Here is a 69245-nt window from a genome sequence, read left to right as displayed (position 1 = left end):
GGCTGTGGGAGCTCCGGCGCAGGCGTCGTGGACACTGAGGTGGGCTAAGGCTTGGGCGCCTAGGTGGTCAGGGCCACAGGTGGTCAGGGCCACAGGTGGTCAGGGCCACAGGTGGTCAGGGCCACAGGTGGTCAGGGCCACAGGCGGGCGGGCACGGTGGCGGGTGTCGCCTGGCGCCCCACCAGACACAATGTTGCCCTGGCCTGGGCCATGGGGCACAGGCCAGGAGGAGGCGAGCGAGGAGCCAGGCCTCTCCACAGGCAGTGGCCACGCCGGAGACTGGAGCTCTGGAGAGGAAACCACGGAAGAGCCCGGGACGCCCGTGCAGGGCAGGTGAGGGCGAGGTGCGGCCGCTGGGAGGCGCTGTGGGCGCTTTGCAGACCCGAGACAGTCCGGAGGTCGGTCCTGGGACTGGGATGCTGGCCCTGACTCAAGTCAGCCTCGGGGAGGGAGGTGAGTGGAAGAGCATGTCCTTCCCTTCTCCCAGCCCGCAGCCCCAGGCTCCCAGCCCGTCTGAGGCCGGAGGAGAGCTGTCGCCGCCCTCCAGTCACCTGGCCACCGAGCAGACGGCTGAAGCCCCAGGTAGGCACCAGCTCTTGCTGTTTTCACCACAAGGCCCCGGGGGATTCAGACCCTGTTCTAATCTTGTCTCTCTCCTTTGTAGTGCCTCCTCCTCCCCAGGTGACCTCCCAGGTCACCACCTCAAGGATGACCCCGCTGCCACTCTGGGGTCCCAGCCACGAGGCTAATGAGAGACCGCAGCTGATGGTGAGTTGGGAGATGTGTGGCTCTGTCTCCAGGTAGCTAGCAAGAGGTGCCATAAGAGAGATGGAGCTCAGTCACTTCCTACTCTCCACAGGGGGCCAGCTGTGGGTCGGGCGTCTCGTTGTCTGGCAGGACACTGTGTCATCCTTCCTGGCCTATGTATGACGCCTGGGGTAGGATCCCTACCTCAGGGCATCCAGAAGAAGAGCGAGTGTCCAGGGATGCAGGTACTTTTCGTGGCCCCTCAGCTCAGTTGCGATGTTTCTGCAGCGAGGGCGAGGATGGGAGGCCGAGGCCACCAAGCTAGCAGGCTCTCCTCCTCAGGGCTCCCGGTGACAAGCTATGATGATGTCTTTCTCTTGGACCCTCTGCTACCCTGTGGGCAGCGTATCCCCCTGTACCTGTCCAAGCCCCCTCAGCAGGTAAGAGTGAGCCCCCTGCCATTCTTCCCTTCCTTGCTCCGTGCCAGGCCTGGGAGGGCAACTTTCCCTTCCCGTTTCCTCAGGCAGTGGGCTCTCGGAAGCTGCTGCTCCCACCTCCCATCGTGTCCTCCTCTGTGCGTCCCTCGTCATCCCAGGCCTGCTCCTCCGCCTGGCTCAGCGAAGCCGAGATGATTGCCCTCACCGGTCTGCTGCAGATGAGCCAGGGCGAGCTGCCGTCTCACTCCTCGGCAAGCCCTCTGACCTCCACCGGCTGCCCAGACCCTGTCCCTGCCTCTGAAGAGCCAGGCCCCAGTGGTGGCCAGAGCTGTCCCACACAGAGCCCAGATACCCACTGCTCATAGTGCTGGCTTCCCCACAAGCTCTTCCGTTGACAATAAATCCCTTAGCGTGCAAACCAGACTGTGCAGCTGGAGACAGTGGGGTGTGGAGGAGGATGGGTTCCTTCATTCCGCCACACTCACTCGCCCTTCCTTAAGTCTCCTTACTCACCGCTCGCCCACTACTTGGGGTGGGGAATCCACTGAGCCGAGACAGTCAGGGTGCAGAGCACCTTTAATGGGTAGGTTGGGTCCACAGGATGGGACTGGACTGTGCTCTAGAAGGCAAGGACTTGGTCAGCCCAGAGAAGGGTCAGGTGAGCCTGACTGGCACCAGAGGACGACTCAGGAGGGCAGGCTGCTTGGGGGGCTCTGACATGATGCCTGAAGCTCCCACATTTTTGAGCTGGGGTTCTCGGAGTTCCTCTCTCACTTGGAAAAGTTGAGTGAGGATATCTCTCGGGCTCAGGCGACACAGTGACATCTAGTGTCCGCTGCCAACATGTGAGGGGACAGAGCTGTCCAAATTGGGGTGGGGATCTTCATCCATGGTTTGGCCACAGCTAGCTTGAGACCGATTCTGTAGGAATTCCTCAGGGAAATAAGATCGGGGGGGGGTTGGGCTGAGAGGGCCCAAACTTTGTAAGGTTTTGGGGTTTTGGGGGGTTGGGGCAGAGGGAGGGTCTAGAACTTTCTTAAGAGTCCAATTTCTGGGGAGAATCTCTTCCCGAGGGTGTCTTAGGTGGAACATAGCTGGAAATGACACGGCTGGCCAGGGGCAGCAGGGCAGCTTACAGGGACATGGTGGCCGCAGGGCCCCTTGCTCCCGCATGCAGGAGCTGAGCTATATACTAGGAACTTTTTCTCCTCTTTTCCTCTCTCCCCTGACCATCTCCCACAAAGTTCTAGAACTTGATGCTGGCATAGGTGTGTGGACTCTCCCCAGGGGCTGCTCCGGGCACTTCCAAGGGAGGAACTAGGTCCAGGTCCACGTAGTTGAGGCAGTTGTCCAGAGACCCTGGCTTAGCACTGTTCATTCCTACATAGTCTGGGATGTACATGTAGTCCCCAGATAGTTCTGAAAGTTGGGAAGAGCAGCCCTGAGCCTCTGTGGGTCCCCATCTGTCCCTAATGCTGCAGGGGAAACCCTGATGCCCAAGTCCAGGTTCCCTGGCCTTGAGCTTGTAGTACAAAGGCCCTGGAAAAAATCTATTCATGGGCATGTATTCTGTGCCCTCAGAATCCTGAAGCGACTTGCCAAGAGCTACCCTGGCAGGGGTGGGAGGAAGGACTGGGGGTGCCATCCACATGTAGTCACCAGCCTCTCCTCCCGCCATGTGCACGTAGTCATCCCTGACTCCCATGGCGATATAGTCCCCATCCAGATCCAGCCCCCTGTAGGAGGGTGCGGGCCCCATCCTTTCCAAGGTCTTGAGGTAGTCCTGCTTTTCCCTCTCACCCGGGCTTCGTGGTTGCGCTGCAGAAGCTAGGGTTTCATAAGGTGCCAGGGCAGGGGCGGCAGAAACACTCTTTGGAGGCTCTCCGGACGGCGGCTCATCCTTCCCACTGGTTCCACTGCTCCCCAGCCTCTTCATGGCAGCCAGGACGGTCTCATGAATGCTTTGGGCCACCACTGCATCGGGCGCCTGCATCCACAGCTCCCCGGGACCCATGGGCGCTGAGCGCCCGAGTTCCAGGAAGAAGAAGGAGTCCGCATGGCCGCAGCGGCGCACGCTGAGCAAGGACAGGCGCAGGGCGGGCGGTGGCGATGCCCGGCTGTCTCTGGAGCCTTTGCTTCCTGGCTTGCGCAGGAGGCTCAGGGCCCCAGAACCTAGGCACAAGCGATAGCTGCCGCTGCTCAGGCCTTGTGCTCGCCCCAGCCCCTTGGACCGCAGTGTCACAGGCCAGATGTCCTGGAACGGGGCGAAGATCCAAGACTCAGGGACCTCTTGGGGACTGAGACCTGGAGAGAATAGGCAAGTCACTGGGAGGCAGGGGCTGGGGTCACCGTGCCCCCCAGGAAACCAAGACGTGTGAAAGCTTGAGATTTGAACCTTTGGTGCTCTACGGGGAGACGGGTTCTGGATAAGCTAAGCTGGCACGCGCGCGCGCGCACACACACACACACACACACACACACACACACACACACACACACTCCCCCTCCCTGTCGTCCCTGGGCTCACCCAGAGCAGAGGCAGCAGCCGCAGCGGCGGAGGCGCGCACCTCCAGCAGGGCGCTGTACCATGCTTGCTGTTCCACTTCGCTGGCCGCCGCGACGCCCAGGCTGCTGTCGCTGGTATAGACGACGATCAGGTGGCGCTGGCGGGCATCGGCGCGCTTGCTGATGGTGCAGGCACCCTCCAGGCTCACGCTGCGCCGGGGTCGCGGCGGGCGGCAGCCGCCGGCCAGGAACTTCTTCTCGCTCTCGTAGCACTCCAGGCGCGGAGGGTCCGCGCGCAGGACGAAGAAGCGGCGGCGCTGGGACTTCTGTTTCCGCAGGTGGCCGCAGAGCCGCACGTCGGGCGGGCAGGGCCAGGGAAACGGCGGGCCAAGGGACGCGTCGGTGGACTCGGCCCCGGGGGAGACTGTGGGACCCACCGTGGGACCCGTACCCGCCGGCTTCATCTCCAGCCAAAGGCAGTCAAGTGCCCTCGGAAGGACTGATTTGGATAGCTCTGGTGCCCTGAGCCACCTCCGGCTTGGGACGAGTAGCAGAGATCTGGGGGATGGCAACTGTCTAGTTTGCCTGCATCTCCCCACGCCCTCTCCCGACTCCAAGTCTTGTGCACACCGAGCCTGTGCACCAGCGGGCGTGTGTCCCAGTGGCCAGTGACACGGGGACTCCTAGGTCTAAGGAAAGCTGACCCAAGCTGGGTCAATCTCCCCGTTGGAGTCTCCACCCCTTCAAGTTAACCCTCCCACCCCCCGAGCGCAGGAATTTGCGTTTGGGACCCACAGGCTAGAGTAGGAGTCCTGCACCGCCCGGACCGAACTTTCACAGGGGCGGGGAGTGTGCGGGCGTCTCCACCAATCAGCTGCCTGCATATGGGGGTGGAGGAGTACCGCCAGGGGCAGCCTCGGGCAATCCCGAAAGCCAGAAACCAGGGTGCAGAAGCGGCTGTACGGGCCACGCCAGGACCAGTGATTAGAAGAGCGGCCTAGCCGGCCACGCCGGCTCCCCAGGCCGGAGCCAACCCCGCTCAATCTCGATCTGTTGTGTCCCTCTCCTTCCCACTCAGAGATGATTTTTGTGCCTTTGCTCCCGAGTTATTCAGAGAACATGGCTGCTGACCACTGGAGAGGCTCTAACTGGGGTTCCTCAATGAGTTGGGGCGGGGGGCGATGGATGTCTCAGGACCGGGAAATGAGTAGATTGGCCCCTGGTCACGAACCCTACTCACCAGATTCCTATGCATTCTACGTGAATGCCACTGAAAGATACGCCGAAGAAGAGGTCTTTTCTCAGGGACACCTTCAAAGTTCCCCTCACCACCGAGTCAAGATGCTGACCTGAACCTGAGAGTGGCTGGGAGGGGTCACAGGAGCCAGGATTCTGTGGTAGATGCCTTGTGACCCTTTGCGTCCTGAGAGGTTAGGGTGGGGTCAGAGATCAGACTGTACATGCGTACACACACCATGAGTGCACATGCCTGTGGAGGCCAGAAGGCGACCTCCGGTATCAGCAAGAGCCAGCCCCCTCGTTTTTGGAGACAGGCTCACCTGTTTGGAACTTGGCTAATAGATTAGGCCAGCTGGCCAGGAGGCCCCAGAGATCTGACTCCACTTACCCCGCACTGGGATTACAAGTGCATGCTATCACGCCCAGCTTCGAAAATATTTATTATGCGTGTTGTGCAGGTTGCCTGCATGTGTAGGTCAGAGGACAACTTTGAGAAGTTGGTTCTTGCCTTCCGTCTTGTTGAAGCGGGGTCTCTTTCTTGTACTCGGGGCACGTTGGCCTGGGAGCTTCAAAGCTAGTTATTTGTAGCCCTGGCTGTCCCGGAACACATTCTATAGACCAGGCTGGCCTCGGTCTCAGAGATCCACCTGCCTCTGTCACGAAGTGCTGGGATTAAAGGCGTGTGCCACCACTGTCCGGCTAGTAATATATATATCTTGCTATAGGAGTACTGGGGTTATGATGCATGCCATGAATCCCACTCTGAGGTGTATTCTGTGGATCAAACAGGCCATCAGGCTTGCACAGAGAGGACTCTGCCGACCGACCTGTCTCCCCAGCCCCTTGGATATTTTGTTTTTTCCGTATTAGGAACACTGGTACAGATTCAGGGGTAGGGTGGCATGGTGCATTCGGTCACAGCTTAGTCGACAAGGAGTGGGGCCTAAGCAGACACAGTGATTCCCCCAATGCTGTGACAAAATCCCCGTGGGGAAAGCTAAAGTATAGAGAAGAAAAGGCCAAGCCATGGGATCCTGTTAGGGTATCTGGGGGAGGTCCCTTGGATAAGGGACCCATCTAACAAGTAAACAGAAGCAGAAGCACTTGGGTCTTTTTCTCAGGCTAGTCCAAGGGCAGCCCAAGCAGAGGCCCACAGCCCACTTGTAACCTGGAATACTGGAGAAATTACTTGCCATGATCATGAAGCTGGGCAACTTTGAACACCTTCCCAAACGCGGCATTGAGAGCAGATACCCAGTGCCAACAATCATCATCTGTATGGGCATCATCGAGTGCCTGAGGCCTGCCCCAGGTGCTCCCCAGCCAGCCAGAGGCCCCACCCAGGGCAGAGAGAAAAGCTCAAAGTTCAGTTGGTAGGCCCTGGCAGGTAGCCCTGCTGATAAAGCACTTCTGTAAATTTGTGGCTTGGGCTGGGTCCTCAGGATGCACAGAAAGCTTGACATGGTAGCCACAACCGGAACTCTAGAGCCCCCAAGTGAGATGGGTAGTGGAGATAGCAGGACCCCAGCAGTTCTCCAGACTGTTAGCCTGAGGTATATAGTGGCAAATAGGTCTCCATCTCAAGGGAAACAGTCTCACTCCCTCAGGACTGACTTGATGCTATCCAGGAAGGGTCTCTTATCTCTTCCTGCCTCCCTGAACCTGGTCATCTCACAAACATCTGTCTTTGTGAAATCCCATCTGCTGTCACAGAGACGGCCCTAAACGCTCTGTGTCATTGGGCCCTGGAGTGCTGGGTAAAAGATAAAGCAGGAAGCAGGAGCTGGGGTGTGGACCAGCAAGAGCTAGGAGATGTAAACAGGGCCAGGTGACTCGGTCTGCTGGGTACCAGGAAAAGCCTGGCTTACCTCAGTTGCTATAGCAACAACTCTACTCTTGGCCCTGCTTAAGTATGCTATTTTATAATCTGAAACCCCAGCAACCCAGGAAGTGGCATATTTGGGGCCCTGCTAGGTTCTGGGCACACGATGTCTATGGAATTTTGTCAGCAGGGGTAGGAATCCATTGAGTAGAGCCTGTGGATAGCCCCTGTGCCAGCTTATTCTCTGGGTGTGTATGTTGTGGACTGGGGCAGGGTGGGTGGGTGGGGGTACAGGACCAAGCTATATAATGAGTTCCATCAACCATCCCACCCTGTGGCTCCCCATGTGGAGAAAATTTCAGGGGTTCAGCTCCTGCTTTGTTACCCACAGAGGCTACCCATGGGAGACTGGCTGAGAGATGGATGGGACCCAGAGCCACAGAGCTGTCACCTGCACAGTATGGCGAGAGCATTGGCCAGGGCCTGTATGAAGGACCTGGCCAGTGTGTGAGCCAAATGCAGTTTCAGCCTGTGTGTGCACGTGTGCGTGCATACGTGGCTACACACATCTGTCTAGATTTATAGTGGTCAGGCAAGGCTGTACAAAGAGGAAGACAGGCCTACTCAATCAGGGATGTTTCCATTGTTTTTGCCACTGGTCTGGAGATGCCATATCGGGGAGAGTGCTGGACCCTTCTTTGCCAAGGACAGTGGTTCAGCCCCAGCCTCAGCCTGTGCCCAGGGAATGTTTGAGGTTAACCCCGGGCAGATTCTCAGCCTCGTATAGAGGGCTGACCAGAAGACTGGCCAGGAGGTCCTGACCCCGGCAGCAATCAGGCAACAGGAAAGTCCCTGGGATACAGCACAGTGTGACTTAGACACAGGGAAAAGGGGATTCACTTTAGGGCCCTTTAAAACTGAAGTAAGCTGGGTGGGGGGCACACGCCTGTAATCCCAGCACTAGGGAGGCGGAGGCAGGCGGATTTCTGTGAGTTGGAGGCCAGCCTGGTCTACCAAGCGAGATCCAGGAAAGGCGCAAAGCTACACAGAGAAACCCTGTCTCGAAAAACCAAAACCAAAACCAAACAAACCAAACCAAAACACAAAACAAACAAACAAACAAACAAAAAACCCAAACCAACCAAACAAACCAAAAAACCTGAAGTGATCTGGAGCCAGAGTGAGGGAAGCTGGGTAAAAGAAGCCTGGGAGTGTGGAAGCCCTCACTCCTGGCTGAGAGCGGAATGAGGGGAAAGGGAAGGACCGGAGACGAGGCTCTTTTGGGAATGTGTTTGCCCATCACCCATGAAGCTTGGGCCTGATCCCCAACCCCCCATAAAATGGAAAACAGTGTGGTAGTGCATCAACGAGTTTGAGGCCAGCCCAGGCTACAGAGCGAGTTCCAGGCAAGCCAGGGCTACAGAGCGAGATCCTGGCCCCAAAACAGCAGCAGCAAAAAGCAACGAGAGAAGGCTGGGTGGTGGTGGTGCACGCCTGTAATCCCAGCACTCAGGAGGCAGAGGCAGGCGGATCTCTGTGAGTTCGAGGCCAGCCTGGTCTACAAAGCGAGTTCCAGGAAAGGCACAAAGCTACACAGAGAAACCCTGTCTTGAAAAACAAGCAAGCAAGCAAACAAATAAACCAAAAAAGCAACAGGAGAGGCCGTCTGGCTTGGGGGGCACACACCGGGAACCTTGGTGTTTGTTTGGGAGACGGAGGCAACAGGATTCTGAGTCTGAGGACAGCCTGAGCTACACAGGCTTGGTGGTGGTGGGGAACAGAGTGACCCTAAGGATGACTATTAAGAAAGAAAAAAATCAGTCAGGAGACAGAAAAATACGGAAAAATCTGTACAAAGGCTAGGGGCCAGCTGGGTGACCTCCCTCCTCCCCCTTCCCAGGAGAGGGGGGAGGGAGGGAGGAGGCTAGGCCAGTAGGAAATAGTGAAGAACTGAATCTTGTTGCAAAAAAAAAGGAAGGCCAAGCCTGGCTTAGCAAATAGCAAGAGCTAGAAATCTTTCCAGAAACGTCTAGTAAGCAAAGTAAATGATAACCCAATTCCCACAGCCCTTTGCAGGTCCCTGTGGAAGGCCCAGAGAAACCAATCCTAAGAATGAACAGTTTAAAGGGCCAGGAACTCCCGGCTGAGGTCGGAAGGGCGGGGCCTCTCCAGGCCTCCTGGGGTAAACAGCAAAGCCAAGGCTCTTCTCAGCTGGAGGGGGAGTATTTATCCCCGGCACCATCGCCCGCCCAAACACCTGGCTGCTGACCGAGCAGCCTCGGGTAAGGAACTGCCGGAGGTTCTGAGGATGCTGGGGAGGGGGCTGTTCACTCATCAAATCCCTCCCCTGTGGCATACCCCCCCCCCCCCGCGTGACTACTGAGCTCCAGCTCCAGATGGGGACCCCCACTCATCCCTTCCCTCTTGCAACAGCGGGTACACAGTTCAGCCTTTGGTTGAGGTCACATGTTCCTCAGCCCAGGCCGTGTGGATGGGAAGAGCCACGTCAAGGATCAGTCGTGTTGACTGATCTGTGTCCACTCCAGCTGGTACAAAGGAAGACGACCAGAGACACTTTTTTTTTTCTTTCAAATGCAGTCTTTTCCAACAATGCCTCCAGACAAGCTTTGGTGCAGGTATTTAGGAGCAGCGGGAGGAATGTGGAGGAAAAAAAAGAAAAGAACCAACTCCCCAGCCAATCACAGCCCTTTCATCGGAAAAGCCTAGACTCTGGGGTACACGTTCCTGTTGTTTGTGTGTTGTGGAGAGAATGAGGACACTTGGTTGCTCACCCTCTACCCCTTGGGCTCCAGGATTTATTACCCAGGCACAGACAGGGGTTACTCTATTCCTCAAATTCACAAGAGGAGCCTAGGCAGGTGCTCTACCACTGAGCCACACCCCAGCCCCTCACTGGGGGATTCTAGGCAGGGGCTCTACCACTGAGCCACACCCCAGCCCCTCACTGGGGGATTCTAGGCAGGTGCTCTACCACTGAGCCACACCCCAGCCCCTCACTGGGGGATTCTAGGCAGTTGCTCTATCACTGAGCCACACCCCAGCCTCTCACTGGGGGATTCTAGGCAGGGGCTCTACACTGAGCCACACCCCAGCCCCTCACTGGGGGATTCTAGGCAGGTGCTCTACCACTGAGCCACACCCCAGCCCCTCACTGGGGGATTCTAGGCAGGTGCTCTACCACTGAGCCACACCCCAGCCCCTCCCCGGGGGATTCTAGGCAGATGCTCTACCACTGAGCCACACCCCAGCCCCTCACTGGGGGATTCTAGGCAGGGGCTCTACCACTGAGCCACACCCCAGCCCCTCACTGGGGGATTCTAGGCAGGGGCTCTACCACTCAACTATATCCTGAGCCCTCTTTTTTACTTTTTATCTTTTTAGTTGATTTTTGAGACAGAGTCTCACTAAGCTGCTCAGACCAGCCTTGACTTCACTCTATAGTCCAGGCTAGCTTTGAACTTGTGATCTCCTCCTATCTCAGTGCCCCGAGTTCTAGGATTACAGGCCTGCCCCAAACTCAGCTCAATCCCCCAAATTAAAGGGTTGTCTGGGAGAGGAGAATGGCTGGGTGTATATTTGTTTACATATGTGTGCATATATATATATGTATATAATAGGCTATATTAGAAAATTCTCTATAAATATAAAACACTGGTATCCAAACATGACACGGTTTAACTAAAGTGCTTGACAGAAGCCGGGCACATGGACTCTGTAGGTCAAACTCTGCATCCTGAGTGCCAGGATGGGGGGCAGCCTGGGAAGGGAAATGGAGATGGAAAAGAGGGTGTGGCTGAGCCAGGAAAAAAAAACAAAAAACAAAACAGAAGTACTAGACACCAGAAGCTTCCAGTCCCGGGGCTGTCTGGTGGTTGTCAACAGCAGGCTTCATCTTTACCCTACATTCCCGGCTAGGCTTCTAGCTGGGAGGGGTGAGGCAGCTTTGGAAGGCTGGGCGTGGAGCTGCTGCTCCCTTGGGGGGGGTGGGGCAGCTGCGCCTGACTTCTCTCTCACCACAGGCCAGGAGGGCCAGGAGGGCCAGGAGAGAGGGCTGTCTTCATACCTAATAATCTGACAGAAATACACCTTGGTGGGGCCTCCTGGTAAGGGTGTCCTAGCTCCTTCTGGGCTCCTTCCTGGATAGGTGACAGCGAGCAGGGAGGAAACCCTTGGGCGGGCGGACCAGGAGGCCTCAGTCTGATTCATCTACAAGCCCCCAGCACCTCCCCTGTTCCCAGATCCCTAACCCTGCACACCAGGCCCAACCCCAGCCTCAGACCCACAGAGATGCTCCACAGGCAGGTGGTCAACAGAGCTCTAAGGGGACGGCGGAGTCCGTCCACCCCACCCCACCCCCGCCCCCCTGGGGTAGGGGAGAGCCTCTTCTTCCCCCCAAGGACACAGTGCTACAAGAAGGGGTTTGTGGTTGGAGGCTTGGAGGCAAAGGCAGAGGCTCCAGTCTGGAAAGGAAAGAGCAAAAGGTCAATAGGTTAGCGGGGTGGGGGTGGGGGTGGCTGGGGGGGTGGGGGTTGTAGAGGCCACAGAACGTAACTACGCTTGAGGACCGCAGACAAGGGAGATGGAGAGCATGTGATGGGAATGGAACACAGAGGGGGCCCGGAGCTGGGTGGGGTGACACACCCCTGTCATCCCAGCACTTAGAAAGCTGAGGCAGGAGGATCATGAGTTCTAGGCTAGCCTGAGCTACAAAGTGTGACTCAGTCTCCAAAAGGGTGGTGGTGGGGGGAGGGTTGGTTGGCTCCATGGGTCAAAACATTAGCTGTGCAATGGGGGCCTGAGCTCGAATCTCCAGCACCCACGAGAAAAGCTGGTGTGGTCACACGTGCACCTGCAACCCCTGTGTTGTGGTGACTGGAGGCTTCCGGGCCACCAGTCTAACTGTCCAGGTCCAGTGAGAGGCCCTGTCTCAAGAAGAGAAGGTGGAGAGGGATGGAAGGGCACCTACGGCCTCCCCTGGCCTCAGGGAATGCATGTGTGTACCCACTCCAGGACGGGATCTTAGTCATACCCCACATCGCCACCTTCTGGAACGATGATGTCTCCAATGCCACGGTGTGGTACTCACCATGAAAGGATTGGTGGAGATCCCAGACACCTGGCTCAGAGGCCTCTGGCCCAGCTTGGAGGTTCCCAAGTCGCCAAAGGAAGAGCCTAGGAGGCAAGGGCAATAATTTGGTTGGGCGTGTCCGTCACCTTCCTGGAGGGGAGCCACTTGCTGTATCCCCAGTGAAGACCCAAGAAGGGCCCTCCCAGAATTCTCGGGAAAAGTATGGAGCCATCGGACACGGCCGGACCAACAGCTCATCTGGTCCCCCTACTGGTCAGAAAGAGTCTGTATATGTGTGTGCCCTACAGGCAACCCCCACCCTCCCCCAACCACCACCACATAAGTTTATCCTCCCATGATTCAAGCAACTGTGGACTAAAAAAAAAAAAATCTTTAAAAATATGTGGCTGGGCAGTGGTGGCGCACGCCTTTAATACCAACACTCAGGAGGCGGAGGCAGGCAGATCTTTTAGTTCAAGACCAGCCTGGTCTACAGAGGGAGTTCCAGGACATCCAGAGCTACACAGAGCAACCCTGTCTCAAACAAAACCAAAACCAAACAAGCAAAATATAAAGAAAAATTACATCTGACATGTGTTGGAACCCCCTTTCTTGTCTATAACAGGTATTTACGTAGCATTTCTGTTGCATTAGATCATATGCAGCCAAGCACAGCGGCACAGTTATGTGATCCCAGCACCTGGCAGGCCGAGGTGAGATGGTCATAATAAATTCAATGCTGGCCTGGGTTACATACTACAAACCTATCTTAAACCAAACCAAAACAAAAAGATAAAATAAAAAAGGCTGGTGAGGTGGCTCAGTAGTAAAGGCTCTTGCTGCCAAGTCTGTCAACTTGAGTTCAATCCCCAGGATACACAGGGTGGAAGGAGAGACCCGACCATCACAAATTGTCTTGACCTTCATAGCAGTGATGTGACATGTGCACCCTCAGCCCCCAAATAACTGTTAATACAGAGCGAATTCCAGGATAGCCAGAGCTACAGAGAAACCCTGTCTGGAGCAACCAAAAAACAAACAAAAAAGACAAAAGGCAAAGGCTTGGAGAGAGAGGGCTCCACAGTGAAGAACACAGGCCACTCTTCTAGAGGACCAGGGTTCAAATCCCAGTACACATGGGTGTATTAAACCATTTGCAGCTCCAATACAGGGAACCTGATGCCCTCTTCTGGCCTCTTCAGGTACTGCATGCATGTGCTGCACAGACATCATGCAGGCAAAACACCCATATAAATAAAAATTCCTCTTAAAAGGATATATATACAGAGAGAGGGGTGTGTATGTGTGTTTGTGTGCGTTTGCGTATGCATGTGCATGCGCGCGTGCGTGTATAGATTCCTCCCTTCTTTATTGTACTGGGAATGAAACCCGGCGCCTCACTCATGCTAGGCAAGAGCTCTACCCGTGGGCCACATCCCTGCCTTCTTTTCGGTTTGAGGTGGTCTTGAGCTTGTCTTCGCCTCTTGGGTAGCTGGCATTATAGGATGAACAAGTGTGCAGAGGCTCTGTGTAAATGACACGCCGTTTACATAAGCAGCGTCTGTGGAGTCCTGTGCGCACGGAAGCCCCGGAATAGACCACACGGAATACGCAGGAGCCGTCCCGTACCCACACACAGTGGGAAGCGTGGAGCGGGGGGCTCACACCCAGTCCTCTTACCATTCTGCTGCTCGGTCAGCGCAGCCTGTGTGGGGAACACTGGTGTAGGGAAGGGGCTGGCAAAGGCCCCACCGGGTGGTACCGGCTGGAGGAGGCCAGGCCCAACACTGCTCATCCCGAAGCCGGGCCCTGTGGAGTGAGAGACCGGGATGGTGAGATGACAAGCTTTGTATTTTCTTCCCCAAACCCCCATATGGGAAACGGGGTCACTTTTCCCACAGTGGAAGGACCCTGAATGAATCCACAGAGCCACGCAGCTTTCCGCCTAAAAGCTACCGACCCTGTGATCTCCCTGCACTCGGGGCTCCTGGCTTGGAGGGCATAGTTCCTGGGAGCCGCAAGGCTGTCCTTGAACTCATCCTCACCTCTGCCTCCCTAGTGCTGGGATGACAGACCAGTGCCATCATGCCCAGCTCCACCGTTTCATCCCCAGAGTGGGCGTGGTACCCATCTCACGGGGCCACTCCGAGAGTTAACAACGGGGAGGCACCAGTATGCGTGACTCAGCTTTCTCTAGGTGGCCTCCTGTCTTCCTGGCCCTTCACTGAGCTAGGGAGGATTTGAGGAGTCTGAGGGGACACTATAGAGGCTGTGGAGGGTGGGTGGGACGCCACTGCAAGGCCTTGCTGAGAAGGACAGGGAATAAGGAGTGTTCCACTGTGGTTCTCTGGTAGCTCAGGCTTGGGGCACTGACGGGAGAAAGTTGGGGGGATGCCCCGAGGGGGTCTGGACAGGGGCTGCAAACATGACATCATGACACCATCAGCCAATGGGAAAACACGCTTCAAAACCGACTTGGGGAAAGGCATGCCTGTCTTCCTCTTCTGTCCCTCTTCTCCACCCCCCCCCTTCCTCCTCCTCGGCTCTCCCTCCTTTTTTCTTTGAGACAGGGTCTCACTATGTAGACCAGGGGTGGCCTGACTGTGTACCCCAGCCTGTCCTTGAACGTGTGATCCTCTTTCTTAGGCAGTACTGGTACTATGGGGGGGGGGTTGGGTTTCAGCCCACTAGGAGGCCTGGGTCTGCAGATGGGTCTAGCCTGGGCTGGTGGTGGTGGGGAGGAGCGGGTGGCTGACTACTCTTTGGATAGTGGGAGACATAGGTTAGGAGACTCTGCACTCTCTGAAAAGGTGGAAGGCAGCTCTGGACTTACCCGAGGCCAGGCCATTGGTCTGGAATGGGTTGGTAGAAGGCAGCTGGGGTTGGGCAGGGGTGGCGAAGGGATTCGTGAAGGCTGCTCACAGCAGAGGGGGGCGGGTTGGAGAGAAAGATGGTTTGAGTCCTGTCTCTCTTGGAAGTGTGTCTCCCACCCCCTCCCAGGTCTCCCCAGGTAGGACTCACCTCCAAAGGTGAGCCCTGCATTGCCGCTAACACCTGGCAGAGCCGGCTGTAATGCAGGGACCTGGCTGGGCATCCCGAAAACACTGTGGCACAGGGAGAGAGGCGGGAATGGGCATCTTCCGGGAAGAGCAGGGGGGGGGGGGGCTGAGGAGGCGAGCCCACCATGTTACCCCAGGCCAGGCCAGCAAGCCCAGGGGAGACAAGCAGGCCATTAGGTGCTGCTATCAGCCTGGGACAATGCCACCCACCTTCAGGTGAGTGAGTCACCTTCACGTCTGGACCCACCTGCCAGGGAGACCTCCAGCTGCCACCCTGGGTCCCAGGAAGCCACCCACGTCTGCGAGGCTGCTGGGCTGAGTGGCAGCCGTGAGGGGAGCCACACCGAACGCAGACATCTGGCTGCTCCCTGGATGACGAGATAAAATGAGGAGGCCGGGGTGAGACTGGAGGCATGGGGCAGGAGAGGAGATGGAGGTGGGGTGTGGAGGGTGGGGGTGCGGTGATGACGGGTGAGGCGCCTACCGGACCCTCTGAGCCAGCCCGGTTTTCCCATGACCACCTAGCGTGGGGGAGCTCATCTCCCGAACTCCTGGGTAAGGAAGGCAGTAGCCCGGACCTTCTGCGGCTGCCCAGTGATGTAAACTACCACCCTCACCTTGGCTGTCCTCTTTCATGTCATCCAGCTGGATCTGTATGTCCTAGATGGATGCCTGTCTCTTCAGCAAAATGCCATTCCTCTCTTCCTCTCTCTTTTGTGAGACAGGGTCTCAATATGGAGCCCAGGCTGGCCTTGAACTCTCCTTCATCCCCTTGCCTCAGCCTCCTGCGTGCTGTGATAACAAGTAGGCCTGGAATAGATGGTGCTAGGAATCGGATCTAGGGCTCTGTGTATACAAGACAAACGCTCTACCAACTGAGCCACAATCCTAGCTTCTAATTGATCTTAAAAACTAATGAGTTAGCTGGGCAGTGGTGGTGCACGTCTTTAATCTCAGCACTCAGGAGGCAGAGGCAGGTGGATCTCTAAGTTTGAGGCCAGCCTGGTCTACAGAGAGTTTCGGGACAGCCAGGGCTACACAGAGAAACTTTATCTCGGAAAAAAAAAAAAAATCAACTACCCAAAGAACAAAAAAATTAGTTTATTAATTGTACCAAGAAGCAAATGTAAGGTCCTTTGCATGCTAGATAAGTGCGCTACCATGGAGCTATGTCCCAAACCTTTGATGTTTTTCGGACAGCGTCTCACGATGTAGCCAGGGAGACCTCGAACTTGCAGCAATCCTATCTCATTTTCCTGAGTGTTGGGAGGCCACCACACTCAGTGTCTCCCCATCTCCCAATCCCCCCCAGGGGTGCTGAGTGGAGAACCCAGGGCCTTGTGCATGCTAGGCAAGTACTCTGCCACTGAGTCACATCCCAGTTCAGTTCTGGCTTCTTTCAAATGCCCCCACATTGTAATTTCAATTTCAATGCTCCCCGTCCCCCAAAGGCTGTATTTATCTTTTTTTTTTTTATTACTTTTTATTTGTGTGTGGGTGAGAGAGCTTTTTACGTAGGTTCTGGAGATGGAACTCAGGTCATAGGGCTCGTACAGCAAGCGCCTTGACCCATGAGTCATCTCAACAGCCCCCGTCCAGGCTTTCAACCACAGAATGGAAGGCAGGTAGATCTGGGTCATGCTTTTCCCATGCCTGCCTGCCTGCCTGCCTGACTCAGAGGACATGGGGTTTCTGAGCTACCGCAGCTACCTCCAGGAATGAGTCAACCCTTCGATGCTGCCTGGGTCTCCGTGTTCCAGCTACTTCCGGGGAGAGGGAGCTTTCCACCCTAGCTGGATCGCGGTCTGTGAAGTGGTTCCCTGTGGACACTAGGGGGCAGAGCTGAGCTTTAAAAAACAAAAAAACAAAAAACAAAACCAAAAAACCAAAAAACTGAACCATCGCCAGCTCCAAAGCGGCAGCTCAGTATTTATTTATTAATTTTTTTGCAGGGAGGGGTGCACATGGAGGTCAGAGGACTCGCAGTAGCTGGTTCTCTCGTTACATCATGTGGGTTCTAGGGATCAAACTCGGGTCACTGGGCTTGGCGGCAAATGCCTTTACCCACTGGGCCATCTCGCTGGCCTCAGGCTGCTGTTCTGCACATTTAGCAAGTTCCCCTTTTCACACCCCTTTGACCTACACAAATGAAACACAGCCTGTCAGAAGAGCTACCCGCCTCTCGAAATCTCCCATCAAGTCCCACAGATCCCTCTGTCCCTTGTGTTGCTGGGGGTGGAACCCGGGGCCTCCAATGTGCAAGGCACAGTTAGAGACATTCAGGCCCAATGCCCTGGGAAGGCTGTGCGTCTCGGGACTTTCCTCTTGCTATCTATCTTTAGAGAAAAACCAGCTCTATCTGGAATGCAATCGCTGGTGCTGTAGGCAGGCACCCCCCACCCCGTGCCCTTCTCGGTGTCTTTTCAGGCAGGGTCTCATCTAGTCCAGGCTGGCCTGAGACCCCCAATGTAGCTAATGACCTGAAACTTCTGAGTGCCAGCCTGACGGGCCTGCCTGGCCTGCCATGCCTGATTTCTGTGGTCATAAGGACCAAACCTAGTGTCTTGGACAAGCTAGGCAAGCACCCTACCAACTGAACTATAAATAAACAGAAGATAAAATTTAAAATAAAAAAAATCTTCCTTGCACATATGCCTGGTGTACAGAGGCCAGAAGGGGGCATCAGATCCCCTGGAACTGGAGGTACAGATGTCTCTGAGCCAATATAGGTGCTGGGAATCGAACCTGGGTCCTCTGGAAGAACAGCCAGTGTGCATTAACCACTGAGCTGTCTCTCAAGCCCGACATATGTAACTCCTATTTGTTGGAATTTATGGGACTTCTGTTTCCTAGTGCATGTCCAACCATGAAAGGATCACGTTTGAAAAAACAATATTTAGGGGCTGGAGAGGTGGCTGAGTGGTAAAGAGGATTTCTTGCTATTGCAGAGGAACCAGGTTTGGGTCTCAGTACCCGTGTGGTGGCTCACAACCACCTACCCCCAGTTCCAGGGGTTTCAATGCCCTCTTCTGGACACCACACGAGGGGCACATTCATGCATGTAGGCTTAAAACACTCATACACACAAATAAAAATAAAATAAATTTTAAAAAGGGGGGGTTGGGGGAGCTGGAGAGATGATTCAGCAGTTAGGAGCACTGGCTGCTCTTCCAGAGGACCCGGGTTCGATTCCCAGCACCCCCACACACGGCAGCTCACAACTGTTTATAACTCTAGTTCCAGAGGATCCAACACCCTCACACAGACATCCATGCAGGCAAAACGCCAATGCACATAGAAATAACAATAAATTATTAAAGGAAAAATATATTCTGGAGGGAGATTCTGTCAGTGGGTCACAAAGTCCCACTTTTATTTCAGAGAACTTGCTAAATAGTTCCTCAGATCGCCTTCAGCTGGCTCGAAACACACCGTGTCCATTAATCTCATGAGGGAGAGACCACAGACTCCTTCTCACTTGGCTTATTAAATTCTCATTGTGTCGGGACGGGTGGCGGAGGCGCACACCTCTATTCCCAGCACTCAGGAGGCAGAGGCAGGCCAATCTCTGGGAGTTCGAAGCCAGCCTAGTCTGCAAAGTGAGTTCCAGGACAGGCAGGGCTACACAGAAAATCCCTGTCTCAAATTCTCATTATGTCTAGTAGTCAGTGTTCTGCCAGCCTCAAGGCTGAACTGCCAGTTACTTTCAGTACATACTACAGGAACCTCTGTATGGATTTTAACATAAATGTCTTGTTTACACTGACGTGTTTATTGTGTGTGTCAGGGAGTGCACGGCCCATGGGAAGCTCTGAGGACAACATTCCTCCGTTGGTTTTCTTCCACCTTTGAGTTTCTGGGATTTGACTGTGATGGTCAGGATTGGCGGTGTGCACCTTTAACCAAAAATCTGGTCAGCCTGGATTTTATTCTTCTCAGTATAAAACGGTGAAGGCATGGGGACTGAAAGTTCAAGACCAGTGTGGACAACTTAGATCCTGTTCTAAACTAAGAATGACGAGGAATATAGTTCAGTAGTGAACTACTTTCCTAGACACCTCAGTGAGTACCTTGGGGCGTGGCTCAGTGGTAGAGCACCTGCCTAGAATCCCCCAGTGAGGGGCTGGGGTGTGGCTCAGTGGTAGAGCACCTGCCTAGAATCCCCCAGTGAGGGGCTGTGGTGTGGCTCAGTGGTAGGGCCCCTGCCTAGAATCCCCAGTGAGGGGCTGGGGTGTGGCTCAGTGGTAGATCACCTGCCTAGAATCCCCCAGTGAGGGGTTGGGGTGTGGTCAGTGGTATAGTGGTTGCCTGAGGCTGATGTTCAATTCCCAGTACCACAAAATCAATCAATTAATCAATCAATCAAACCAAGGCAGCCCTGCAGTACTGAGTAGCACAGTGTGGATGTTAAGGGCAGAGTCAGGAAGTTTGGGTTCTCCTATCCTGTGTTGCACAATTAGATAATCTGGTTTATAATGCTGTATTTTTTTCATTCTGGTGATAGAACCCAGGCTCTCAAGTACTCGAATTACACTTGACCACGTGAACCACACCTTGGCTACATTTTATTTATTTTTGAGATAGGGTCTCACTATGTAGCCCTGGCTGTCCTGGAACTCACTCTGTAGCCCAGACTGGACTCGAACTCACAGAGATCTGCCTGCCTCTGCTTCCCAAGTGCTGGGATTAAAGGCGTGTGCCAGCATGTGCGGGCATGCCCAGCTACACGTTTACAGACTTCAGAGGACCTTGAGTTGGCTGGGGGCTGCACAGAACTCACCAAAGCTGTAACTTCCGGCTAGCGTCCGATTGGCTGCTAATGAGGGCGGAGAAGGGAAAAAGAGTCACTGGCTTGTCCCTAGACATCTGGTCTCTACAGCCCTTCAGCTGCCAACTCCTAGTGTCCTGCATGGCCGAAGGAAGGAGAGGCAGCCTTAGGGCTCTGGAGACAGATATCTGGAGGCTTTGGAAGGAATCGCAGGCTTGAAAGGGAGCCAGAGTCTCCTGCGATTCCTAAAACCACAACACTCAGTTTTAAAGACCTTTGATCTTGGAAGGGGCGGGTGTGGATGCCTGGGGATTACCCTGAACTTCACCTAGCCACTTGACCCTTTGGGGCAGGATATTACAGACAGTGAGAACAGGATGTACACATTTTTATAGGACATAGCCTCCAGTATTTCCAGTCGGAAGTTTTCTGCCTGGGTCAGAGGAGCAGGTAAAGACATCTGTGATGCAAGTCTGAAGGCCTGGCTTTGGTCCCCATGGACCACTCATGTAAATTGTCATCTGACCTCTACATGCGTGCCACGGCGCCCATGGGCCTGCCTGGGTGTGCGCACACACATACAAATATGTAAAATGAAACACTTTTTAAAAACAGGAAAGAAAACTGTCTCGGGGTAGAATCTGTGCAGAACTTGTGGCAATTTTCCTGCTATGGAAAAGAGGACCATGGCGCCCCCTGTCTGTAACTGGCAGTCCTACCCTTCAAGGAGAAGCAGCAGGTCCTTATGACCCTCTCCAGTCAATGGGGACGGGAAGGAAGACGTGGACGTGGACAGCTGATGCTATGGAAAGACAGGCAGGCAATGGCTGGGTGAGGCAGTTTACCTGCAGGGGTCGGCTGGGCCTGGAACGGGGCTTGGACCGATGGAGGGAAGCTTCCGAAGGCGGAGGTGCCGGGGCTGCCGCTGAAGGCGTCGAAGTTGGCGAAGCCTCCATGGGAAGGAGTCTGGCCTATGGGTGGAGGAATAGAGGCTGTGTGAAGGAAATGTGTACACAGCCAGACGCGCTGGCGTCTCAGTCAGGGTTTCTATTCCTGTGAAGAGACACCATGACCACAGCAACTCCTATAAAGGAAAGCATTGAATCGAGGTGGAGGCTTACAGCTCAGAGGTTCAGTCCATTAGCATCATGGCAGGGAGTGTGGTGGCATGCAGGCAGGCAGGGTGCTGGCTAAGTCTTGATCAAAAGGCAACAGGAGGTGGACTGTCTCACTGGGTGTAGCTTGAGCATAGGAGACCTCAAAGCCCACCCGCACAGTGACACACTTTCTCCAACAAGGCCACACCCACTTCAACGAAGCCACACCTCCTAATAGTGCCAACCCCTTTAGGGGCCATTTTCTTTCCAACTACCATAGTTGGCTTGTTTGCCCACTTGAAACAAGCTAATGTCATTTAGCAAGAGGAACCTCAAGTTGAGAAAATGCCTCCAACCGTACACGGTGGTGCACGCTCTTAATTCCAGCATTTGGGAGGCAGAGGCGGGGTGGGGTGGGGTGGGGTGTCTCTGTGAGCTCAAGGCTAGTCTGGTTTATAGAGTGAGTTCTAGGAGAGCCAAGGCTCTATAGAGAGCCTTTTAAAAAAAAAAGAAAGAAAGCAGGCTGACTAGTCTACATAGCATGTTCCAGGCCAGTCAGAGCTATACAGTGGGGCCCTATCTCAAAATTTCAAAACAAAACAAAATACAAAAAAGAAAAAGAAGAGAGCAGGCTGAGCAAGCCACAAGGAACAAGTGTGCAAGCAGTGTTCCTGCCTTGAGTCCCTGCTACATCTTCTTTTAAGGGACTGTGAACCAGGATATGTAAGCCAAATAAACCCTTCCCCCCCACACACTGGTTTATGGTCAATGTTTTATCACAGCGATAGAAACCTAACTTAGACACCCAAGCATGGTGGCTCACACCTGTGACCCCAGGACTCAGGAGGCTGGAGTGGAGAAAATCATGAGTTCGAGACCAGCCTGAGCTACGTAGCATGGCCCTGTCTCCAAAAGAGACAGAGTCAGGCAGTCTCTCTTGGTCTCTGCTAGAGGGTAGCTCCATCCCCAGGACCCATGTAATGTGCTTATAATCCCAGCACGGAGGACACAGAGACCTCTGAGACTCACTGGCCAGCCAGCTTAGCATACATGGCAAGTTCCAGGCCAGCGAGGACCTGGTTTTTGTTTGTTTTACTTTAATTAAAAAGGCCGGTGCTGAAGAGATGGCTCTGTGGTGAAGAACACTTCTTGCAGAGGACTGGGGTTCCATGGCCAGCACTCATATGGTGACTCACAGCCATCGTAACTCTGGTGCCCGAGAACGTAAAGTCCTCTTCTGACCTCTGTGGGCACCAGGCATGCGCGAGGGGCACAGACATAGATATATGAGAAACATTCATACGCATAAAGTAAATAAATCTGAAAAAAAAAAAAGTACAAAGGAAAAAAAAGGTGGCTGATAGCGGACCAACAACAGCTACTGTAGTCCCCCGGCCTCTAAGTGCACACACACGAACATGGACACACACACACGAACATGGACACACACACACATGAACATGGACACACACACACATGAACATGGACACACACACACATGAACATGGACACACACACATGAACATGGACACACACACACATGAACATGGACACACACATGAACATGGACACACACACATGAACATGGACACACACACACGAACATGGACACACACACACGAACATGGACATACACACACATGAACATGGACACACACACACGAACATGGACACACACACACGAACATGGACACACACACACACATGAACATGGACACACACACACGAACATGGACACACACACATGAACATGGACACACACACACATGAACATGGACACACACACATGAACATGGACACACACACACGAACATGGACACACACACATGAACATGGACACACACACACGAACATGGACACACACACATGAACATGGACACACACACACACACACACATGAACATGGACACACACACATGAATGCTGTGGATATCGCTCTGTGTAAATAAAATGCTGATTGGCCAGTAGCCAGGCAGGAAGTCTAGGCGGGAGAAGCAGAGAAGAGAATTCTGGGAACGGGAAGGTGGAGGCAGAGACAGTGCAAGCCGCCGCCATGAGAAGCGAGATGTAAGGGACTGGTAAGCCACGAGCCAAATGGCAACTTACAGACTAACAGAAATGGGTTAATTTAAGATATAAGAACTAGATAGCAAGAAGCCTGCCACGGTCATACAGTTTGTAAGCAATATTAAGTTTCTGTGTGTTTACTTGGTTGGGTCTGAGCGTCTGGCGGGTGAGAGAGATTTGTCTTGACTATGGGCCAGGCAGGAAAACTCTAGCTACACATGAGCACGGACACACACACACGAGCATGGACACACACACATACGTGGGGAAAATGAGTCAGCTCTTTATTCTCCGGCCTCAGCCTCCCGAGTATCAGGATTACAGGCATGTTCTACAACACTTGGCTCCCTGCTTAGCAGAGATGAAGTAATGAAATGGCTTCTCTGACGGTTAAAGGGTGGGCTGGGGGCCCCCACGGATACGCTCTATGGCTAAACTCCCAAGTACAATCCATGCTACTCCTTGTCCCCTGTTCTGCCAGCCACATGGAAAAGTCAGGCCCCATGTGGACCCGAACGTCTTTGCAGTACTATGTAAATACCACCACAGAACTATACTAGGTGTAGACGGGGGTGTGGGGGTGTGGGGGGTAGGGGGTGTCTCACCATGGGCGGCACTCACCTCCAAAGCCTGGGAAGGCGGCAAAGGCTGGCGCCACCTGGGGAGCGGCAAAGGGGTCTCCGCCAATATCGGCCAGCAGGTCAGTGCTGGCTTTCTTGGTGGATGAGTGGGAGGGAGGCTGGGAGGTCCTGGCCTGGGCTGTTCGAGCCTGGGACTGGTTGCCAGACTTGGGAAAGAATTGAGTGTGACAGTCAGAATCCCACCCGTGACCTGGGTCCCTCCAGACCTTCCCAGGCTGGTCCCAAACAGTTAAGCAGAGAGAAGGCAGAGTAAGTTGGTGCCCTCGGCTGAGAGCGGTCCCATGCAGAAGTCACCTAGGTTCCTCTTTTTTTTTTCCTTCCTTGTAATTTTATATGTATAGGTGTTTTGTCTGCATTTATATATGTATACCATATGTGTACCTGGTGACTTTAGAAGCCAGAAGAATGTGTTGGGTCCCCTAGAACCCTAAGCACCTCTTGTAACTCAGCTAATCCTCTCTCAGAACATCGGCCCCTAGAATCGGGTGTTTGAGAGCACATAGAGGTGCCCATAAGATGCATGGCAATTGGCTGCAGTGTCCAGGAGCTCTCACTTCTGCGTCTTTGCCGGATACAGGAAGTGCTGTCCTAGCACCTCAGAAGGGAGGGTCAGGACTGAAGTCATTAGGTGCCACTTCCTGCTGGGTTCCCGGGATACCAGGTACAAGCTAGAGGGAGCAGCAGGGCTGAGAACCAACTTCCAGCTCCTGGACTGCTGCTGGTCTGCTAAGTCCTGGAGACCTGACTTTGCAAAGCGCCGACCCTGTCCCACACAATCTACACCCGACCACAGTGGGGATGGGAGGGTCAGGCCGGGGTTACCTGGCTCGAAGAGGAAGCAGCATCAGATGGCACAGGGTCTCCCAGAAGTGTCCGCATGGGCTTCCCTTCCGGGACAGAGCCCTGGGCAGAGGTAGAGGCACTGCCTTTGCTATAAGAGGGTCCTTTGACTTGCTCTGGGGGGACGTACCTGTGGGAAAGAACAGTTATGCTGGGAAAGAGAAAACCTTGACGGTGCTCAGCTGAGGTGGTCGAGAAGAAAAACAAGTTACAGGATCAAAGTTTTACTGTTGCTTAGTGCTCTACCACTGAGCCACACCCCAGCCCCTCACTGGGGGATTCTAGGCAGGGGCTCTACCACTGAGCCACACCCCAGCCCCTCACTGGGGGATTCTAGGCAGGGGCTCTACCACTGAGCCACACCCCAGCCCCTCACTGGGGGTTCTAGGATAAATGTTCTACCACTAAGCTACACACCCAAATTGCTTAGGCAGGAACTACCCACACCCGGCATCTTTCCCATATCTTAATGCATCTTTCTTTACTTTATGTTGAAGTTTTCTATTATTATGTGAGTGTATATGTGTGTGTGTACTACATGTGCAAGTACAGGTGTACAGGCGTACAGGCATGTGTGTCACTGAAAGTCAGAGGACAACTTGCAGGAGTGTCCAGTTTTCTCAGGGCATTTTCTACTTTAAAAAAATTATTTTTTTTGAGATAGGGTTTAACATGTAACTTTGACTGCCCCAGAACTCACTCTGTAGCCCAGGCTGGCCTCGAACTCACAGAGATCCGCCTGCCTCTGCCTCCAAAGTGCTGGGATTAAAGGCCTTTACCACCACACCTGGGTTCTTTAAAGTATTTTTTAATGATCTTACGTTATTTGTACAAAATAATGGATTTCACCAGGTGGTGGTGGTGGTGCATGCAGGCAGAACACTGTATACATAATTAAAAAAAAAAAAAAAAAAAGGATTTCTCAAACCGGGCGGTGCTGGCACACACCTGTAATCCCAGCACTCGGGAGGCAGAGGCAGGCGGATCTCTGTGAGTTCGAGGCCAGCCTGGGCTACAGAGTGAGTTCCAGGAAAGGCGCAAAGCTACACAGAGAAACCCAGTCTCGAAAAACAAACAAACAAAAAAAAAGGATTTCTTTCCTTCCTCTTTCAACATCTCAAACTTCCTTGGTTTTAAGTGGTCAGACACACAACAATGTGGATGAAGCAGTTTTCTTATTTTACAACTTCCTTCTTTAAAAAAAAAAAAATTGTTTTATGTATGAGTGCTCTAGCTGCATGTCCACCTTTACACCAGAAGAGGGCGCCAGATCTCATTACAGATGGTTGTGAGCCACCACGTGGTTGCTGGGAATTGAACTCTGGACCTCTGGAAGAGCAGCTATCTCTCCAGCCCCTACAACTTCCTTCTTGAGCCCACCCCCCCATAACTTTCTGGGTCTCTCCCTGTCTCTGACTCTTAGTGCTAGGGACTGAAGCCCGGGCCTCCCACAGCTTACACAGAAACCCTTTCTGCACTTGTGATTTTGAGACAGGGTCTAAGTGGACCGGGCTGGCCCTGAACTCCCTCCTCCTCCCTCAGCCTCTGGAGTGGTTAGGATCACTGGCCGCACTACCAGATTTTCTGACTTCTCCCTCTCAGTCCCACAGAGAATGCGACTGTACCTTGTCCAACATGGAGCTCAGTCTGTCCCCACCTCCAGCCCCTGCATACAACCCTTATTCTGGAAGCATCTTAATGCTAGGACACCCCAAGGAAGTGGTCTCAGGTTCCGTGGGTAAAGTGCCTGTTGTGTAACCATGAAGACTTGAGTTCAGATCCCCAACACCCACACAAGGCCACGTGTGGTGGCCAGTCTGTCTGTAATCCCAGCTCGAGGGGTGGAGACAAGTAGGTCCCACGGGCTCACGGGAAGCCAGTCTAGCTAAACTTCCAAGTGCCAGGCTCACTGAAAGACCCTGCCTCAAAAACTGAAACGGAGGGCCTGTGACTTGGCTCCGTGGGCAAAGCGGCTTGCTGCCAAGCCTGATGACCCAAGTTCAATCCCTGAGACCCACCTGGAAGGGGAACCTGATCCACAAACTTGTCCTCTGACCTACACATACACACACACACACACATGCACACACACACACACACACACACACACACACACACACACACACACGCACATGTGTGTGTTCAAGATCTACGGAGCTGTAGAAACCAGTTCACGTGGACAGATCTGCCTCCTTGGTCCAATCATTCCCCAATTCAGAGGACATGAAAACTGCAGGGTCAGGGCTAGGGATTCGGCTCAGCGGGCCAAGCACACACGAAGCCCCAGCTTTGAATCTCAACACTACATGAGCAGGGTGTGGTGGTTCACACTTGGAATCTCACCACTCAGAATGCCAGCAGCAGGAGAATCCAAAATTCAAGGTCATCCTTGGATATGTAGGGAGCTCAGGGTTGGCGCCTGGGCTACATGTCTCAAACAAACAGAACTCCAGGGTTAGTGATGCATAACGAGTACCTTCATGTCGATTTGTTATCTCATTATTTTGAGACAGGGTCCAGGCTTGCCCAGAACTCACAAAGTAGCCAAGGATGACCTTGAATTTCATTTTTTGTTTGTTTGTTTGTTTTTGGTTTTTTTGAGACAGGGTTTGTTTGTGTAGTTCTGGCTGTCCTAGAATTGGCTCTGGAAACTAGGCTGGCCTTGAACTCACAGAAATTCACCTGCCTCTGCCTCCTGAGTGCTGAGGCTAAAAAAAAAAAAAAAGTGTACTACCACTGCCCAGCTATGACCTTGAATTTCTGATCCTCCTGCCTCAGCCTCCCAAGAGCTGGGATTACAGGCATGCACCCATATGCTCAGTTTCAACTCATTACTTTGAAGTCAGAATTTAACACTAATTCAATCTGGGAGCTGGGGTCAAAGTCTGGTCTTGGAGAAATGTCAGCATTATTTTGGAAATGGGGCTGCCTAACAAGGTGCCTTGGACATGTGTCTCCCTCTTCCTCCTTACCATCTTTTTTTCTCATATTTTTCTTGGAGAAACTCCTTCACTTTCTGAGGATCCCTGGAATCTGGTATCAACGATGTCCGAGCATCAAAAAGACCCAGCCAGATCTTGCGGCAAACCTGAAGGAATGGAACCGGAAAAATGTACGAAGTGTGAATGGCACCGTCAGGGGACCTCTGCCGAATGATTTCAGGCCATTGTCTTCAAAGACAAAATATCTCCTGAGCTTGGACACAGTGGGGGGATCTGCATGCACCTACAAATCCCTGCCCCACAGTTTATAAGTGAATAGGTCAGGCCTTAGACAAACATACAACATATATAAGGCAAGCGTTAGCACATACTAAAAATATAAAGAGAAATTCATCCCAAAAGAAACTGTTGGGGTCTGGGAAGATAAGCTGATGGCCTGAGCTGGATCGTTGGGACCCAGATGATGAAAAGAGAGAAGCTTTTCTTCCCTCAACCACAGACAGACAGACAGACAGACACACACACACACACATGCTCTAAATAGATAAATGTAAAAAACGAAAATAAATTCAAAGGAAACTACTGTGTTTTTATCTTGAGACAAAGTTTTGCTAGCAAGTGGCGTAGCTCCAGCCTGCTCCAGCCTCCTTCGGCGGTGGCTGCTCACCTCATTTCCACGAGATTGGAGGAACAGGACTTCAGGCTCAGTGAAAGTTGTCATGGAGATGGACTTGACTCGATGTGGGGGGTTCAGGCCTCTCCTGTAGGGCAGAGATGGAGAGGTGAGCCAGGGCAGTGTATGTACTGAGTGAGTGATGGAGGAGAAATCAATCAGCAGCATGTAAGATGGTCCCAGTGAGGACCCCATCCCAGGGCTGGGGTGTGGCTCAGTGGTAGAGCACCTGCCCAGAATCCCCCAGTGAGGGGCTGGGGTGTGGCTCAGTGGTACAGCACCTGCCTAGAATCCCCCAGTGAGGGGCTGGGGTGTGTGCGACTCAGTGGTAGAGCCTCTGCCTAGAATCCCCCAGTGAAGGGCTGGGGTGTGGCTCAGCGATAGAGCACCTGCCTACAATCCCCCAGTGAGGGGCTGGGGTGTGGCTCAGTGGTAGAGCCCCTGCCTAGAATCCTCCAGTGAGGGGCTGGGTTGTGGCTCAGTGGTAGAGCCCCAGCCTAGAATCTTCCAGTGAGGGGCTGGGGTGTTGCTCAGTGGTAGAGCCCCTGCCTAGAATCCTCCAGTGAGGGGCTGGGGTGTTGCTCAGTGGTAGAGCCCCTGCCTAGAATCCTCCAGTGAGGGGCTGGGGTGTTGCTCAGTGGTAGAGCCCCTGCCTAGAATCCCCCAGTGAGGGGCTGGGGTGGGGTTTATCAGTTGAAAATTGGTTGGCTTAGCATACACAAGGCCCTGGGTTCTACCTCCAATACAAGTATGTGGGCCGGGTGGTGGTGGCGCACGCCTTTAATCTCAGCACTCAGGAGGCAGAGCCAGGAGGATCTCTGTGAGTTCGAGGCCAGCCTGGTCTCCAAAGTGAGTTCCAGGAAAGGCGCAAAGCTACACAGAGAAACCCTGTCTTGAAAAAAACAACAAACAAACAAACAAACCAAGTATGTGGGGGGGGGCACACCACACAATAACAAGAAAGTCCTTCCAAGATGCTTCAGTGGGTATAGGAGCTTGTCACAGAGCTTCATGATCTGAGCACCCAACACTCACACAACAGAAGGGGAGAAACGATGCCTGCAAATTCCTGTCTGACCTCCACCTGCACCATGGCACTTGCGCCCCATACACTCAGTAAATAAATGTAATTAAAATTTAAGAAATCCCTACCAAAAGCAAATATCAGGGGGAAACGTATATGAGGATATTCTGTAGACTTCAAATGAGAGACAAGGAAGAGAGACAGAGACTCTGTGATCCTGTCAATGACGCAGGGAAGGAGGCAGAGGCCTGTCATCAAGACACCTCTTCTCGCCTGGCTCAGATCCTGTCCATCCCTGCAGACTGAGGGGTGACTTCTGGGAGCTGAGACACCCAGCCACATCCCACTTCCTCTTGTTATTCTTGACCTGTGGCGCCACGTCCTGAGGTCCCGAGCAGGAGATACGGCAGAAAAGGTGCCTTTGACTAATGGGACAACAAGAGATAGGCTTGTGTCGACCAGAGTCGTGAGTCAGGATCTGGAAGCCAGCTACCTTGTTCCCTTAGCAGAAGGATGGAATTGTGGGTGGGAATGGACAGCGCCCCCCGCCCCACACCGCCCTGCCCCCTGTCAGGAAGCCATATCTGGACAAAGAAATATCCCAGGCTTTTCTCCTCCAAAACCTTTGAATAAAGCGGGAGGAAGTCAGGTTCAGCCATGACAGCCATGAGATAGAAGACACAGGCTCAGGGCCATGCTTCTGTGCCTGATGTCAACTCCCTGGAGAGCCATGCTTACCCACAGACACCCTGTGGGGATAACAATAGCAAAGAAAGACTTCCTACTCCTCACTTGGCCTTCTGGTGTGGAGGGGTTCTGACAGGAAACCAGGGGGGCTCAGCTAGGTGGGGGCTTCATGGGTTCGCCTTTCTTTCTTTCTTTCTTTTTTTTTTTCCTCGAGACAGGGTCTCTCTGTGTAGTTCTGGAGCCTGACCTGGAATCTCACTCTGTAGCCCAGGCTGGCCTCGAAATTGCAGAGATCCGCCTGCCTCTGCCTCCCGAGTGCTGGGATTAAAGGCATGTGCCACCACCACCGGGCTTTGGCCTTTCTTAGATTTATTCATTTACTTGTTTACTGTGTGCACACTACACAGTGCACGTGTGTGGAGGTCAGAGGACAACTTACAGGGCTCAGTTCTCTCTTTCCGCCAAGTGGCTCTGACTCAGGTCGTCAGGCTTGGTGGCAAGTGCCTTTACCCATTGGACCATCTCCCCAGCCCCCAGGTCCACTCCTTGTTTTATACTTTACATTTTACTCTGGTGTAGACCTATTGCCCTCATCTCGAAAAACAAAACCAGCCAAGCCAAAACAAATACATTAGACCAGGAAACGCTGACACTGAGGCCTCTTTGGCTTTGAAACACTGGGAACGGTCTAGGACAGTAACTCAGTTGGTCGAATGCTTTGTGAAGCCCTTCATAAACCCACTGTGGTGACAGAGATACCTGTAATCACAGCTCTGGGGAGGTGTAGGAGGTCATCCTTGGCTATATCAGCAAGTTCAAGTCTAGCCAGGAATGAGACCCTGTCTCAAAAAAATAACATAAATGACCACATATATGGGGCTGGGGAGATGGCTCAGTAGTTCATAGAGCACTGGCTGCTCTTGCAGAGGACCTGCGTTAGATTCTCAGCACCCACATGGTGGGGCACAACCATCTCTAACTCCAGTTCCAGGGACTCTGACGCCGTCTTCTGGTCTCAGATAGCACTGCGCCCACGTGGTACACAGACATACATATAGACAAAACATCCACACATGTAAAATAGTAAAATAAAAAAATATGGGGCTGGAGAGATGGCTCAGAGGTTAAGAGCACTGCTTGCTCTTCCAGAGGTCCTGAGTTCAATTCCCAGCACCCACATGGTGACTCCCAACCATCCGTAATGAGATCTGGCGCCCTCTTCTGGCCTGCAGGGATACTTGCAGACAGAACACTGCATACATAATAAATAATAAATAAATCTAAATAAATAAAAAATACTTAAGAGAGGAATATATATCTATACTCACAGCACAAAGACATCCCTGCCAAGTTTGGGAGAATGGCAGTGAACGTGCCAGCATCAGTGATAGCAGACTGTGGGGCGGGGCAGATGCTAACCACAGGAGGAAGAGGGAAGCGCGGCTGCTCCTGGCTGATGAATGACTCGTTAAGGGATTTTTAGCAACGGCCAGGACACAGGAGGTCGTTCCCAGCCATTCTTGTGGCTGGATTTTTTGGGTAAGGGCTCTCCAAATGCCCTCATACACCGACAAGCAGGGTCCGAGAGGGTGACATCTCAGGAAAGATGAGAGGGGACCAGAAGCAGAGCCCAGGTCCTGAAGCAAATAACAGCTCTTCAACAGGATCTGTCCTGAAGTCTGCTGGGATCCGGATCCTCAGCTAGTCCAGCTTCCTCTGAGCGCTTGCTCACCAATGGCCTGATTTGGTTTGGTTGTTAATTTGAGTCAGCCTGCTTCTTCCCCTTCTTTTGTTTTTGGGACAAATACTCCCAAATAGTCCAGGTTGGCCTGGAATTTGCTATGTGGTTATGAATGACCTTGAGCCCAGCAGTGGTGGTGGTGCACGCCTATAATCCCAGCACTGGGGAGGCAGCGGCAGGTGGATCTCTGTGAGTTCGAGGCCAGCCTGGTCTACAAAACGAGTGCCAGGATAGGCTCCAAAGCTACAGAGAAACCCTGTCTCGAACCCCCCCCCCCAAAAAATGACCTTGAGCTCCAATCCCTCTGTCTCCACTTCCCAAGTGCTGGGAGTGTTAGAGACCATGTCCCTTCCTATGCATGCTGGGGGGCTTCATGCATGGTCCATGAACACGCTATTGACTGAGCTATATCCCGGCCGCTCCTTTTTTTTTTCCCCCCAAGACAGGGTTTCTCTGTGTAGTTTTAGTGCCTGCCCTGGATCTCAGCTCTGCAGACCAGGCTGGCCTCAAACTCACAGAGATCCACCCGGCTCCGCCTCCCGAGTGCTGGGATTAAAGGCCATGACCACCGGCTGCCGGCCTGCTTTTCATAAACCCTTTCCATTGTCTACCCTCCTTAACCTCCAGATTCTCCTGTTCAGACCACCGGGGCATTCTGCATTCTGCCTGAGTCCACTCTGCTGTCTCTCTACTTTCTCTCTCCTTTGTCCCTCTCCACTGCTGAGTTCTTTTTGTCTTTTTAGGTGGGTTCTCTTGTAGCTCAAGTTGGCCTCCAACTCCATATGTAGTCGAGGATGACCTTGAACTTCTGACTGTCCTTCCTCCACCTCCCAAGTGCTGGGCTTACAGGGGTGCATGTGCCACCAGGGTGTGCTTTATGTGGTGCTGGGGAATGGAACCGAGTCCTCCTGCAAGCCAGGCCCACTCTACACACCGAGCCACATCCCCAGGCCTATTTTTGCTTTTGTTTCTTAGACAAGGTTTCATGAAAGAGTTCAGGTTCATCTCCCTGCCTCCCGCCACTCAATTCCTGAGATTACAGGCCTGCACCACCACACCAGGCCACTGACAGGGCATGATAACGGGTGCTCAGAGGGAAACACAATTTAAAGGTCAGAGTCTGGACCACCGAGTGTATCCAATGAAAAAGGAATTCACCGTCAGGGCCCAGGCCTGTAACCTCAGCTACCTGGGAGGCCGAAGCAGGAGAACTGTAAGTTCTAGGACAGCCTTGGCTACACAATCAGTTCAAGGCCAGCCTAGGCAACTTGGTGAGGCCTCGAAACAAAACACAAGACTGGGAGAAGACAAAGGGGAGAGATAGCTCGGCCCGTATAGTCCTTGCTGTGCAAGCCTGAGATTTTGAGTTTAATTCCCAGAATCAGGCACTGTAGTACATGCTTTGCAACTCCAGGGCTGGGGAGGCAGAGACAGGTGGATCCCCACAGCTTGTTAGGCAGTCAGCCTGGGCAAACTGCAACCTTGGGTCCCATTGGGGTTCTATTTTAAAAAACAAGGTGGGAAGCACCTAGGCCAACACTTGATGCAGATGGGGGGGGCATACAAGTATGTACACATGCAGGCATACTCACAAATACACTCCTGTGTACGTGTTAATGCACACACACACACACACACACACACACACACACACACACACACAGTATAGTGATAGAGCTCAGTGGCCTAATGTATAAAGCTCTGAGTTCTACTCGTCAGTACCAAAAAACAAAAACAAAAAAAACAACCAAGCAAAACCCAGGCAGTGGTAGTGCACGCCTTTAATCCCAGCACTCTGGAGGCAGAGGCAGGCGGATCTCTGTGAGTTCGAGGCCAGCCTGGTCTACAGAGTGAGTTCCAAGACAGGCTTCAAAGCTACACAGAGAAACTCTGTCTTAAAAAACAAAACAAAAAAACAAACCCTCCCCCAAACAAAACAAAACAGGAAGGCTGAGGACTCAAGAAGCCTACACAAGAGTACTTTTCCTTGCAATAGATACTATCCAGTCAAACACTGATGATTTAGAGGATGCGATTCAGGATATTAGCAGTGGAGGAGGAACAGAACTGTCAGGTCATGACATGAGAATGTCGAAATTTCTGATGTTTACATTAGAAAAACAGATTTTATGCCTATCATAAGAAGGTCGCTGACATTTCCTGAAAGGACAACCAAGAACTGGTTAGCAGTTGTAAACACAGAGGCGCTTCCTTGTTAGGGGGGAAGGGGAGGAGGGGAAGGACAAGGAGGCCGGACTCAGGCAGGCATAAATCAAAAGAACAGCAGACCTTCTGCCAGAGCTTGGCAGGAGGGGGGTGTCTCGGGAAGGGAGGTGTATGGTGAGGTAAAGGAAGGCCGAGAAGTGATTGGAAACCATGGGGCCCAATGCATCGGAAGGGAACAGGATGTTTCTATGGTACAGTACTGAGAGCCGGGCTCTGACCTTGATGCCTGGGGACTGGATTATGAATAACCACAGCCAGTCTGGGGGGCAGGGAGAACTCTCCACAAGGAGGCTGCAGCTCGGGAACAGGGCCTACTTGCAGGGCCTGTGAGTCAGACTATGTCTCTGTGAATCATACAGAGGCTGGCTGTGAACACTGATGTAGAAACATGGCCCTCTCCTGCCAGCAGCTGAGAGAGTTGGCCTAGGTGGTTTGCATTTCGTTGGGTCCAGCCCAGGGTCATGTGAGTTCCAGGGTCATGTGATGGGCCAGATGTGACTCGCTGGCCTGGAATGAAACAGACCCAACCCTCTGGCTCACACCCAGTGTCTTTCCCACCCCCACCCCCCACCCCCAAAGCAAAAGAGGTACTGCCCTTCTGCAATGGCAAACCCATGCCAGACAAACTCAGAGATTAAATTTACTTGCCCAACCTGAACAGGGCAGTCATTTGAAATCAGTTAATGAATGTGCCTGTGTGGTGTGCATGTGAGGAGGTGAGAGAAAGACAGTCCTGCTGTTACTCCCGAGGCTGAACCTGGAGCTAGGCTGGCAACCATCAAGTCCCAGCAATCCCCCTGCCTCCACCCCCCCTTACTGTTACATGTACATGCCTAGCTTTTTACGTGGATGCTGGGGGTGCGGACTCTTACCCCCAGGACTTCTCTGCAACCCCAGGAAAAAGCAAACTGGATTCTAGGACTTAAGCCTTAAGCCAGTGTTATTATCCACTTTCTCTCTTCTCCCTCCTCACTTCTGAAACACGCAGCCCCCGGCTGAACCTTGAACTTGCTCTTCGGCCGAGGATGGCATTGGACTTTTCTGCTTCCATCTCCCCAGTGACGGATGGGATTATACCCATGCACCACCATGCCCAACTTATGACTGGGGACCAACCAGCATCTTCCTACACGCTAGGCAAGCATCCACCAACAGAGCCATATCCCCAGCCCCTACTTTTCTTTTTTTTTTTTTTTTAACCAGGCCCCTAATAGCATTGGAAATGCTCCCCAGTCCTCTGCAAAGGCAACTTCTTGCATGTATAGACACCGGAAGAGTCTCCCCAGGCCTCTCCCCGCCTCTCTCTCCTCCCCTTTGATTTTATGAGACACATAAGTATCTCCACCTTCCCATACCTCATCACTCTCATGCTGGCCTACATTTCTGCTCCAATCTCGCTCCACGAGAGCATCAAACCTGCTGAGAGGCTGAGACAAGAAGGTCCTGCCAGGTCAACAGTGGAAAAAACCCAGTCCCACCCAGCGTCTAACTTCGCCTCTCATCAGTGCCAAATTCAAACTCGGGAATTCCTTTCCTCTGAATGTTTGTGTTCAGATTCAACACCCTGGATCTGGGTTTCTTTACCGCTGGATGCCGCACACTCTGCAGCTCCACTCTTGCGAGCAAGGGATAGGCAAACCTGTTTAGCTCTTTTCTAATCAAAATAAATAAATAGATAAATAAATAGGGGTTGGGGATTTAGCTCGGTAGTAGAACGTTTGCCTAGCAAGCACAAGGCCCTGGGTTCGATCCTCAGCTCCAAAAAAAAAAAAAAAAGAGATAAATAAATAATAAACAAACTTGACTTATGTAACGTGTGTGTGTGTGTGTGTGTGTGTGTGTGTGTGCGCGCGTGTGTGTAGGGCAGAGGACAACATGCAGGAGCCAGCTCTCACCTTCCACCACTCAGGTCCTAGTGGTTGAACTCAGGTCATCAGGCTTGCAGGTAGGTGCCTTTACCCACTGAGCATCCTCTTTGACACATACCAAGAGGTCTCTGCTAGGGGTTTCCACAGTCCTGAGGAAGAAGGTTCCCCGTCACCCTGCTCCACGGTCAATCTCACTGATGTAAAACTCTCTTCCTATCTCAACCCTGCTCCAACCCACGGCGCCCATCCTTGTTCAGCGGGGAAGACAGGGGCCACGCCTGGCGGCCCCTCGGCTCCTCTCCCCCCCACTCTCAAGCCTTCATAGGGTTTCCTCCCGAATCTCTTTGTCACCTCTATTTCCTTTTCCCACCTCCCACGTGTCAGGATTCCCCAGTGCTTCTTTTCCTTTTGTTCTGCTTTAAAAAAAAAAATCACAGCTGGGCTGTGAGTTCAAGGCCAGACTGGTCTACAAAGCGAGTTCCAGGAAAGGCACAAAGCTACACAGAGAAACCCTGTCTCGAAACGCCCCCAGCCCCCCCAAAAGACATTTATTTATTTATTTTAGACAGCAAGCACCTTTACCCGCGGACCCATCTCACAGGCTCCCTTGTTTATTTGTGTGTCTCCTGTGTGGGGGGACACGTGTGCCACAGTCTGCACGTGGGCGTCAGAGGACAACTCTAGGGAGTTGGTTTTCGGCCCCCCACACCCTGTGGGTTCAGGCTTGGTGGCAGGCTCCTTGACCTCATGAGCTAGCTCACTGGCCCTTCCTCTGCTTTTTGAGACTGGGTCTAGGTAGCCCAGGCTAGCCTTGGGTTTCCAAATCAGCCTTTCTCAGTGCTAGGATCACAGACCACCACGTCTGGCTTCTTTTCACCTTTTTTTTTTTTTTTTAATTACTTCTTTAGAGGTTTTTCAAGTTATTTATGGACCTCTAACATAAAATGAATAAATCAGGGACTTGGAGATGGTAAAGAGATTATCTCACAAGCTCCAGGATCTGAGTTTGATGTTCAAAACCAAAGCCAAGTCATCAGGCATGGTGGTGCATGCCTTTAATCCCAGTGCTTAAAAGGCAGAGGCCGGGGGATCTCTGAGTTCGAGGCCAGCCTGGTCTACAGAGTGAGTTCCAAAGCTACACAGAGAAACCCTGTCTCAAAAATAAATAAACAAATAAAAGGCCAGGCATGGCTGGATGGCTGGTAAGCTCCCGGCCAGAGACAGAACCAGTGTTAAAGTAGAAAAGGGCTGAGACCTTTAACCTCAGCACCAGGGAGGCAGAGGCAGGAGGATCTCTGCGAGTTTGAGTTCCATGATAATCAGAGCTACACAGAGAGACAGTGTCTCAAAACAAAACAAAAAGCCAAAACCAGGTGGAGGACTCCTGGGGAATGACACCAGCTTTAGCCACACCTCCATACGCAAAGCCTAAATCAATTATTAAATGAACCTCTGCCATTTACCGGCCCAGTAAAGGTGGCTACGAGCGAGCGATGAGGGAGCAGAGGGCACACGAGAAACTGAACAGGGCAAGGTACACGTGTACTTTCCTATTCAATGGAAAAGTACTGAACAGGGCAGCCAACTACACCTTCCTTCCACAGACAGGACACTTCAACTAGGAACCACTTCTAGCAAGTCAGTCAGGGAAACTGAGGCACGTGTATTTCAAAGAAAGAGCTGTCTGAGTACATCTCTATAAATGCCTTCCTGGAGCACTGTCCACGTTAAAAGTCTGACTCTCACTGTCACATAAAGATGGGCAGGGGTAAAAAGTGTCTGTTAGTGAGACCTGAGGTATTAAATAAGGACCTGCTGCCAGGCAGCGGTGGCGCACGCCTTTGATCCCAGCACTTGGGAGGCAAAGCCAGGTGGATCTCTGTGAGATCCAGGACAGGCTCCAAAACTACACCAAGAAACCCTATCTCGAAAAACCAAAAAGGACCTGACAGCCAAGGTCACAGAAGCATGGCTTGCTATGCATAAAAAAGAAAAGTAACGTCAAGGTTAGTTTCTCTCTCTCTCTCTCTCTCTCTCTCTCTCTCTCTCTCTCTCTTTTTAAGGGGGAGAGAATATTTTGCGGCAGGCATCTTCTGTGTCTCATGTAGGCCAGGCTGATCTCAACTTGCTACCCAGCTGAATGACTTTGAACCCCTGATCCTGCCGCCTCCAGCTCTGAGTGCTGAGACTGTAGACATGCGGCCCCCTGACTGGCTCCCATTCTCTTTCCAAACCGTGGTTTATCCCACAGGGGCTTTTAAGAAAGCCTGGGAAAGAACAGGGATGAGGGAAACGGCTCAGTCTATACAGTGTTTACTGAACAAGCTTAAGTCCAATCCCCAGAATCAATATAGAGAAAGCAGGGTGTGGCGGCATAGGACTGTAATCAGCACCAGGGAGCGGAGGCAGATGACTTCCCGTTACTTGCTGGTCAGGCAGCCTGGCTTCATTAGTGAGTTCCTGGCCAGTGAGAGACCCTGTCTTAAAAAACCAAAACCAAGATGGTGACACCTGACACACAAGGTTGACCCCTGACCCCCACATGTACCTGTGGATGTACGCAAATACACAACATTAAGGTGTTGCTCTGTAGATGCCTTTTCTTTGAAACGGGGTCTCAATGTGTCACCCAGGCTGACCTGAAACTCTACCCCGCTGTATGGCCTCCTGAGTGGCTGGGTTACTGTGGGATGCCACCACACCAGCTCGACAGATGGCTTTTCAGTAACAATGTTTACCTTAGTTTAAGCATCAAGAGGCAGGAGAGTTAGAATTGTAAGCACACTATACACAGGGAGTTGGAGGCCAATCTGGGCTACGTGAAACCAAGACAGTGATACATCCCTGGGACCCCAGTGCTTGTGAAGTAGCAAACCAGCCTTGGTTATATAGAGGCTTGAGGCTAGCCTGCCTTGGTTATATAGGGGGTTTGAGGCTAGCCTGGCCTACATGAAAACCTTGAGATGGCTTGGCAGGTAAAGGTGCTTGAATTGGACCTGAATTGGATCTTTAGGACCCACGTAGTATAAGGAGAGAATCAATGCCTACATCTAGCTGTCCTCTGAGTTCCACACAAAGTACATGCAGTTACAAAGAAAAATCTTAAGCATATGTGTACGTTGGGGGACATCCAAAACATCTAAATCCTGGTCAAAGGAATTAGGTATTAGGGGGCTGGGGCTGTAGCTCACTGGTAGAGTGCTTGCCTCATACGCATGGGGTCCATAGTTCAATCCCCAGTATTGCCAAAGAGAGAAGCTAGGTATTAGAAGAAAACAAAATGATCAAACTCAGATTTGGCAACCACATTTGTGGCAGCCCGTATGCAAACGAATGCAAATTTAGAAAGTACACCAACTAGCAGCCGCTCTCAGGCCCTCACACCAACGTGGCAGATTATTGCTGCAGCTGAGAAAAGACCTCATTTAAAAAAAAAAAAAAAAAAAGTGCTGGGTGGTAGCAGCGCACACCTTTAATCCAAGCACTCAGCAGACAGACTTTTGAGTTCGAGGCCAGCATGGTCTACAGAGTTCCAGAACAGCCAGGGCTGCACACAAAAAAAAAAAAAAAAAAAAAAAAAGAAAGAAAGAAAGAAAGAAAGAAAAGGCATGAACATATAAATTCATATATGCAGCGGGGGAAGGCTTAGGAAACCTAATGTGAAATGTGGAATTCTGGCCAGTCAGATGGTTCTGTGGGTAACGAAAGGTACCTGCCACTATGCATGAACCCAGGGACCTACATGGTGCGAGGAGAGAACCCCAAGTTGTCCTCTGACTTCCACATGGTCACCGTGGCATAGGCATGCTCACACATACGCAGACACTCGCAATAAATATGAAATAAAATGAGATTATTTTTTCTTTCCTCAAACCTTAGGCAATTAAGCTTTGGCTAGAACAGACAGCATCTACGGCATCAGCCAATCTGGCCAACTGGAAACTCTGGCAGTTCGACACTGAGCCCAGAAGACTCACTCTCTAAGAAGCAGCCATGTTTGTAACACGGCCAACAGAAAAATGGCCTTTAAGATAAAACCTAGTCTGCTATTTCCCTTCTCTGACTAGGGTGCTAAAGGAGCTATCTGGTTCTTCAATCTACTCTTCCGGGGGTTGGGGACATAGCTCAGTTGGTAGAGTTGTCTGAAGCCGTGGTTCAGTTCTCATAAACCGGGTATAGGAGGGCAGTGCACATCTGTAATCCCAGCACTTGGGAGGTAGAGGCAGGAGGACCAGAACTTCGAGGCCACCCTAGGCTACTTGGCTAGTTTGAGGGTAGCCTGGGCTTCATTACACCCTGTTTCAACAGTTAAGAGCACTGGCTGCTCTTCTAGAGGACCCAGGTTTGATTCCTAGTACCCACATGTTCCTGGGGATCTGAGGCCTTCTTCTGGCCTCGGTGGGCCCTGAATGCACATAGTACAGAGACATACATGTGAGCATGCCTATGCCACGGTGTCCATGTGGAGGTCAGAGAACAGCTTGGGAGAGTTAGTTCTTTCCTTCCGTCATGTGGGTCCCTGGGTTCATGCCCAGTGGCAGGTACCTTTCCTGAGATGGGGTCTCTCTCTTACCTGGGGCCATCAAACCCCAGTGATCCTCCTCTGTTCCTGACAGCACTGGGGTACAGTCACACATGGAGCCATCCCCAGTCCTGCCTGGCCTGGTACTCCCTATGTAGCCCAGGCTGGCCTTGAATTTATAGAGACCCAGCTGCCTCTGCCTCCAGAGTGCTGGGATCAAAGGTGTGTGCCACCACTGCCCAACAGGTACTGGGCATTTGAACTCAGCTCCTCATGCTTTGAGGGTTGGTTTTTGTCAATCCGACACAAGCTAAAGTCTTCTTACAAGAGGGAATGGGATATTTTATTGGTTAATGATTGATGCGGGAGGGCCCAGCCCACTGTGGGTGGGGCTTCCCTGGGCAGGTAGTCCTGGATGATATAAGAAAGGTTAGCTGACCAACCCATGGAGAGCAAACCAGAAAAAGCACTGGCATCTGCTTCCATTCCTGCCCCCAATTTCCTGCCTAGACTTCCCTTCATGATGGGCTGTGACTGGAGCATGTCAATCAAAAATTCCCTTGCTGTGGAATGTCCTGTATGCTGTGAATATGTGTTGCTATGATTGATTGATAAATAAAAAGCTGATTGGCCAGTAGCCAGGCAGGAAGGATAGTGTAGGCAGGACAAGCAGAGAGAAGAATTCTGGGAAGTGGAAGGCTGAGGCGGGGAGACATTGCCAGTCACCAGGAGGAGAAGCATGATGTAAGATACCAGCATGAGCTACATGGCAAGGTACAGATTTATAGAAATGGGTTAATTTAAGACATAAGAACAGATAGCAAGCCCTGAATTCTCTAAATGATGGACTATAAGCTATAAAATCAAATAAACCTTTCCTCCCCTCCCCCCTCAAAAAAAGGACAGATAACAAAAAGCCTGCCACAGCCACACAGTTTATAAGTAATGGAAGTCTCTGTGTGTTTACTTGGGGGACTCGATGGGAGAGGTTTGTCCCGACCACCGGCAAGCTGGGACCCAGGAACACTCCAGCTACACACCCTTTCCTCCCCAGGCTGCTTTTGGACGTGGTGTTCTACCACAACAACAGAGAACAGAATACAGTGGGGCAAGTGGGTTGAGCAGCTGAGCCGTCTCCCTAGGTCTGTTCTTGACACCACACCTTAATATGTGCTCACACTGCCCTGCCCCCCCCCCCAGCTCTGCTGGACTTGATGAGGCTCACTGCTTACATAGTTACATAGAGAAGCTCTATTTCTAGCCCACAGGCTCCACTGAGGTAAGCTGGTGAACTGTTACTGCTGTATCTGCAGTGCCCAAGGGAGTGGCTGGGGTTATTCAGCTGAAACTTGTCAACTCCCCAGATAAGTAAGTATGCAGGCTGTGGGCTTACAAACATTTCTGTTTACCAGCAGCACAAAATCCTAATGTATGGGCAATCAACTTGATGGACTTTTTAAAAATTCAATCTAATAATTTATTTATTACTCGGTGTGAGTGTCTGTCTGTTCAAGCTACGGCAGGAATATGGAGGTCAGAGGACAACCTTTTGGAAGCAGTTCTTCCCTTCCACCAAATGGGTCCTAGGTATTGAACTCAGGGTGTCAGCCTTGGCAGCAAGCCCCTTTACGCACTGAGCCATATAGACATCCCATTGAGAACTGAATTCTGTTACTTAATGCTGTGGAACAGGAGATCCTCAGCAGCCCACCCAGTCCGAAAGACAAAGCCAACCACAGCAACCTCCATCTAGTGTTTACCTAAATCACAAGAGTCAACTTTTTTTGGTGGCACACACCTTTAATCCCAGCACTAGGGAGGCAGAGCCAAGTGGATCTCTGTGAGTTTGAGGCCAGCCTGGGCTACCAAGTGAGTCCCAGGACAGGTGCAAGGCTACACAGAGAAACCCTGTCTCGAAAAACAAAAAAAAAAAAAAAAAAAAAGTTAAAAAAAATTTTATTTTATTATGTTTGCTTTTGCTTGAGTGTATGTAGTATGTATATATTCCACATTCATGCCTGGTGTCCTCAGAGCCAGCAGGGGGCATCAGATCTCCTGGAACTGGAGTTACAAGTGGTTGTGAGCCACTATGAGGATGCTGGGAATTGAACCCTGTTCCTCTGCAAAAACATCAGGTGTTCTTAACCACTGAGCCATCCCTCCAGCCCTTAGGCATTTGTGTGTGTGTGTGTGTGTGTGTGTGTGTGTGTGTGTGTGTGCGCGCGCACGCGCAGTACCCGTGTGCCACGGTGCTCCAGTGGAGGTCAGAGGACAACTTTGGAAGAGACGGTTCTCTCCCTCTACCGTGGGGATCCAGGGACTCAATGCCAGTCATCAAGCTTGGCACAAGCACCTTTACCCAGCCATCTCACCAGCTCAGGTCTTGCCTCTTCATGAGTGAGACCAACAGAAGAGGTGTAAGGGTTCTATAAATCTTGCACCGATACAGAAGCAGTTAACTTCTCCAGCAGAAGAAATCAGGTTTTTACAGTGTCCTACATCCCCTGGCCTCCCTTCTGTCCTGGTTGAGGGATATTCATTATAGAAGATGGAGATTATCAGGGGATACTTGAAACAAAATCTAGAAAACAATGGTAACAATGTCAGCACTTCCTGCTTATGCAGAGTTTTAACTTTTTAAAACCTTAAAAAAAACTTCTTTTTTTTTCCTAGCTAGGTGAGTAGTGAGTGCATGCCTTCTATCCCAGCACTTGGGAGGCAGAGGTAGCCAGATCACTAAGCTTGAGGCCAGCCTGGTCTATATGGCCAATTCTAGGACAGCCCGGCCCAGTTTAATTACATTTATTTACTCTTCACTCTGTGTGTGTACACACCTGTGTCATGGCATGTGTGTAGCGGTCAGAGGGCAACTCGGGGGAATCAGCAATCCTTGCCCCACAAATTTAGGCCCCAGGGATTGAACTCAGGTCGTCAGGCTTGGCAGTAGACACTTTTACAGATGAGCCGTCTCCCTCACCCTCTCTCTCTCTTTTTTAAAAGACAAAGTTTCCTGTATCACAGGCTAACCCCAAGTTCACTAAGTAGCTAAAGATGACCTTGAACGTTTTTCCTCCTGGGTCCACCCAAGTGATGGGATTGCAGGTGCGTTTTACACAGTGTGAAGGATTGAAACTGGGACCCCATACACTGTAGACCAGCTCTCTATTAAATGAGATCTAGCCCCCTGCCTGCCCACGGTTTGTGTTTTGTTGGCTTTTTATTATTAATCACCAGGCTCTGGTTTTGTTGTTGTTGTTTAAAGATTTATTTATGTGCATTGGTGTTTTGCCTACATGTATGTCTGTGTTCCCTGGAACTAGAATTACAGACAGCTGTGAGCTGTCATGTGGATGCTGGGACTTGAACCCGGGTCCTCTGGAAGAGCAGCCAGTGCTCTTAACTGCTGAGCCATCTCTCCAGCCCCCTGGTTTGTTTTTTGGTTTTTGTTTTGTTTTGTTTTGTTTTTGGTTTGTTTTAATTTTATTTTTAGAATAAAAATAAAATGGCCCATGCCTTTAATCCCTGCAATCGGGAAGCAGAGGCAGGCAGATCCCTGTAAATTCGAGGCCATTCTGGTCTACAGATTGAGTTCAAGGACAGCTAGAGCTATACAGTGAGACTCGGTCTCAAAAACAAAACAACAAAAACAAAGAATCAAAGAATAGGTGTATGAGTGTTTCCTTTGTATGTATGCCTGTACACTCCTGTATACCTAGTGCTTTTGGGGGTCAGAAGATGATGTTGGATCCCCTTGCACTGGAGTTACAGACAGTTGTGAGCTGCCTTGTTGGTGCTGGGAACTGAACCTGGGTCTTACAGAAAACCAAGTACTTTTAACTGCTCAGCCATCTCTCGAGCCCCAGCCCACCCCAGTGTGTTATCTCCCATGCCCTCACCACTAACCACTGAGACAAATGAATAGTTTTCCTGGCAGTTTCTTTCTAGGGCCCAGCTCCGAGGAGTCATTAAGGCTTCTCTTTACTTCTAACCAACGTTATAATTTGATTTTCCAGCACTGGGGGGTGGGGGTGGGGGTGGCTCACTCATAGAGTATTTGTCTATCACATGCAAAGCCCTGAATTCAAACCCAAGTATCTGAAAAACAATACAGATGTCCCTTCTCATAACATTTCAAGATTTATGCTTTCTTTTTTACTATACGCTATGATATAGTTAACTCCCCTTTGAGGAGCAGGGAGGGTGTATCCGTGTGCACACATGTGTGTGAGTGCCTGTGCACACAGGGGCCAGTGGTTGACATGGGTACCTTCCTCCATCGCTCTCCACCTTATATACTGAGACAATATCTCTCTACTGAATCAGACGCTGACTGATCCAGTCAGTCTTGCTAACCAGCTTGCCATGACCCCTGACATCCTCCTCCAAGTGGCAAGATTACAAGCGTCCTACCACAACCCCCTGGCATTTACCTGGGTACTGTGGGTCTAAGCTCAGGTCCTCATGCTGGTATGGCAAGTAATTATCCACCGAGCCATCCCCTCAAACCCATGCATTCCCCCTGCGCGCGCATGCGTGTGTGTCCTGGAACTTGCTCTGTAGACCAGGCTGGCCTCGAACTCACAGAGATCCACCCGCCTCTGCCTCCTGAGTGCTGGGATTAAAGGGGTGCACCACCTCCGCTGCCACCGCCTGCTCCAAAAATCAGTTTCAACTTCACATTACGGAAGGGCAACTGAGAGGGGGCTGGGGCTCCCGCTTAGTCAGGCACACTCCTTGCATTCATAAAGGTCTGGGTTGTGCCCCAGCACCTCACAAACCAGGCAAGAGGCGCACACCTGTAACCCTAGGACTCAGGAGATGGAAGCAGGAGGAGCAGATTCTAGAGCCATCCTCTGCTACATATTCAAGGCTAGCCTGGACTACATGAGACTCTGTCTCAAAAAGAAGAAAAAAAAAAAAAAAAAACACAGAAATTTGGAGAAGAATGGCAACTGGGTAGAGATATAGTTCCAAACTGTCTCCTAGGACACCTGGATCCTCAGTTCTGGTTTCCCCACGATCATAACTCATACTAAATAACAAACGCTGGAAACAGAATCCTCCATATGGCACTGGGCAAATTACTAAACCTCTTTCTGCTTTTGATCGCCCATCTGTCGCATAAGAACAATACTCCTTGTTTTTTAGGCTGGTACGCACATAAGAACAGGAGAACTTTCCTTATTGAAAACAACAACATAGCAGTGTACTAAAACAACAACTGGAAAACCAGGCAGAATAAGCCCCCTAAAAACCCAAAGATCTGGTACCTGACATTCATCAAATAATTCCCTAAGGTGGGGGGATCTTACTATCATACAAAATCTGGGTGAGCGCTGTTAGCAGAAGTAGCAGGGCATGAATAAAGAGTGTTCACGCTGGAGGGAACACCGTGGATTTTACAAACAAATTTGCAGTTTACTAGATAAGACTCAGTCACTGAAGAATGACCCCATGCTGAGGATGGCAGTTCATTCCGGTAATCCCAGCCCTTGGGAGGTGTGGAGGCAGGAGGATCTGCGTTCCAAAGCTAGCCTCAGCTACGTAGTGAATTACAGGTCAGCCTGGGCTGGGCTGCCGTGGTGGTGGTATATGTCTTGAATCCCACCCAGTATTCAGGAGGCAGAGGTAGTCTCCAGTCCACAGAACGAGTGCCAGGGCAGCCAGGGCAGCACACAAGAGAAACTCTGTCTCCAAAAAAAAAAAAAAAAAAAAAAAATCAAACAAACAAAGGTCAGCCGGGGCTGTATGAGATTCCATATCATTAAATATATATATATATATATATATACATACAATAATAGTATGCTGGCTCAGCAAGAATGGGAGCTTGCAGCCTACTGTGGACCTGAGTTTGATCCCTGGGACCCACATCCTGGAAAGGAAGTGCCGATTCCTACAAGTTGTCCTCTGATCCCCACACAAGCCACGGAACCTACCTGCCCCCACAGTATAAAAATAAAGAAAGAAAACGTAACTTTAAGGGAAGTAGAAAAGGGGAAAAGAAGAGACTCTCCCGTTCTGATCCTCATCTCTTTGGGGAAGTTGAGCTGTCCGCTAGGATAACCCGTTGGCTCTCTGCCCTTACTCGATTTCATAAGTCGTCTACCCTCTAGCTAGCATTCCAGAGCTCTGGAAGATTAGGATCTGCACCTGATCCCTGGCTCGGACCTGCCACTCTCGGCTGTCCACCTGGACGAAAGCACGTAGTGTTTTCCATTCCCTTCTGCTGGAAGCACACAAACGACCCGGAGTAGGACACTTTTATCCTAAACTCGACTTCCCTACTTCTTCCCCTTTTGGTCGTGGAGAGGAGAGGGTTTCGAATATCACAGGTTGGCCCTGAACTCCTGATCCACCAGCTCCCCCAATGCTGGGATTACAGGCGAGTACCACAGTACTCGGTTATTAAGCAGTGCTGTGTGGATGAAAACTCGGAGCTCGGAGCAGGCTAGGCAAGCACTCTACCGACTGAGATGCTAAAGTTCCCTTTAAAGGTCTATGTCAATTTCTGGCCCTTTAAGTCCCTCCCCCACCCCACCCCACCCCAGTGCCTTTCAATTCTCCACACTTTCTCTCTCCCCACCTGCAATTCGCCCTCGCCTCCCACGGGGAGTTTCTCCAATCCTCTCCCGGTGTCCCTCTGCAGCCCCCACCCTTCCCTCCGCAACGCGACTCCAGCCTCGCCTTCCGTCCCCGTGCGCTGTTTCCCTTTCCCCCCACGACACATCTCTGCAGCAGGCGACCTTCCACCAACCACGTCCAACGCCGGGGTTCCCCGCCGCTGGCCTCCCGGATCGCTCCGAGCTCCTGCGGATGCCCTCCACCCCAAACGCACTTTTCCCCGGACCCACTCACAGGAGGCCGGAGCAGGTGGTGCAGACGAAGCTGCCCACGGTGATGTCCACATAGGTGACCCCGCGCTGGGCACACTCGAAACAGTGGCGGTTCCCGGCCTGGCTGCAGCCGCCCAGCTCCCGCACCCGGCGGCACCACACCTCCGAAGCCGCTTCAGCCTCCGCTTTGCTGCCTCCGACCCCGCCGCCTGGGCCCGGGCCCTTCTTGGCTGCCATCACCATCTCTCCTCCGAGCTGCTCTGCAAGTCAGCGGTCGCTCCCCTTTCACCGCTCGCCGCCTTTCCCGCCTCCGCCGCCTTCGCACGCCCGGCAACCCTGACACCAGCTCCTGCAGCCCCGACCGCGACGGCCAGAGCCTCGGCCGCCCCCTTCCTCGTCCCGTTCTGCACGCTGATTGGCTAGTGTCCTCCCACCTCCTCGCTCTGATTGGCCCGATGCGGGACGGCCTCCGTGCTGGAGCCTCCAGAGCCACGCCTCCCGGCCGCCGGGCCTCCCGCCTCTTCCATTGGCTCACAGAGACCCCCACCGTGCAAGTCCCGCGCGTGCCCTCCCCCTTGTCCCCGCCCCCTCTCGCCACGGGTTCTCAGGAAGACTCTTATTGGTTGGGAAGGTTGCAAAATTAGCGTGCGAGGGAAAGGAGATGTTCCGCGCGTGCGCCGTGCTCGTTCCCCACCCACCCACCCACCCACTGGTCCTAATTCCCGCCAAATTTCAAAGGCTCGTTCCAAGGCAAAGCAGAAAGAAGAGGCCCTAGGAGGGACTGACGGAGAAAGGGAAAGACAGAGAAGGGGAGGGCGAGTGCTTTATAAAAGATGTTTTATTTACCCATGTCATAGGTGGAGCCCCCACTTCAAAGTGAAAAACTCGAGGTGGGATACCCAAGATAGCTTAAGGGATGAAGGCATTGGCCACTGGCCCTTACAGCCCGAGCTTGGTCGCCGGAGCTCACTCCTGTAAGAAAACCGACCCCTGTAAGCTGTCCCCTGGTCTCTGTGAGCGTACACACACACACACACACACACACACACACACACACACACACACACACTTTATGTTAAAAAAAAATTCAAGAAAACATGTTGAAGTGCATCACAGAACTGGTTTGTGGCTCAGTCAGAATTTGAATCTGAGTCTTTTGATTTTAAGAGCTCCGCTCTGGGGCCAAGGATGCATCTCAGTGGGTAGAGTGCTTGCCTAGCATATACTGAGCTCTGGGTTCAACCTCCAATTCTGGGTTCAACCTCCAATTCTGCGTACAACCCAGAGTGGTGGCACAGGCCCGTCATTCAAGCATTTGGGACGTGGAGGTAGTTTTCGAGGTTCAGGGTCCTCCTCGGTCACTGCCTCAAAAGGGAAAGGCTGAAGGAGAGGCCACTTAGGGATGCTGACAACCACAAATCAGCAGTTTTGTTTTCAGACCTGTCAATGGAATGGCTTAGTGAAGCCTCCAGTGGGCTGATGAAGGAGGTGGGTAGGCGTAGGCATGATTCCAGGAGAGGCCAGAGCCAAAGAGACGTGTTTGGGAGTCATCAGTACACAGGAGTTCTGTAGAGCCACGGGGCAGATGACGTTGCTTAGGTGTCTCATGTAGATGAAGAGAAAGTCCAGGGCTGCGGAGATGGCTCTGTCGGTGAAGTGTGCTTGCCAAGCAAGCTTGAGGACCTGAGTTCCAGCCTCGGAACCCCTGTAAAAGCCAGTGTGCACCTGTAATCTTAGAGCTGGGGAGTCAGAGACAGGAGGATCCCTGGGGCTTGATTGTCAACCAGTCTAGCTAAATCCGTGAGCTCCAGGCCACTGAGATACACTCTCTTCCAAGGGGAAGAAAAAGAAATCCAAGGTGAAAAATGATTAAGGACCTGGTATTGACCTCCGGCTTGGAAATACTTGTGCACATGAGCACGTACACACAGTCTTCCATAGTGGGGTGCTGGATCAGCAGGTGGGAACAGCATTTGATCTCCAGGATGGTAAATTACATCACATGTGCACACATACATATACACACATATATACATGCATACCTATACACACGTACATCTATACATGCAGGAAGGAAGAATACAAGAAGTCCAGATGTGACAGTTTATTCCACCAATTGTCAGAGCCACAAATACACTTCACCCCTGAAAGAAGGTGACACTAAGTCCCATCCAGAGAGGCAGGGGGAACATCTTTGTCCATTTAAAACATCGCTGCCTGATACGATTGCACACGGCTTGAATTTCAAGCAGGTGGATCTCCGTGAGTTTGAGGCTAGTCTGGTCTATGTGGTGTGTTTCAGGACAGCCGGGGCTACATCGTGAGACCCTGTCTCAAAAAGCCTTCTGTACTTTTTTCAGAGCCCAGTGTTTCCCCTGTGCTGTCCATTCCTTCTGCAGCTTCTCTTTAGCCGACAGTTATTTTCTTCACCTCTTGGAATGTTAAACAGACCAGTACACTTACCCACCACTGACAGCAAATGAAAAAGAGATTGGATGACCATTGGACTCTGATACCTTTCAGTCAGGTGTTGTTTTTTTTTTTTTTCTTTTTTTCTCCAGGGTGTGGTCTGCAAGAGCAACCAAAGGGTGCTTCCTCCTCCTGTCTCCACTCCACCCAGGCCATATCAGGGACGAACAACCCTATTTCCTCTCATAATCAGCAAGAGCACAGGCAGCCCCGGGGACAGCCTCTTCTGCCCTGGTGGCTTCCCTGGTAGGAGCGCTTTGCCCTTGGGGAGTTAAGTCGATAGAACCCGGGTGATCTGGAGGGTGGAAGGCAATCGTTATTCACAGAGTATCGTAGTAGGGGCTGGAGGGGTGGCTCAGCAATTAAGATCCCTTGCTGCTCCTCCAGAGGATTCAAGTTCGGTTCCCAGTACCCACACTAGGTGATACACAACCACTGTTACTACAGCTCCAAGGGGTCCAACCAATGACTTCTGTCCTCAAGGCACCGGCCCACATGTGGTACACACACACACACACACACACACACACACACACACATGCACGGATGCGTGCCCACACACATGCATGCACATACACACACATGCACACTCGCGTGCACGCACACACACACACATGCACACACAGGCGCATGCACACACACACACACACGCACACACCAATAATCGGGGTGGGGTGGAGGGTACAGTAGTGGTGGCCTAGGTTGATAGTTCAGTCAGTGCTAGACATGCAAACATGAAGACCTGAACTTGACCCCCAGAATCCATCTGGAAAAGCTGGGCATGGTGGTACCTGCTAGTAATCCCAACTCTGGGAAGGTGGAGACAGGTGCACACCTGGAGCTCACCAACCAGCTAGCAGCTAATCAGGGAACCCCAGATCCAAATGAGGGACTTTGTCTAAGAAAACAAGGTGGGGGATGGCTTGTTACGGTGGCGCACACCTTTAATCCCAGCACTCTGGAGGCAGAGCCAGGCAGATCTCTGTGAGTGAGTTCAAGGCCAGCCTGGTCTACAGAGTGAGATCCAGGACAGGCACCAAAGCTACACAGAGAAACCCTGTCTCAAAAAACCAAAAAACAAAACAAAAAAACTTTAAAAAAGTGAATGGCTTCTAAGACCTTAACCCTCTCTCTCTCTCTCTCTCTCTCTCTCTCTCTCTCTCTCTCTCACACACACACACACACACACACACACACACACACACACACACACACAGAATAGTAATGGTAAGAGCTTCCCAGACCTTTGTTACTTGGTTTCTATCTTGGCTGGGGATGAACTGACACTTCTTCATGTCAGTCACTGGATCACATATCCCCATCAGCGAGGGAAAGGTCCAGCCTGGCAGGTGTGGTCTCCCAGATACCACTAGATCAGTTTTCAGGGACCATTTCATTGGCATTATTTGGCCAGCTGCTTCTGGTGCACAGGAAATATGATAAGGACCCTTGCCTGGCCAACGGCCTTTTTTTTCCTCCTGTGCTCATGTGCATGTACTCCCAGGCATTTGTGTGTGTGTGTGTGTGTGTGTGTGTGTGTGTGTGTACACACACACACACGTATGTGTGCGCACACACAGGCACACACTCCAGCGTGTGAGTTCATGCCAGAGGTCAACCTCAGGTGCCTTGCCCCTTGATTTGGAGATAGTCTTTCACTGGCCTGGAGATAACTCTATGCCAGGCTGGCAGTAAGCCCCAGGAATGCCCCTGTCTCTGTGACCCAGGGCTGGGACTACAAACTTCAGGTATAGCACTATACCTGGCTAGGGGGACTAAATTTAGGTCCCCATGCTTGTACAAGTGCCTTACCGACTGGGTTGTCTCTCTCGGCCTTGTCTCCTTTCACTTAGAAGCAAGGTTTGTGCTTGGAGACACAGACCTGTCTGGACCACCATCTGGGATTCCAGCGATGGATGTAATAGCCCCTACCGTCTCAGTCACAGCTACCTGCATGAGACGCCCCCAACAACGTCAGGCCTGTTGATGTTCCCTCTTAGAAGGTGTAGGTAGAGCTGGGTGATGGTGGCTCATGCCTTCAATCCCAGCACTCAGGTGGCAGAGGCAGGCGGGTCTCTGTGATTTCAAGGTCATTCTGGTCTACAGCTTGAGTTCCAGGACAGCCAGAGCTACACAGAGAAACCCTGTCTCAAAAAAAAAAAAAAAAAAAAAAGGCGCAGGTAGAGAGGGTAATTTGTCCCTCACCCTGAGATTCCAGCCACTCTGTGACCACCTCCCACGCCAAGCAAGTGGAGATAGTCTTGCGTGAGTGAAGTCCTAGGTGAATGTTGCTGACCATGTGGGCACAGCCATGTCAAGGACACATAGCTCCAGGCTCAGAGAGATGTCAAACCCTTTCTCTGGTTCCTGTGTGAATGATGACAATGTGTGCATAAATGCCCACCACCGCTTTCTCTCCCAAATGTCTGTGGCCTGAAGACTGCTCCTTCAGAGACTGCTCTGCCAATCCTGTCTCCTTGATCCAGCTGGACACTGTAAACCCGACTCCTTGTCTAGCTGAATGTAACAACTCTGCCCTCCATTCAACTCTATATAATAAACACACTGAGTTTCCTGGGTGCCTCGGTTTCTCCAGAGGAGACCCCAGACCATTCGACCCAGCTTTCTGTCTGTGTCTGTCTGTTTTTTTGTTGTTGTTGTTGTTGTTGTTTTTTACCGGAGCTGAGGATCGAGCCCAGGGTCTTGTGCTTGCTAGGCAAGCGCTCTACCACTGAGCTAAATCCCTAGCCCCTGTGTCTGCCTTTTATTCATGCCATCACTGCCCTGGTGAGGTTCATGCCCTTGAGCCACGCTGGATGCAGATTCGCTCTCCCACTATTTAATTAAATTATCTTATTTATTGTTATATTTATTTATTTTGGTTTTGTGAGATAAGGTTTCTCTGTGTATAATAGCCTTGGTTGTCTCAGAACTCACTTTGTAGATCAGGCTGGCCTTGAACTCATAGAGACCTGCCTGCCTCTGCTTCCCAAGTGTTGGGATTAAAGGCGTGTGTCACTACCCCCATCCCTTATTTTGTTTATTTTTGAGACAAAGTATTTCGCTAGAGCTCAGACTGGCATTGAACTCAGGATGTCCTGCCTCAGCTTCTTGGATGCTCCTCCCACAGGCCTGAGCCAGCACACCTGACTAGAAACGCTTTTTAAGAAAGGATTGTGAGGTCAGCTCTAACACTGCTGTAACTTACGGCCTGTAGACCATTTCCAATGTGCCATACGTATGAGGAGACAGAGAAGCTGTCTGGACCCCACCTGCGTCTCACGAGTTAAGGAGTCTTGGGGGCTGAGAAGGTTCAAGTTTACAGAGCAAGGTGTAGGAAGAGGAGAAGGAGAAGGGAAAATGTGAGGAGGAGGAGGAAAAGAAGAGGGAGGGAGGGAGAGGTAGTGGGGGAGGGGAAGAAGAGGAGGAGGAGGGAGAAGAGAAGGAGGAGAAAGAGAGGACGAAGAGGAAGGAACAAGGAGGAGAGGAGAAAGAAGAGAGGAAGTCTCCTAGTAACACCCACCCCCCCACACCCCACCCCCACCCCCCACACCCCACCCCCACCCCCACCCCCACCCCGAGCCTTCTCCTGGGTGGTCAGCTGTGGCCTAATCGGCACGAGTGCTGTACAGGAACTCAAGTCCAGATAATGAGCTATGGAAAAGCATGGCCGGGAATAGCTCCCATTCCTGGCAACCAGAGTGCCGAGGCTCCCAGAGACACAGGCCGCAGTGCAGCCAAATTAGCTCCAGACCAAAGGTGACTTGGCCGCCACTGAGAAAGCTTAAAAGCAAGCTCTGAGAAGAAGGGCACACAGCTGGAGCCACAGCTCAGTCGGGTGAGCCCTGGTCTAGCACACAGAAAGCAGGGTTCCGATGCTCATCGCTACGTACCACAGATACAGAAGTGCACACCTGTAATCCCAGCATTTGAGAGGGGGAGGTGAGAGGATCGGGTAGTTCAAGGTCATGCACAGCTACATGAGAGCCTGTCTCAAAAACAAAGAAAAGAAAGGAAGGAAGGCTGGAATCTAACTCCCACAAATGAAACAGTGTCTAAAATGAAAAGCAGAATGGTTAGGATTGAGAATATATTCGACACAAGAAAATATTATGAATTCATAATAGAATTCTATTATGAATACTATACTATCTACAAAAACAAAATATACTGAGAGAGTTAATTAGACATGGCCATCCATGCCTGTAATCCCAGCAGTTAGGAGGTGGAGGCTGGAGGATCCAAAGTTCAAGGTCATCCTCAGCTACACAGGGAGTTTGAGGCCAGCCTGGGCTACACAAGATCCCATCTGAAAAAAAGAAAAAGAAAAGGAGAAAATAACAATTGTCATTGAGGATAGTGAGAAATAGGAGTCCTTGTATATTCTCAGATATGGAATTATCTTAAATTACATATCCTGAAGAACTGACAATAGCCATTCTCATAAACACATGCATGCATGCATGTGATTGCACATACCAGCACACTCTCAATAGACAAAAGGTAGGAACAGCCCAAGTCAGCAGACAACAGGGGGAGACAAACGTGACATAAGAGTTGCAGCGGGATATCATTAACACCATAAACAGTTCTGCATAATGGTGAGTTCTGTTCCTAGAAACCTGACCATCTATGAGGTGAAAAGAGAAGGTTTAGGGCTGGAGAGGCGGCTCAGTGGTTAAGAGCATTGGTTGCTCTTCCAGAGGACTCAGGCTCAGTTCCCAGCACCCACATAGTGGCCCAAACCCATCTGTGAGGCTGGGCGGTGGTGGTGAACGCCTTTGATCCCAGCACTCAAGAGGCAGAGCCAGGTGGATCTCTGTGAGTTTGAGGCCAGCCTGGACTACGATGTGAGATCCAGGACAGGCTCCAAAACTACACAGAGAAACCATGTCTCAAAAAAAAAGAAAGAAAGAGAGAAAGAAAGAAAGAAAGGAAGAAAGAAAGAAAATCTGTGATTCTAGTTCCAAGGGATCTAAAACCCTCTTCTGACTTCCAAGGGCTCCTGCAAGCACATGGTACACATACATGCACTCAGGCACACATATATATACCACATACACAAACACTTAAATAATTTTTCTAAGCTAAAGAGGAATGGGGTTGAAACTTGTGTCTATACCAAACATGTTCGGTATATTTATTTATACTTGAAACAAGATCTCACTATGTAGACCAGGCTGGCCTCGAACTCACAGAGATCCACCTGGCTCTGCCTCCCAAATGCTGGGATTTAAACCTGTGCGTCACAATGCCTGGTCTATTCTTTACAAATAAAATAAACAAACAAACAAACAGCAAAGACATTAATTTTATTGGCTGTGCTCCAATTTAAAAAACAGCAAATGAGGAGTACTAACATGAACTATGACAAATAGTAAATTAAATCTTTTATGTGTATGAGTGTTTTGCCTACATGTACGTCTGTGCCCTACATGTATGCCTGGTGCCTGCGGAGGCCAGAAGAAGGCATTGCATCCCTGGAACTGGAGTTACAGACAGTTGTGACCCTCCATGTAGGTGCTGGGAATTGAACCATGTTCTCTGGAAGAACAGCCAGTGCTCTTAACTGCTGGAGCCATCTCTCCTGCCCCAGTAGATAGTGATTTCTGGTTTGGTTTTGTTTTGTTGAGACAGGATTTCTCTGTGTAGCCCTGGCTGCCCTGGAACTCATTTTGTAAACCAGGCTGGCTTCGAACTCACAGAGATCGGCCTGCCTCTGCCTCCCGAGTGCTGGGACTGAAGGTGCGCGCCACCACAGCCCGGCTCCTTTGTTGCTTTTTGAAGCCTGTCAATCCTCAGTAACAACCAATCTGGAGACCTGAGTGACGTTTGAGTAGGCTTCCTTTAAGGTTCTCATTTCCTTGTCCCTGGGGTGGGGTGGGGGTGGAACAGAGTAGAGGCTGACTTCGAGATGGTTGTGGTCAGAGAGCTCATACCTGTATGCAATGTGCTGGCCTGAGTTAGACCTTTGTTCTCTAAACTAAGGCATTATTTTGTTGCACAAATGAAGCAGAACACAGGCCCGCCTTGGTGTATAACTCCTGCCAAAGCTCCAAGCAGAAGCCAAACCTCGGCTCAATGTTAGATCATTTGCTACAAACCATTTATCACACTTACTTGGGTTTTGCTTTTTCATGACCCTGACTAGGGGTGATATTCAAGCTATTTAGCAGCTGGCTTCTACATGGCTTACGATCCTAACTTGAATACACGCTTGCTTTAGCACAAAGTCAAGTTCTTGGAGGTCTACCACTGTGTTGGTTGTAACTCTTTAGTTGTTGCTAAGGGTGAGAGGTCTGGTGGCCAGGAGGCAGTTAGGGGGGGTGGGGCACTTAAAAAACCTTGTCAGCAATGTGTGTGTGTGTGTGTGTGTGTGTGTGTGTGTGTGTGTGTGTGTAGAGAGTATATATATATATATATATATATATATATATAGTGTGTGTGTGTATATACATATATATATAGAGAGAGTGTGTATATATATGTATAGTGTGTGTATAGAGTGTGTGTGTATATATATATATAGAGAGTGTGTGTGTATATATAGTGTGTGTACATATATATAGTGTGTGTATAGAGTGTGTGTATATATATATATATATAGAGAGAGAGAGAGAATGTGTGTGTGTATAGAGTGTGTGTGTATATATATAGTGTGTGTGTATATATATATAGTGTATGTATATATATAGTGTGTGTATATATATATATAGTGTGTGTGTGTGTGTGTGTGTATATATATATATATATATATAGAGAGAGAGAGAGAGAGAGAGAGTGTGTGTGTGTGTGTGTGTGTGTGTGTGTGTGTGTGTGTGTTAGAGTCATGTAGGCCAGGCTGGCTTCAAATTCACTATGTAATGAAAGATGATGTTGAGTCTTTGATCTTTCTGCCTCTACCTCCCAGTACCAGGATGATAGACATGTGCCGCCATGTCAGTTACTGACGGAACCCAGGGCTTCAGGCATGCTAAGCAAGCAAGCACTCTACCACCTGAGCTACACCCCCCAGCTAGCCCTTACTGACAGGAGCTTTTCAGTGTTACAGCAACCGGGATGGACCCTGGAGGCATAGCAGCCTGCCCTCAACCAAGCCCCAGCCACAGAATGGTCTAGACCTTCCTCCTCTCGGGTCTAACCACCCATTTTTCCCTACTTTTCCAGTGTCACATCAGTGATTTCCTATGAGAGTCTCCAGGTTGCTCAGTGAGTGAAGGGACGTTCCCAGCAAGACGAAGGACCTGAGTTCAAATCCCAAGATCCAAGGAGAGAACTGACTCCCGCAAGTAGTCTCCTGACTTCCACATGAGTGTTACAATATGATCTATCTCTCTCTCTCTCTCTCTCCCCCCCCTCTATCTCTCTCTCTATATATACATATAATTATATATATATATAATTTGATATGGCTGAGTGGCGGTGCCGGCAGCAGTGGCAGCACACACCTTTAATCCCAGCACTCTGGAGGCAGAGGCAGGCAAACCACTGAGTTCGAGGCCAGCCTGGTCTACAGAGTGAGTTCCAGGACAGCCAGGACTACACAGAAAAACCCTGTCTCAAGGGGAAAAAAAAAATGATATGGGTTAACCGCCCTTCTTTCTGTCCCAGGCTTAGGTAACTTCCTCCAACGAGGAGCTTAACAAATTAGCCTTTCATCATTGCTAAAACTTTCTGTGTCCTAAATAAGAACACGGCATCAGAGGGTGTGGTGGGGAACGGCAGCTGCAAGCAGGTCACTGTTGACAAATTCATTCCTTTTGTCCTTCGGTCTTAATATTTATTTATCAGAGAGGTGCCAGGAGCTATCAAGTTCTTCAGCGGCAGCTGGGCAAAGAAACACACGTGATCTTAGCCACTGGACCTCAGGCGATGACTCAAAGAACCGGAGTCAACTAACGTCAGGGCAGAAAGAGACGGCGTGGTGCCAGAGATCCAGACAGACACATAGGAGGCTCAGCTGGCAAAGCACTCTGGGAGTGAGTTCGAATCCTCATAACCCACAGTAAGCTTGTCCCAGTACATCTATGGGGAGATGGGAGGTGGAGATGTGAAAATACCCAGAGGTCGTGTGCCAGCTAGCCTAGCATATGTAGTAGAAAAAAAATCGCAGAGGCCATGGCTCAAATATGGTGGGAGGCAAAAACCTTAGGAGATTATTACTCATGTATACACACTGTTTTTTTTTGTTTTTTTGTTTTTTGAAAAGTAGAGGCTGGAGAGTTGACTTAGTGGTTAAGACACTTGCTGCTCTCTCAGAGGACCTGAATTCAGTTCCTGGCACCCATGTCAGGTGTTTTACAACTGCCTGTAGCTCTGGGGATCTGATGTCTTCTTCTGGCCTCCAAGGCGCACGCGCATGCATACACACACACACACACACACACACACACACACACACACACACACATACACTCACACACGCTAAAAAAAAAAATCTCCCTAGAAACTTCTGCCATAATTCCACTTTTCTCTGCTAGCATTTTGCATACCCCCCCTTGCTTTCCTGGTATATCCAAATCCTGTGACTTCTTAGGCGGCAATCACTGTGTTTGCTTGGTAACCACGAGTACAGCAGAAGCTGCTCTGACGAGGTCAGGGAATGCTCTCCCCTCAAGCTGCTGCAATAGCCACCACAATTCCCAGTCTTTGATAACCAAGACTTTTCGTTTGAACCACAGAAGCGCTGCAAATTTGTGAACTTAATGTTGTGATTTGGCAACCAACAGTCATGATTTTATCATGAAACATTTAGCAGAGATATTTCTAACGTATTTGAAAGGATATAAAGAAGTATGTTTGGGGCCAGATGCTGGGGACGCATGCCTTGAATCCCAACACTCAGGAGGAAGAGGCAGGCTGATCTCTGTGAGTTCGAGGCCAGCCTGGTCTACAGAGCAAGTTTCAGGACAGCCAGGCTACACAAAGAAACCCTGTCTCAAAAAGAAAGGAAGGAAGGAAAGGAAGGAAGGAAAGGAAGGAAGGAAGGAAGGAAGGAAGGAAGGAAGGAAGGAAGGAAGAAGGGATAGACAGAGGAAGGGAGGGAAGGAGGAAGTAAAAAAAAAAAGAAAGAAATATGCTCTGTATGTTACCTATGATGCACCAGAACAAAGCAACCATGAGCCAGGTGTGGAGGCACCTGCTTGTCATCCCAGGTCCCAGGAGAGGGGGGCAGGAAGCTAGGTATTCATGTTCATCCCTGGCTTTAGACAGTTCAAGACACATCCCACAATGCCTGATTTGTGCAGTGCTGGGGACTGAACCAGGGTAGGGTCTCTTACCTCTTAGGCAAACCCTTTACCGACCGACCGAGCTACAGCCTCGGTGCAAATTCGTTCATTTTGTAAATACACACGGGCGGAGAGTGCCGTGGCACATGTGTGTGGAAGTCAGGACAACTTGCAGGAGTCAGTTCTCTCCCTCCACCACGTGGGTTCTGGCAGGAAGCAGCTTCACCCACTGGGCTATCTCATCAGCCTGGGTCACTCCAGATGCAAATCACTCGATCATTTGGAAAATGTTCAGTGATGAGAATTGACCTCTAGAACAGTATGGGCTCTTAACCACGGAGCAATCTCTCCAGCTTTAGACTCCTTGTCGTTCTCTTCTATTTCTGCTTTGTGTGTGTGTGTGTGTGTGTGTGTGTCTGTCTGTCTGTGTGTGTGTGTGTGTGTGTGTGTGTCTGTCTGTCTGTCTGTGTGTGTGTGTGTGTGTGTGTGTGTCTGTCTGTCTGTCTGTCTTGTCTGTCTGGAAGCCTAAGGTTGACAATGGGAGCTTTCCTCCACTGTGCTCCACCTTCTTGCTTGAGTCAGGGTCTCTCCAGCTGGGCAGCTTGCCCAGGGGATCCTGTCTCCACCTTCCCAATGCTGGGATTCCTGGCAGCTGCTGCTTCCACCCGACATTTCCGACATTCCTGTGGGTTCTGGGTCCCACACCCCAGTTCTCAGGCTTGCCCCCTTGGGCAGCAGAGCTTCACCCTCTGAGCCATCTCCTTGACGCTTGGATATTTTGCAGGGGGTGAGGGGGAGCTTTTTGAGAATATGTGAGTACATGTGTGTGTGCACACACATGTGTGCATGAGTGTCTGTGCATATGGAGGCCAAATGTCTATCTCATGCTAGCTTGGCAGGCTCTTTACCCACTGAGCCAGCTTTCCCACCTCCTTATTATTCTCTGAGAACACCTTCCAAACAGTGGCTACCAAAATGGCTCAGTGGGTGAGAGGGCCGGCTGTCACCAAGCCCCATAACCTGAGTTTGATTCTTGGAATCCAGGGTAAGAAAGAACTGACTCCTGAACGTTGTCCTCTGATGTCTTCATGTGCACCGTAGCACATGTATTCACATGTAAACATACACACACAAATAAATGTGATAAAATTAACTTTTAAGGCTGGGTGGGCGGTGGTGGCACACACCTTTAATCCCAGCACTCGGGAGGCAGAGGCAGGCGGATCTCTGTGAGTTCAAGACCAGCCTGGGCTACAGAGCGAGATCCAGGACAGGCTGTATGTAGAGAGACCCTGTGGGGGGGGGGAGAGGAAAGATTTATTGTGACTCATGGGTTCAGAGGGCTCAGTATGTGTCAGTTGTTCCACATACTTGGACAGAACCCTGAGACAGCTAGGATTATGGCTAAGATTGCTTTTCACTTAAAAAAAATAGTATTGGAGCTGAAGAGACGGCTGCTGTTCCAGAGGACCAGAGTTCATGGGTTCAGAGAACATGGGTTCAGTTCCCAGGACCCATGTAAGGTAACTCACAGCCATCTGTAACTCCAGCTCCAGAGGATCCAACACCTCTGGCCTCTGTGGGTGTCTGCACTCACGTGAACATACCTACATTCTAACACACACACCTACACATAACTAATCAGAATAAGCATCAAAGAACATTGCATGTGTATGTGGGTGGGAGTGTCAGGTCCCCTGGAGTGGGATTTGCAGGCAGTTGTGAACGGCAGTATGTGGGTGATGAGAACTGACCTCGAGAACAGTGTGGGTCCTTAGCCAATGAGCAATCTCTCCAGCCCCCGTTTTTCACTTCTTGCTGGATGGTAAGCAGAACAGGAGGAGGACATGGAAGATAGATTCTCCAAGGACCCACCAATCCACTAGGGACTAACTTCCTTCAGCAAGCTCCCAGTGAGGGGTTGGGGGTTTGGCTCAGTGGTAGACCACTTGGCTGCCCAAAAGCCCTGGATTCAACCCCCAGCACACACACACACACACACACACACACACACACACACACACACACAAAATAAAAAAGTTGGCCGGGCATCGGTGGTGGGAAACGCCTTTAATCCCAGCACTCGGAAGGCAGAGGCAGGTGGATCCTTGTGAGTTCAAGGCCAGCCTGGTCTACCTACAGAGTGAGATATCCAGGAAAGACGCAAAGCTACACAGAGAAACCCTGTCTCAAAAAAAAAAAAAAAAAAAAAAAAAAAAAAAAAAAAAAGTTATATAGCAATTTCAAGACTACCCTAGGATGCATGAGATAAACGAACAACTAAACCTTCTAAGAAACTGAACCCACTTTGTCTCATACAGCCCTGGGCCCCTGTGAATGCCCACACATGTACTTCACTGTCGCTGCCGCAGACCACAGGTCTTCGGTCATCCCTGGGTTACCCCACCTTCCTTTGCTCCCTGCCACCTCACACTGGAGCGTCCACGAGCCTCTCCACATCCGCAGTGACAGTTAAAACGATCTTCATCCATCAAGGCCTGACTCCAGCCCCATCTTCATGTAACTTTCTGAATGTGAACCCTACTCCCTGGTCTTGGCAGACACGGTCTGCCGGCAGAGATAACGCAGACAATTGGGTTCTGTCTGGGCATCGTGATAACACTGGTTGGTGTGCTCACGGTGCCCCAGGAGGGCAGGGGAGCTGGACAGACACTGTCTAGTTGGTTGAGAGGAAATTCCACGCTACAGTTGACTTCCCTTTGAGGGCTTAGGCTCTGTGAGGACACCACAGATACACAGGATGCCATTGATTTCACCCTCCAGTCTAGATTTGTATCTGGTTTTTTGTTTGTTTGTTTTTGTTTTCTGAGACAAGGTTTCTCTGTGTAGCCCTGGCTATCTTGGAAGTCTCTTTGTAGACCAGGCTGGTCTCGAACTCAGAGATCTGCCTGCTTCTGTCCCCGCCCCCCAGTACTTAGACTAAAGGCTTATACCACCAGCACCCTGCTTTGTATCAGTTTTATATTTTCTTATTTGTGTTTTTTTTTTGAGGGGGAGGTGGAGCATGATACAGGGTCTCCCTATGTAGTCAAGTCATCAAATTGATTCTTTTACGTCACATTCTTGGGTTCTGGGATTACACGTGTGAGTGACCACACCAGACTTCTAAATGTTTTCTATTTACAATATATTAATTTGCATGTGTATGATGGGGTGTGCACATGGCACAGGGAAGTGTAGAGATCAGAAGACAGCTTTGTGGAGCTGATTCTCTCCTCATATGTGGGTTCTGGAGAAATGAATTAGGTCACTAGGGTGGTAAGGCAAGCTTCTTTGCACACTGGTAGCTCACTGTTCCTATTTTATTATTACTTTTTTTTTCCAGAGCTGAGGACCGAACCCAGGGCCTTGTGCTTGCTAGGAAAGCACTCTACCACAGAGCTAAATCCCCAACCCTTATTATTACCTTTTTTTTTTTCCCCAGACAGGGTTTCTCTGTGTAGCTTTGTGCCTTTCCTGGAACTCACTCTGTAGCCCAGGCTGGCCTTGAACTCATTGAGATCTGCCTGCCTCTGCCTCCCGAGTACTGGGATTAAAGGCGTGCGCCACCACCACCCGGCTAACTTTTTTAAAGACAGTGTTCCATCAGCCAGGCAGCAGTAAGGAACTCCTTAATCCCAGCCCTTGGGAAGCAGAGGCAGGCAGATCTCTGAGTTCAAGGTCTTACAGAGCGAGTTCCAGCCTGGTCTACAGAGTGAGTTCCAGGCCAGCCAGGGCTACACAGAGAAACCCTGTCTCGAAACAAACAAACAAAACAACAACAACAAAATAGGCAGGGTTCCATGTAGTCCATTCTGCCTTAAAACTTGAGCTTATAGCCAGGCGGTGGTGGCGCGTGTCTTTAATCCCAGCACTTGGGAGGCAGAGGCAGACGGATCTCTGTGAGTTCGAAGCCAGCCTGGGCTACCAAGTGAGTTCCAGGAAAGGTGCAAAGCTACACAGAGAAACCCTGTCTCGAAAAACCAAAAACAAAACAAAAACAAAACAAAACAAAACAAAAAACCTTGAGGTTAAGATATAGCCCAGGATAGCCTTGAACTCCAGATTCTCCTCCCTCCAGGCCTCTCTCTCTTCCTCTCTCCCATCCCGACGCAGGGTGACATGTATCCTTGGCAAGCGCACAATCCTCCTGCCTAAGTCTCCCAGCGCTAAGATTATAAGCATATGCCATCATGCCTGGCAAGCCACATGGGGAACAGTGCAGACAGGATGGTGTCCTTTAATTTCTGTGTCTATAACACCTAAAAGGGCTCTTTGACAGAATGGATGGTGTTGCAGAATATTTGTTTTTAACTATGCAAAGATGTCTTGCATTTGTTTATGTTGTGGAATATTTGTTTAACTATGTAAAGATGTGTTGCTGTTTCACCTTGCCTGCCTAAAGCACCTGATTGGTCCAATAAAAAGCTGAACAGCCAATAGTGAGGGAGGAGGTGTAGGCGGGACTTCTGGGCAGGGAGAGTAAGTAGGAGGAGAAATTTAGGTCAGACACGGAGGAAGCAGGAAAAGTAGGACATACAGAATGAAAGAAAGCTAAAAAGCCCCGAGGCAAAATGCAGATTAATAGAAACAGGTTAAATTGAGTTCAAAGAGCGAAAGCTACCAGGCATTCATAATTAATAATAAGTCTCTGTGTCTTTATTTGGGAGCTGGTTGGCAGCCCAAAGAAAATGCCAACTACATGATGGCATTTTTTTTACACGCGCGCACACACACACAAACACACACACACACACACACACCATAGCATCCCTTTGAAGGTCAGAGAATACCTTGTAATAGTCAGTTCTCTCCTGCTGCTGCATAGGTCCCAGGATTAAACCCAGGTAGTCTGACTTGGCAGCAAGTGTCCTCACCTTCTGAACACTCTTCCCTGACCTAGTGGAAAGAAATCTTTTCAGGAAACTGCATGAGTGAGCAGCTGGGGCGGTAGTGGGTGTTCTCTATGTACTCTATGAGCAATGCCGTGGATGTATGAGGGACTGGGCCCACTGGGGAGTGAGGGGAGGACAGCCATTTTGAATCACAGCTCTGACGGGAGAAGGCGGAGGTAAGCTGGAAGAGGCCAGAGGAGAAGAGCTGTGTGGACTGAGCTGGTGAATTAGACATGGTTCCAGAGAGCAGTGGGGAGCTAATCAAAGACACTTAATGACCAAACTGTATTACATGCATATATGAAACTGTACAAAGAGACCTTCGAGATGGTTAGACTGGAAAGGAGCCACCAAGCCTGATGACCTGATGACCTTTGGGTCCTAGGACCAAGGTGGTGTTAGGAGAGAAACCCAGAAGTTGCCCTTTGACCTCCAGATGCCGTGGCCATGCTCCCACCCATACACACAGAGACATACTAAATAAAAATAAATATAAATAATTAAAGAGTAACGCTTTTTAAAAACAAGGGCTAGAGAGTTGGCTTATTGGTTAAGAGTACTTACTTCTCAGGGTCACTTGTAGATTCTCTCTCTCTCTCTCTGGTTTTTATTTTTTAAGGAAACAGAGGAGGAGATGATCTAGAGAGAAGGGTTCCATGGGGAAGGACTGGGAGAAGTGGAGGGAGGGGAAACTGCAGTCAGACTATAATGTTTGAGGGAAGAATAGAAGTAAAAAAAAAAAAGTATGTGGGGCGGTGGTGGCGCACGCCTTTAACCCCAGCACTTGGGAGGCAGAGGCAGGCAGATCACTGGGAGTTTGAGGCCAGCCTGGGCTACAGAGCGAGATCCGGGCACCAAAACTACACAGAGAAACCCTGTGTCAAAAAAAAAAGAGGGGGGGCCTTGTGGCTCTTGCAGAAGACTAGGGTTCCATTCTCAGCACCCAGACGATGGCTTACAGTTGTCCGAAACCCCAGTTCTACAGGACCCGACACCCTCTTCTGGCATTCACAGGCACCAGGCACACATGTGGTAAACAGAAATATATGTGGACAAAACACTGACACACATAAAATAAAATAAGTACTTTTATAAAAAGTAAAAATTTATTTACTTAATTTATTTTTATTAGTGATGCTGTGGATCAAACCCTGGACCTTGTACGTGTTGAGGAAGCTTTCTGCCACTGAGCCATGCCTCCATGCCTTCACTAGGGGATTCTAGGCAGGGGCTCTACCACTGAGCCACACCCCAGCCCCTCACTGGGGGATTCTAGGCAGGTGCTCTACCACTGAGCCACACCCCAGCCCCTCACTGGGGGATTCTAGGCAGGTGCTCTACCACTGAGCCACACCCCAGCCCCTCACTGGGGGATTCTAGGCAGGTGCTCTACCACTGAGCCACACACCAGCCCCTCACTGGGGGATTCTAGGCAGGTACTCTACAGATGAGCCACATCCTTTATTCTTAGTGTTTAGTTTCAGGCTCTTACTTCCCAGGCCTGCAAAGTTATATATATATATATATATATATATATATATATATATATATATATATATATATATATATATAACTAAACACTAAGAATGTACTTTGGTTTTTAGACATGAGCAAAATAGCCTTATGATTCAAAATCCAAAAACTGTGCAGGCTACATTGTGGAAGATCTCTCCTCACCCCATTTGCAGATGGTTGGTTTCTATGTTTTACCTCCTACTCTTTACTCCAGGGAAAGATAAGTCATGAGATTTTTCATGAATGAACATAAGCAAATGCACGACTTTTAGCCCATCAGCTCCCTCAATTCACTTTTTAACTGTTAGTTTATCTTAGAAATTATTCTGTATCAGTCCTTGGGAGTGTCTTCGTTCTTTTTCACTGCTGTTTGGTAATGTATAGTCATTCTCGTTTTTATTTACATTTTGCACACCTGGAACCTAATTTTAGAGATCTCTCTGTTGCTCTCATTCTTTTTGTTGGCTTTGAGACCCAGGCTGATCTCAAACTCGATATGTAGCTAAGGATGTCGCTGAACTTCTGATCCTTCTGCCTCTACCTCCCCAAGTGTTGAGCCACCATGCCTGGCTGGTGGTCTCTTTGTTTGTTTGTCTGTTTTACTTTTACGTCCATCTGTCTGTCTGTCTGTCTATGTCTGCCTGTGTATCAGTACACCACATGAGTGCCTGATGGCCCTGGGTTCACTGGGACTGCTGTTATAGACACTTGTGAACTGCCATGTGGATGCTGGGAATCGAACTCAAGTCCTCTGTAAGAGCAGCAAGTGCTCTTAACCGGTGAGTCATCTCTTCAGCCCCTGGATCTCTTTTAACATTAAAAAGATTTTTTTATGATCCCCATAAAGATAGCTGTGTTGATAAAAAAAAAAAAAAAAAAAACATTAACAGAATCACAATTACATTTCAGTGAATTTGCACTTCCATTAATCTGTTATTTATGTATATTTAAACTCTCTCTCTGTATAGGAAACATATAATTTATCTATTCCATAATTGATGCCTGGTGTGCTCATAGGCCCAAATAACTGCTGTTGCTAATTTGTTTTCCCCATTGTGTCCCTAATCCCTGTCAAAAGGAAGTGGTATCTGAGTTGTTGCTGGGGAAACTGGAGGTGGGACCATACAAAGGTGTCCTTATCTCGCCAACCTTTGCTGTAACGGTCAGCATGACTCAGCCATTGTATTCCTTATATCTCTCCTTGCTTCGATAAAGTGTCTGACAAAGCCGCTTAATGAGGAAGGGTTTATTCTGGCTCACAGTCTGAGGGTACACAGTCCATTATGGCAGAAATAATGGCAGGAGCGTGAGGCTTGCCAGGCATGATGGCATATGCTTATAATCTTAGCATTGGGAGGACTGTGAGCTTGCCAAGGATACATGACACCCTGTGTCAGGGGATGGGGATCCACTGTAGCTCCTGCTCACCCTTCAATACAGTTCCTCATGTTTTGGTGATCCCCCAACCATAAAATTATTTTCATTGCTACTTCATAAGTGTAATTTTGCTACTGCTATGAATCATAATGTAAACATATCTGATACGTGACCCCTGTGAAAGGGTCATTCGTCCCCCAGATGGGTTGAGAACCACTGATCTCATGAGTTCAGCAAGGGCTCCATCGTGAGAGCCTATCTCAAAAAGGAAAATAAAACAAAACAAAAACCCAGCAATAAAATAAGGTAGAGAATAGATGAAAGATACCGCCTGACAATGACCTCTAGTCTACACCCCACCCCACCCCCAATGGCCTCAGAGTCAGCACATTTAAGTAGTTGTCAGGTATCCACTGGGCGTTCCACTGGGTACCGGGCTGAGTGTCAGAGCCTGGCTTTTATGGGGGTGCTAGCAAAATGGGAAGAGGTGTGAAGGCAAACATGTAACTCAATATAATGTCATGCTAATGGCATGATGATCGTCAAATGTGTTCACAAAGCTTGAAAGAGGCCTCCGTCCAAAAATTATAGTCGTTTATTTTTAAAATCTAGTTTAGATTTTCTTTTTGAGATAGGGTCCAGGCTGGCCTCAAAATTCCTACATAATCAAGGATAATCTGGTAATCTCGGCCCTCCCTCGTCCACCTGCCAAGCACTGGGAACACAGGCATACACCACCGTGCCCAGTTTATGAAAGGAACCCAAGGTTTCATGCATGCAAAGCAGGCAATCCACTGGCTGTATCCCCGGCCTGCAAAGTAGCATTTCACTCACCAGCTCTCAGTTTCGTGTTAGGTTCGAGGCTCAATTCCAACAAACAGTAGGTAATGGGAATGACAGTTGGCGTGCGACTTCAGAGGTTAGGCGATCAAGGAAGTGGTGCCAGGTACTGGGGAGCCCCTCTTGTGTTTGCTGAGCGCCCTGGTTTCTTTTCCTGTCACTCTGACAAAGGCAACTTAAGGGAGGAAGGGTTTATTTGGGCTCAGAGGGTGAGGTACAGTTCATTGTTGTTGGGAGTCAAGGCAGGTGGAGGTTGGAGCAGCTGGCCCCAGTACGGTCACCCTCGTGAGGGGAGACTGTGCTCGGCTCACTTTCCCTTATAAAAAAAAAATATTGGGGCTGGAGAGATGGCTCAGTGGTTAAGAGCACCGACTACTCTTCCAGAGGTCCTGAGTTCAATTCCCAGCAACCACATGGTGGCTCACAACCACTTGCAATTAGGTCTGGCGCCCTCTTCTGGCCTGCAGGGACACATGCAGGCAGAATACTGTATACATAATAAATAAACCTTAAAAAATTAAAAAAAAAATATTGTTTAATTATATGTATTTATTTACTTTACCTTGTGTGTGGAGTGTGCCCAGGTGGAGGTCAGAGGACAGCTTGCAGGAGTTGGTTTTCTCCTTTCACCTTGTGGGTCTAAGGGATCAAAGCCAGGTCCTCAGACTTGGTGGTGAGCACCTTGAGCCATTCCGTCATTAGTTCTCAACCTGTGGGTCATGACCCCCACAGGGGTCAGATAGCGGGTATCCTACAGATCGGATATTTACATTGCGATCTGTAACAGTAGCGAGATTACAGCTTATGAAGTAGCAACAAAAATAATGGTATGGTTGGAGGGGGTCACAACACGAGGAACTGTATTAGAGGGTCGCAGCATTAGGAAGGTTGAGAACCATTTCCAGTAAAGCCATCTCACCAGCCCATCACTTCCGCCTTTTTATACAGTCCAAGACTCCTGCCTAGGGAATGGTACCACCCACAGTGGGAAGCCTTCCCCACCCCGATGAAATGAACAGAGATAATCCCCACAGACATGCCCAGAGGCTAACCTACACTAGATCATTCCTCACTGGCGAGAAGAGGATTATCTCAGGGATAATCCTAGGTCCCATCAATCATCGCACTTGGCAAGTAAGAGGGCCTGGCATAGTTTTTCTCAAATAAATAAATAAATAAATAAGGGGAAGGGGAAGTGCTCACAAGAACCCACCCGTAACAGAGAACTCTGAGTTATTAGCCACAGCAGCTGCAGCGGATATGGAGTCTGGAGGAGACGGGGGATCCAGAAGGAGCTGGAGAGAGAAGTGAGAGGTGGATATGATCTAAATACATCGTATTCGTGTCTGAAATGGACTGCAGGATATACGATAAAATGATTATGGTGGAGCTGGAAAAATGGCAGTTAAGGGCACTTGCGGTTCTTGCGAAAGGCTTGGGTTTGGATCCCAGCACCCACGTGGCTACACACAACTGTCTGTTACTCCAGGTTCAGGGATCTGAGGTTCTCTTCTGACTTCCTTGAGCACTGCACACACGTAGTGCACTTACACATACATGCAGGCAAACTCATAAAACAAGAATAAATAAATAGTAAGGGAGAAAGCTATTAGGAAAGACACCTGTCATTGAACTCTGGCTTACACACACACACACACACACACACACACACACATAGCGGGGCAGGTGGTGGTACCTGTACCACACTGCCTTGAATCATCCATTCTGGGGAAAGCCAGCTGCCACATCACGGAGACTTCTCAGACAGCCTGGGGAGAGGACCACCCAGGGGGAACCGAGGCAGGGTGCCAACAGCCAGTCCCAACCTGCTTGCCAGGTGAGTCATCTGCTCCACAGCCAACATCAGTCAGGCTTGCAGGTGACTTCAGCCCTCTAGCCTCAGGACTCCCAGCTGAGGCCCTAGACACCAGGGGAGCCGAGCCAAGTCAATCCCATCATGCCCCGTGCTCCCAGAGCCGTGAGACAGTAAATGAGAGCTGTCATTTTAAAACAGTAAGCTTCGAAGTAATTTGTACCGCAGCAAAGGTACCCAACACAATGAGAACAGATGTATACTGGCACCGAGGGT

At 50.6% G+C, this 69245-nt stretch overlaps 3 protein-coding genes across 8 annotated transcripts in view; 1 reads left to right on the top strand and 2 right to left on the bottom strand.

The window, feature by feature from the left end:
• The window catches only part of Sap25 (Sin3A associated protein 25), a 1707-nt gene extending 113 nt beyond the window's left edge, over positions 1-1594 (top strand). Inside the window, exons 1-7 of one of the 4 annotated variants that reach the window (XM_036172198.1) lie at positions 1-63; positions 112-333; positions 488-582; positions 665-768; positions 860-992; positions 1090-1187; positions 1271-1594. The exon at positions 1-63 is cut by the window's left edge and continues 113 nt beyond it. In XM_036172198.1, the coding sequence (XP_036028091.1) occupies positions 191-333; positions 488-582; positions 665-768; positions 860-992; positions 1090-1187; positions 1271-1549 (852 nt within the window). In that variant the 5' untranslated portion in view covers positions 1-63; positions 112-190 and the 3' untranslated portion in view covers positions 1550-1594. The other 3 variants (XM_036172197.1, XM_036172195.1, XM_036172196.1) reach the window with 3 other exon arrangements.
• A 177-nt stretch (positions 1595-1771) lies between these two features.
• Positions 1772-4362, bottom strand: LOC118572538 (insulin receptor substrate 1-like). Its single transcript, XM_036172255.1, has 2 exons — positions 3712-4362; positions 1772-3488 (listed from the first exon to the last, which is right to left on the bottom strand). The coding sequence occupies exons 1-2, from the start codon at positions 4151-4153 to the stop codon at positions 2431-2433; spliced, it is 1500 nt and encodes a 499-aa protein (XP_036028148.1). The 5' UTR covers positions 4154-4362; the 3' UTR covers positions 1772-2430.
• Positions 4363-10129: 5767 nt separating this feature from the next.
• On the bottom strand, positions 10130-47235 carry Agfg2 (ArfGAP with FG repeats 2). Of its 3 annotated transcripts, none has more exons than XM_036172549.1 (13): positions 46853-47235; positions 27921-28014; positions 27284-27399; positions 24294-24441; positions 23452-23617; positions 20512-20637; positions 19679-19714; positions 15146-15266; positions 14861-14943; positions 14673-14753; positions 13520-13648; positions 11858-11943; positions 10130-11231 (listed from the first exon to the last, which is right to left on the bottom strand). In XM_036172549.1, the coding sequence occupies exons 1-13, from the start codon at positions 47071-47073 to the stop codon at positions 11178-11180; spliced, it is 1461 nt and encodes a 486-aa protein (XP_036028442.1). In that variant the 5' UTR covers positions 47074-47235; the 3' UTR covers positions 10130-11177. The 3 variants fall into 3 exon arrangements, with proteins under 3 accessions (XP_036028442.1, XP_036028444.1, XP_036028445.1); XM_036172551.1 differs by having other exon boundaries at positions 19679-19711; XM_036172552.1 differs by lacking the exon at positions 19679-19714.
• Positions 47236-69245: the final 22010 nt, after the last annotated feature.

The sequence above is a fragment of the Onychomys torridus genome, chromosome 22 (genome assembly GCF_903995425.1).
Source record: "Onychomys torridus chromosome 22, mOncTor1.1, whole genome shotgun sequence".
NCBI classification, from domain to species: domain Eukaryota; kingdom Metazoa; phylum Chordata; class Mammalia; order Rodentia; family Cricetidae; genus Onychomys; species Onychomys torridus.
This window is presented reverse-complemented; position numbering and strand designations above follow the sequence as displayed.

What these genes read in the sequence shown, in the direction of transcription:
- LOC118572538 (XM_036172255.1), bottom strand. Translation starts at nt 4,153, where the DNA reads ATGAAGCCGGCGGGTACGGGTCCCACGGTGGGTCCCACAGTCTCCCCC. An exon ending in GGCTGCTGCCTCTGCTCTGG is followed by an intron (nt 3,489 to 3,711) that starts GTGAGCCCAGGG and finishes TATTCTCTCCAG; the next exon opens with GTCTCAGTCCCCAAGAGGTC.
- Agfg2 (XM_036172549.1), bottom strand. Translation starts at nt 47,073, where the DNA reads ATGGTGATGGCAGCCAAGAAGGGCCCGGGCCCAGGCGGCGGGGTCGGA. An exon ending in GCTGGAGGTCTCCCTGGCAG is followed by an intron (nt 14,944 to 15,145) that starts GTGGGTCCAGAC and finishes CCTGTGCCACAG; the next exon opens with TGTTTTCGGGATGCCCAGCC. An exon ending in TGCAGGGCTCACCTTTGGAG is followed by an intron (nt 14,754 to 14,860) that starts GTGAGTCCTACC and finishes TGCTGTGAGCAG; the next exon opens with CCTTCACGAATCCCTTCGCC.